Source organism: Magnolia sinica, chromosome 6 (genome assembly GCF_029962835.1).
Source record: "Magnolia sinica isolate HGM2019 chromosome 6, MsV1, whole genome shotgun sequence".
NCBI lineage: Eukaryota > Viridiplantae > Streptophyta > Magnoliopsida > Magnoliales > Magnoliaceae > Magnolia > Magnolia sinica.
In genome coordinates, this window is record NC_080578.1 from 14,528,733 (window position 1) to 14,600,821 (window position 72,089).

General features: G+C 40.5%; 3 protein-coding genes across 5 annotated transcripts; 2 read left to right on the forward strand and 1 right to left on the reverse strand.

The window, feature by feature from the left end:
* The first annotated feature begins 22,796 nt into the window (after positions 1 to 22,796).
* On the forward strand, positions 22,797 to 39,635 carry LOC131248343 (thylakoid lumenal protein TL20.3, chloroplastic). 3 transcript variants are annotated; one of them, XM_058248598.1, is made up of 7 exons: positions 22,797 to 23,009; positions 23,171 to 23,345; positions 23,481 to 23,510; positions 30,104 to 30,210; positions 34,609 to 34,643; positions 36,125 to 36,253; positions 39,203 to 39,635. In XM_058248598.1, exons 1-7 carry the CDS (start codon positions 22,850 to 22,852, stop codon positions 39,392 to 39,394), a joined length of 828 nt encoding a protein of 275 aa, XP_058104581.1. In that variant the 5' UTR covers positions 22,797 to 22,849; the 3' UTR covers positions 39,395 to 39,635. The 3 variants fall into 3 exon arrangements, with proteins under 3 accessions (XP_058104581.1, XP_058104582.1, XP_058104583.1); XM_058248599.1 differs by having other exon boundaries at positions 23,183 to 23,345; XM_058248600.1 differs by having other exon boundaries at positions 22,871 to 23,009; positions 23,117 to 23,345.
* Positions 39,484 to 51,718, reverse strand: LOC131248342 (Golgi SNAP receptor complex member 1-2). The gene is made up of 6 exons (XM_058248597.1): positions 51,360 to 51,718; positions 46,977 to 47,173; positions 46,637 to 46,726; positions 46,476 to 46,547; positions 39,816 to 39,945; positions 39,484 to 39,730 (listed from the first exon to the last, which is right to left on the reverse strand). Exons 1-6 carry the CDS (start codon positions 51,493 to 51,495, stop codon positions 39,633 to 39,635), a joined length of 723 nt encoding a protein of 240 aa, XP_058104580.1. The 5' UTR covers positions 51,496 to 51,718; the 3' UTR covers positions 39,484 to 39,632.
* A 5,304-nt stretch (positions 51,719 to 57,022) lies between these two features.
* Positions 57,023 to 58,438, forward strand: LOC131249510 (serine/arginine-rich splicing factor SC35-like). The gene is made up of 2 exons (XM_058250318.1): positions 57,023 to 57,037; positions 58,004 to 58,438. The coding sequence occupies exons 1-2, from the start codon at positions 57,023 to 57,025 to the stop codon at positions 58,436 to 58,438; spliced, it is 450 nt and encodes a 149-aa protein (XP_058106301.1).
* The last annotated feature ends 13,651 nt before the right edge of the window (positions 58,439 to 72,089 follow it).

Here is a 72,089-nt window from a genome sequence, read left to right on the forward strand (position 1 = left end):
ACAATTAGAAAAAATAGCAATTCGATTATAATCACCCTAAACCGTTGGTTCTTAAGCTAAATGAGCAATTGGATCGGTTTGGTTTGTTAATTAAGATCTGACTTCTAGTTGTCTCAACGGTAGGTCTTTATTTAGTTACGACTGTCTTGATTAGCCAATGATAAGTTTTCTAGATTTCAGACCCAGAATGAATAAATCATGAGGCTAGATTCGATGTTTAAGTGATCGTTCAGATTTGTTAGCTTCCTACGATTAATTAACTAGATTTGTGCAGTTGTTTACTAATAACATTCACGTATAAGTTAACATCGAGTGTTAATGTTTAGTAAGTGACAACATAAACTAATTATAGAAAAAAAATCAATGATTTTTTAAATCCAAATAGTGAAAACCCAGGACCTTACACATGTCCTTTGCGTATTGAATTTTTTTTACCTTACGAAAATGATTATAGGAAAATAATGTTCAAAAGTTGCTCTTGCTATATACTAGAGATACGTGCCAATATGACACATTTGTATTTTCTGTACAAGGCCACTTATAAGGGTCCTCCATCACACCTGTTTTACACCAAGCGTGAAACCAAGCTCTTGAGCTGCACCATGTTGCACTTGTGTAATCCTCTCCCTCCATCAGGTGCTCCATGATGCTAGGCCTTACTGCCCAAATCAGCCAAATCCACAACAATATACAGTGGACTACACCACAATGAACACTGGGGATGGGATGCCAACCAAAGGTTCATGTGTTGGCTATTTCTTCAAAGATGTTCCTAAGGTAAAAACATCTTGATGAAGAAAATATACAAAAAGATCAGCATATATATGATTAAAAAGTCCTCGCATTGCCTACAGGAGGGGTGTTTTTCTTCCATTATCTAGCTGATCTTTTCTATGCATGATGTAGATATGGGTCATTACCCGATGCATGGAGTCACATATACAACATGGTGAGCCCAAAGAGCTTGGGTGTTTTATGTGCTTCATGAAACAGGTGTTGTAGACTATTCCAGTCCCTTATAAGGTGGTCTAGATGAACATGCCATGGTGCTAGAGTCAAAATTGACCCACTCATCCAGTGGGCTCCAGGACTACAATGAATCTTCGCGTCTTTTGTTACCATCCATTTTTATCATCCCCGGAAGCAGATTGCATACTGAGTAACTCAATATGCTAAGGGTACTGAGTAAACTCTGTGGGGCCCACTGTGATATATGTATTTTATGCACTCTGTCCTTTCAAAATTAAAGCATATCCAAAGCTCAAGTGAACCACACCACATGAAAAAGTGTGAATTGAATGTTTATGGTTGAAATTTTCTTTAAGGCCTCACAAGTTTTGGATCAAGCTGATATTGTTTTCCCTGCATCCATGTCTATGTGATCTTATGAACATGTTCGATGATAAATAAACATCAATGTGGGCCCTACAAAGATTTCAATATTGAAAATCATTATTCCCATTGTTTCCTATGGTGTGGTCCACTTAAACTTTGGATATGCTTCAATTTTGGGCTCAACCCCTAAAACAAGCTGGAAAAATGGATGAACGGCGTAGATAAATCACATACATTCACATTGTGCCCAATAGAGTTTACTCAGTATGATAAAAGTTACTCGGCATGCAATTCAATTTCATACACGTATGGCTTACCTGATGAACAAAATGGACCCACCATTTTGGGCCAATGCCTGTTCGTGGTGGTCCCCACACTATGAGTGAACCTAATCTTGAACACATTTAACATAATTGAACCTAAAATGCAAGTGGAAAAAAAAAAGGACCTTGCAAGTTGCCTAAACACTTTCCATATACAATGGGCATATTTGGGTTTGAATAAGACGCTCGTCCTTTTTTATAGTACTAGCACTAGTGATCTGAGCTTGACCACATGGTCGAAACTCACTTGAGATAGGAAATGACATGTATCATAGATTTCTAGAGATAATAGGAAAGAGATTGTGACACATTAGTCCTTCAACTTAACTGGCGTTGCCTCGAAATCGAGTCTCAGTCAAAACTTCTTCTTTACTCGTTCGCGTGTCTTCCTAACCGTTCATCACTCGTTGAGTCTGTGTATGAAATGTAGCTGTATTATGCAATTGTCGGGTCCACAGACTGTACATTACTGTATGAATGGCTTTGATAGAATGGCTTTGATTGTGAATAGATGGCTCGACCATATTCTGGTTCTTCCTGCCCGCGGCATCATCCCCTATATGTTTGTTTGTGCAAAGTCTAGAGTTCTCTAGTTTTTTTAAGAAATAAAATATATTATCAGAGAAATTGAAACTGAAATGTTGTTTGGATGTCTTCAATCTATACATAAAATAGGGGTATCGAGCGATCGACCAGCCTGCTTGATCGATCGATTGAGCTTTAAAGTATACATATTGGTATCAGGACAGTTCTGGCCAAGTTTGATCGATTGACATGGAAGCTGAAGCGATTAAAAGATTTTCGAAAAACACTTGTAAACTCTCTGAACCCTTTTGAGCATATTCGAACAATCGAACATGTGACTATCGATCGATGTTTTGATCGACGGACCATGCGATTTTATGTAATTGTGTGGATTGTTTCCTATTTTAGGTGTAACACTATAAATATGAGTGTAATGCAAGATTGTTGTTGCGCAGCACGCCAACAACGCAGTGAACCGAGATCCAATCTCTGGTCTCACTCACAAACGATAAACAAGAAGAAATATAGACTAGAAATAGAATCGAAGCATTCCAAACAAACCATAAGATAAGATATACGTGGAAAAACCCCAACAAGGGTAAAAAATCATAGATGCAAACTTCCACTGAAGAAAAACGAAGATTATAAGGCAATATACTAACCTCTCCCTTGGAAGTATAGAGAAAACCCTTTACCCACACCTTAAAATTATTTTCTATACCCTAGAAAACCCCTAGGGACACTTATTTATAGTTTAGGCAACTTTCCTTTCGCACCTCTGCGAAAACTGACTTAAAAATCTACAGTCCGCATCAAATCCGGAAACGAATCTGCATAATCTCGATTGGTCGAGCAGGCCGCTTGACCAGTCGAGCGCACCCTCAACCGGTCAAGCATGGGCCATGACCGGTCGAGCATCTCGAAACCTAAAACATGATGCTCGCTGGACTTTGAGTCGAGTCAGTACTCGACTGGTTAAGTGAGCCACTCGACCGGTCGAACAAGGCACTCGACTGGTCGAGCGGCCCCCAGATGTGGCTTCATATCTCAACAATCTCCCACTTAGAGACACATCATCATAAACCTTCGTCTTTTACATCCGAAGTATATCACCTCTCGGTCTTCAAGCCTGAAGACCAATCAAAGCTGAACAGAGCTTCAGCTTTTCTCGTGTGACTGCCTTGGTCAGCATATCCACAGGATTCTCACTTGTATGAATCCTCTCTAGATCAATCAATCCATCTTCTAGTAACAAACGTATGAAGTGATATCTGATGGCAATATGCTTGGTCTTTGAATGCAAAGCTGAATTCTTAGCCAAGTGTAATGCACTCTGACTATCACTGTACAGCTTACAATCTACTTACTTCTTACCTAACTCTTCCATAAAACTTTACATCCACACCATCTCCTTGCATGCTTCTGTAGCTGCAACATATTCTGCTTTGGTCGTACTGATAGATACTATCTTCTGTAATTGAGAGACCCAACTGACTGTAGCACTACCCAAAGAAAAAACATAACTTATAGTGCTTCTTCTGCTGTCGATATCTCCTGTCAAATCTGAATCTACATAACCTTGTAGCTTGATTTTCGATCGACCATAGCACAGCCTTATATCCACAGTACCTACCAGGTATCTGAGGATTCACTCACAGCTCCCCAATGTTCCTTCCCAGGGTTATTCATGAACCTGCTAACAACTCCCACTACTTGAGCAATGTCTAGCCTCGTGCTCACCATAGCATATATGAGACTCCCAATAGCTGACGTGTATGAGACTTTAGCCATGTAGTCTCATTCCTCCTGCATCTTTGTCCCTTGCTCCTTAGATAGCTTGAAGTGGTTGGTTAACGGAGTGTTAACCGGCTTAGCACCTCCCATATTAAACGATCAAGTACCTTGGTGATGTACTTTGCCTGTGATAAAACTAGTTTCTTATTTTTTCTGTCACGTTTTATCCTCATGCTTAGGATTTGTTTTGCAGCTCCTAAATCCTTCATGGCAAATTCTCTAGACAGTTGTCTTTTGAGATCTGAGATGTCCTTCATGCTTGAACCGGCAACAAGCATATCATCAACGTACAGAAAAAAAATGATGTACAACGTATCAAACTTCTTCAAAAAGCAACAATGGTCTGCATGACATCTCCTAAAACTGTTTTCCGATATGAAATTATCGAACTTCTTGTACCACTGCCTCGGGGCCTGCTTCAGGATATATAGACTTTTCTTCAGTTTACACACCTTGTTCTCCTTTTCTGGTGCCATGTATCCTGTCGGCTGATACATATATATCTCTTCTTCAAGGTCCCCATGAAGAAAAGCTGTCTTAACATCTAACTACTCTAGATGTAAGTCCTCTGTAGCCACTATACTCAAGACCATGCGAATCATAGACATTTTCACTACCAGTGAAAATATTTTAGTGAAATCGATACTTGTCTTTTATTAAAACCCTTTCACAACTAATCTGGCTTTGTACTGTTTCGAACCATCGTGGTCCTCCTTCAGTCTGTAAACCCAATTGTTATGAAGAGCTTTCTTACCCTTAGGTAGAGTGACTAGCTCCTATGTATGATTAGACTCAAGAGAGTCCATCTAATCATCCCTGGCCTGCTCCCACTTAACCCATGAATCTGACTGTAATGCCTCTTCAAAATACTCTGGTTCACCAATATCTGTCAGCAGTAAATAATGTGAGGGTGATTATCAGACCGTGGGTCTCCTCTCCCGAGTAGACCTCCTCATAACCGGTGTCTGTGGCTCTGCCTTATAATACTCCTGTGTATGATCATCTTGTGGCGCTATAACACCCGTGTTAGGTAACTCTTCCAACTCTACAAATTCTTTCTCCTCGATTTTATTTTCTTGCACACTGTCCTTATGCATCACTTTTTCATTGAAGACTATGCCATTGTTTCTGATAATTTTCCTGTTTTCTGCATCCCAAAACCTGTAGCCAAAATCATGCTGCCCGTAGCCTATAAATGTGCACCTCCTGGACTTTACATCCATCTTGTTTCTGTGCTCTACATCAATGTGAACATATGAAGTATAACCGAACACTCTGAGATGTGCAAGGTTCACTTCTTTTCCAGTCCACATTTCTTCTGGTAGCCTACCATCCAATGGTGCTGAGGACTTCTATTGATGAGATATGCGGTAGTATTCACAGCATCTGTCTAAAAAGTCTTCAGCAACCCTGCATGTAACCTCATACTCCTGGCGCACTTAAGGATGGTCCTGTTAATGCGTTCAGCTACACTATTCTGCTGCGGTGTCCTTGGAATCATTTTCTGATGTTTGATTCCATTTGTTGCACAATGTTCCTCAAATCTCTTATCACAGTACTCTCCCCCATTATCAGATCTGAGACATTTTACTGTTTTACCTGTGTCATTTTTTACCATTACTTTTCACTTCTTAAATACATCAAATACATCAGATTTGTGCATTAAGAAATAAACCCACAGTTTTCTACTAGCATCATCAATAAAAGAAACAAAATAAAGTAAGCCACCAAGAGATAATACTTGTGTCAGTCCCCACACATTAGTGTGTACAAGCTCTAACAGATGCGTCTTTGGAGCACGTCCTATCTTCTTGAAGCTTACCCTCTTCTGCTTGCCATACACGCAGTCATCGCAGAATTCCAAGTCAATAGACTTTAGCCCTGGTAGCTTCCCTTTTGATAATAGCACTTTCATCACCTTCTCACTCATATGTCCCAACCTCTGATGTCATAATTGCCCATTCACTCCAGTTGATGCGACCGCAAGTGAATTATACAATCATGAAGTCATATACAAAGTACCTTCCTTCTTACCTCGAGATATCACCAAGGCACCTTTTGTGATTTTCCAAGAACACTAGTGAATGTTGTCACATAACCGGTATCGGCCATTTGCCCCATTGAGATCAAGTTCCGTTTTAAACTCGGTACATGTCTGACATCATTCAATTTCAAAACCGTTCCGCCTTTCTGATTTATATAAATGTCTCCCTTTCCAACGATACTGCACGGCTCATCATCACGCTGGTAGACTCTTCTGAAGTCACCTGATACATAATCACGCAGAACTTCCTTATATGAAGTGGCATGAAACGAAGCACCCGAGTCTATAACTCAAGACTCATTCCTCACATCAAGCGATAAGATCAACGCCTTTGTGTCACTCTCCTCAGATAGATTCACTGAATCCTTCCCGCCTTGTGAGCTTCTTTCTTGTTTCTTGACCGCTCTACAATCACGTTTCATATGCCCCTTTTTCCTGCAATGCCAACACTCATCTTTGTCTTTCTGTCCCTTGGACTTCTTCCTTAACTTAGAATGTCCGTGTTTATTGCCTCCTTTGTTCAACGATCTTCCTCTTCCTTCAACATTTAGAGCATTCCCTAAATCCCCTGAAACTCCTGATGCCTTTCTTCAAGATTCTTCGCTGAGAATTAGACCGGCCACATCATCAAATTTCAGCTTTGTCGACCTTAAAGAATTGTTCACAGCAATCACCAAACCATCTCAACTATTTAGCAAACTGGACAAGATCAATAACGCCCCGACCTCGTCCTCAAAAACAATGCCAATGGATTCCAACTAGCTCGTGACTGTATTGAACTCGTTTAGATGTTCAGCTACGCTTCCACTATCTGACATCTTCATGTTGAATAGTTGTTTCATAAGATGAACCTTGTAGGACGCTGAGGGTTTTTCATGCATAGTGGCTGGGGCTTTCATTAATTCTTTTGTGGTTTTCATCTTGGATATATTGAAGGCGACGCTATTAGATAAAAAGAGTCGGATCGTTTCTAAAGCCTTCCGATCCAATAAAAATCATTCATCATCTGTCATCTTTTCTGGTTTCTTCTCATTTCTTCTTAAAGGAATATAAAGGTCCTTTTGATACAGATAATCCTCTATCTGCATCTTCTAGAAGGCAAAGTTTGAACCATTAAACTTCTCAATTCTAATCTTCCCTTCTTCCAGCATCGCTCCCAATAGAACTAAACCAATAGCTCTGATACCAGTTGTTACGCAGCACACCAACAACGTAGTGAACCGAGATCCAATCTCCAGTCTCACGTATAAATGATAAAGAAGAAGAAATATATACTAGAAACAGAATCAAAGCATTCCAAACAAGCCATGAGACAAGATATACGTGGAAAAACCCCAACAAGGGTAAAAAACCACAGATGCAAACTTCCACTATGAAGAAAAATGAATATTACAAGGCAATATACTAACCTCTCCCTTGAAAGTACAGAGAAAATCCTTTGCCCACACCTTAGAATTATTTCTCATACCCTAGAAAAGCCCTATGGACACCGATTTATAGTTTAGGCAACTTCCCTTTTGCACCTCTGCGAAAATCGACTCAAAAATTCGAAGCCCGCATCAAATCCGGAAATGAATCTGCATAACCTTGACCGATCGAGCATGGACCACGACCGGTCGAGCAACTCGGAACCCAAAACTTAATGCTCGCTGGACTTTGAGTCGAGCCAGTCCTCGACTAGTCGAGTGGGCCACTCGACCGGTTGAGCAGGGCACTCGACTGGTCGAGCGGCCCCCAGATGTGACTCCACATCTCAACAATGATGGTATCATTGAGGGAGCTTAAACGTTTCTAAGAGAGTTTTGAAGGGAAATTAGGATTTTCTGAAAGGTTTCACATCTGTAAATCTGTCTCTTGTAGTATTGTTTCATAATAGATTTTGTTGTCATTTTGTGCAGTGGTTTTTTTTCCGCAAGGGTTTTTCATGTAAAATTTATATATTCTTGTATATGCTTTGTTATGTTTATCTTTCACTTGTTTAATTCGAATTCGGGATTTGCTTCCACGATCCCCTAACAAGTGGTATCCGAGCTATACATTGGGATTCGAGTTTGAATCTGAAACATGTCAATGAAAGGATCGAACATTAAGTATGAAACTAAAAAGTTCACTGGTAAAAATAATTTTGAACTATAAAATGTGAAGATGAGAGGCCTTATAATTCAACAAGGATTGTAACAGGCACTCCTTGGTATAATGAAGTTTATGCGACTATGAACGATAAAGATTGGAAAGAACTTAATGAAAGTGTGAAAATCTCGATTCCATTATGCCTATCCGACAAGGTCATTTATAATGCTTTTCATCAAAAGACCACCACAGGGCTTTGAAAGAAGTTAGAAGGCTTATACATGACGAAATCTCTATCGAATCATTTGTATCTAAAGAAGCAGTATTATAATATTAAGAAGGCGAAGAGGTCTGATATTAATGAACACATCTTGTCACGCCCCGAACTCAGAAATCGGGCTCGAATTCGGCGCCGACATCCTCCGTAGAACCTCATTCTCAGCTCCCGACACCCATTTACCAAGTTCCGATCCTAGGATGCTACAAGGAGGATTTCTAATATCAATTTAATTCATAATGAGCATAACCATAAGCATAACCCACGAACAATAACCACAAGAACACCATCACAAAATCCACTATGATAAAAAACTTTTGAGTACAATGCGTATGAAAGAGAAATACAATATAGTGAAAGTAACAAAACTCCAGAAGCTCGGCTGCACGCTTCAACTGCGGCAAGACTATGGCTGCGACTGCGTCCTAACGTCACTTGCACGCATCGATCGTGCATAAGCTTATAGAAAGCTTAGAGGGTGGTGTAAGTGTATGCGCAATATGAGCGTGTTCATAATGTAAGTCAGAGTAATGCAAAATCATGCTGATGAGTACATGAATGCAATTAACCATACCAAGGCTATGCGGTGCAGGATATGAATGCTATCGGCCATGACCTGACCATGGGATGCGAGATGCAGCTCAAGCAAGCCAATCCTCATACAACTCGTTAAATATCAGTACAGTTCTCATTCTGGATAATCACCGGGGTTTAGTACACTCCAAGTGGCACTGCCGCTCTCCTAGCCGCACAGTCCAAGTGAGTGTAAGAAACCTCATTATCCGCCTGGCCAATAGTCTACCAATACCTATCCAGCATGTCGATAGCGGACCCATTCACGAGCTGGTCAAACTCAGCCTAATATTGCCCCCTACCCTCGGGCGAGTAAGGCCACACCCCTTTCTAACCGACCACAACACAGTGGGAGACGCGGCCTCCTGGTATTCGGCCCTCGCGCGCTTATATATCTACTTGGTCTCGACGTTGGAGTAATCCTCTGGTACCATCGGGTTTAGAAATTTTCACTTTGGGACATCTATGGCGCTCCGATACTTAGTAACAATATTTTCGGTATCCAATCCAGCCACCCACGATGTGTCTGTGGAGGCTATGGCCCTGATGTTACTAGGGCATACAGTAATCACAATCACACTAATGCAAGTGCATGAATCATACTATTAGACATGCAACAATCCTGTGCGTACCGAGCGCTCATGTGGGGCAGCTCCGCCTGTCAGGGAGACCATAAATGATCTGCCCGAAGGCATATGCTATGATCAGTCACTTCTCATATCAGGCATACATATGATGCGTATGATCATGAATCATGGATCTATATTATACATGTTATGTGGTGATGGGCTCTGATCAAAACGAAGATGGGCCTAGACGGCCTATATGCTACAGGTATGGGCCTATTAATGGGCCCTAGGGGGAGAGTGACAATGCGGACATTTAACCAACATCATCCTTACAATGTGGACATCAAACCATCATTGCTCCCAAGGCACGGCCTGCCATGAATCACATATTGCAATGGGCCTTATATAGATCTTGTTAGGCCTCGACCCAAGGGCCCAAATACATCAAATGGGCCTCAAACCATGAACTCATATATCTCAAGTGGGCCTTAATGGGTGGGCCACAAATACATCAAGCTGAGCCTAATCACGTGAGCCTTGCATACGTCACAATGGGCCTCATAATATAGACCTTATACAAATCAAGGTGGGCCTCAACGGACGACCCACAAACACACCAAGATGGGCCTTATCACATGGCCTTAAAATAACCTCCAAAATGGTTAGATGGTTTGGATGAAACATACGCATCATGGTAGGTCCCATAGGGATGGAAGGCATAGATAAATCACATACTTCATAGTGAAGGTCCACACTGATGAAAGGTGTGGATACAATACATACATAAGTGGGGCCCACCATAATGTTTATTTTCCACCCAACCTGCTGATGAGGTCACAAGGACCTAGGGCCCACTAAAATGTTTATTTTCCACCCAATCTTTTGATAGGGTCATCCAGGCCTGGGGCCCACCATAATATTTATTTGCACCCAACCTGTTTATAAGGTCACGTGGACCTGGGGCCCACTGTACTATTTATTTGCATCCAATCTGTTCATATGGTCACGTGGACCTGGGCCAACCGTGATATGTATTTGCCATCCAACGTATACATGGGGCCCACCGTGATATTTATCTGACATCCAATCTATTTAAAAGGTCACGTGGACCTGGGAAAACGGTGGCCCACTGAAATGTTTATTTACCACCTAAACTGTTCATAGGGTCACGGTCAGGGGCCCACTGTAATGTGGTTCGCAAATCCAGCCCACCCATTATGTGTGCCCCACTTGGCTGAGGGTTTAGACCAAGTTTTAGCTGCATCCAAATTTCAGGGAGGCCCCACCAAGTGTTTTTTAATGTTTTAGGCATGTCCTCACATGATTTTAGATGGTGTAGCCCACCTGAGTTCCATATACGGCTGATTTTTGGGGTGGCTTCCTGGTCTGAGGGGACCCATCAAATGCCTGGTGTTGATGTTCGAAACGCATCACGGTGGGGCCCACAACTGGGGCCGTGAGGGCAGCCCGTCCATCCGCCAGGCCCAAGCAGCACCTGCGTGCACTCTGCAACAGCAGCGGCTGCTGCTTCCTTTTTAAAAAAAAAATCTGTTTTTCTACAGATTTTCCTACGTGGGGCCCACATCGAGCAGATCCACTCCAGCCATTGGATTCCACGGTCCAAGAACGACCAGATGAGTCCAATATACGGCCAGTTTTTGGCGAATAGAAGGATCAAGGTGGGTTTCAATGGTAATACCGCTATTTCCTATGGTATGGCCCGCTAGAAAATGGGATCAACTTCATTTTTAGGCTCAACGCCTAAAATGAGCTGGAGAATGGAATGGACAGCTTGGATTATATATGTACATCAAGGTGGGGCCTGCGTGCGTGGCCCACCTCAAAAGCACCCTTTTTTTTTAAAAGCTTGACAGTACACACCCATGTCAGTACATGCACTCCATGTTAGCCACGCTCGTCCTCACGTCCAGCGTCTCTGGACGCTGGATGGCATGGATGTACTCAGCATCATGGTGGGCCCCACATGTACGTGGCCCACCTGCATGTATATAAATATATAATATATATCTTATATTATATATACAATATATATTATATTATATATATCATATATATAGTATATATAATATATATAAAGAAAGGTGTATTGGGTCCATCTAAAAAGTGGATGGTGCGGATCATCACCTGCAATAGGGTGGGCCACACCGTCTGATGTTGATGGATGGGGTAGATATAACACATATTGGTAGGATCCACACCATCACAATGAGAGAGAGTGTGTGAGTGAGAGAAATAGAGAGAAATAAAGAGATCGGTGGAGTGAAGGGACCCCGCCACTATGGGCCCTCCATGGATATGTTACATTCATTAAAATGGGTCCCACCAAGAAGTGGGCCCAAAAATTAAAATCAATGGTGGATCACCCACCTCTAGGACTTCTCCTTGCTCCCTTAGGCTCCTAAGCTCCTTGCCTTCGTCTTTGATGGAGGTTGATGAGGTTTTGATGGTGGGGATGAGAGGTGAGAGGGTGGGCCACACTTGTTGTTTGGGAAGACTTAGAGAGGCTTGGACGTATGGAGTTTTTTTGTTGCATAATAAAGGAGAAAGAGAAATGATGGGATTAAAGGGATGGATGGAGTGGTGGTTGTAATGAAGAGGTATAGGTGAGTTTGAATTTTTAGAAAAAGGGGATGAGTTTGTTTGAAAAGTTGTAAAAGAGGGATGGTGAGGGGAGAGAGAGTTGAGTTAAGGGAAAAGGAGGGATGGGTTGGTTGTACTTGAGGTATGGTTGTACTTGACATTGATTGATGGGACATATCGTAGAGATTCTCTCGATATTCGTAACGCGCGGCGTTTCTTCGGAATGAACGCAGGCCCACATCTCTTGGCCTGAGTATCGGTTTGGTGCGTAAGTCGCGGCGTTGGAACCGCGGCGACAGCGCGATCGCTATGGTACAAGTTTTGAGTCGAGCCGTCTTTGGTATGCAGGACTCGGCTTAGGATTGCGCGCAATCGTTGGATACGGTGCGAAGGTTGCCGAAATTTGACCGGAAGGACCGCGGAAGCTAACGAAACGGTACGGACTAGGACACGGGTCTTACACATCTGCGTGTTTAATCAGTTGCTCTGCAAATTGACGAGTTTGGAAGTGACGATTGGCGAAGAAGATCAAGGCTTTTTCCATTTAAAGTCTTACGAGTGTTTTATAAATACTATGTTGCACGATATGGAAACCATAAGCGTCGAAACTGTTACCTCAACCCTTTACTCGAAGCAGTTGAGAAAGAATGACAATGACGGTGGTTTCTCTACGGATGCATTGGTAGGTAAGAGAAGAAATTCTGCGTGAGAGAATGAAAACTTGTGATCCCGGTCCAAGTCTAAGGGCAAAGAGAAGATGAAGTATTGGAATTATGGGAGATAAGAATATGAAGAAGTATTGTCGGAATCCTAACGCCCAGAAGGGAGAAAAATCAGATGAAATGCCGAAGGAGGCCAATGAAGTAGATTATAGTGAAGAGGCGTATGGTGGTAGCATTATGACAACATCTAAATTCAAATATATCAGCAATGAGTGAATTTTGAATTCGAAAGCTTCATATTACATGATTTTTTTAGCATAGCTAGTTAACTAGTTACAATATGTGCAAAATAGCATGAATTAGCGTCAATCATTAAGAAAGTCTTCCTTAAACCAATCCAGACATAAGAGAAAAAGGATTTGGGATGCTCAATTCTTCAAGATGAGAGGTCTCTACTATACTTCAAATGCATAAATGAAACCCATGAGCTGCTACTTGTGTCAAAGCCCGAGTCAAGTGGAACCCTACAACTGAGACATATCCAAAATTCAAGTGGGCTACGTAACAGGAAAAAGTGAGTATGAAAATGCCTATTGTTGAAAACACAAGAATGTAATTAATTAGCCTAATCCAAAACTTTCATGGCCCTACTAATGTTTCAACCAGGACGTTTAATCCTCACTGTTTCTTGTCATGTGGCGCACTTAAGTTTTGGATCTGCCTAAACTTTTTCCCGCCCTAAAATGATCTGAGAAGGAAAAAAAGGAATGAATAGATGGGTTAATTTCTCACAAACATCACAGTGGACCCTACATGAATTCCTGTGGCAGGAACTCCCTCCAAAAGGTTTTCCAGTAAATCCGCGTCCGTAGATGCATGTCCAGTAAATCCGCGTCCGTAGATGCATGTGTCAACCTGCCATATTTATAGGACATTTCAGCTATGCATCAGCTGGGACCCATATCTAATGCTTTTCACGTGATTGGTATTGCCCATCTGACAGTTGGCTGACCTTGGTGTTTTGGCAGATTATCTACCACCTGATATACAACGACCTTAGTTTTGAGGCAGATTATCTGCCACATGATACGCAACTTGGATATCCTACGCACGTGACACCAAAAGCATCCGAAGGAGTTCGGCCAGGAATAGGAAACCTTTGCGCCAGACACGTATAAACAAACAGACAGTAAAAATAATCTGGCCATCCATTTATCAGATGGGCAGAACATGCACGAAAAACGGACGGTTGAAATATGGTAACCAACACTCCACATTCAACGTATATGTTTTACCCCCGTGATTAGTCGACTGCCATGATTTTTAGAGAGACAAGAGGCACAATGGAAACTGTCCACTGAATATCCCAAAATCCCTTCTGTCCACCTTCTAGGCAAATGCAGCATTTGTTATTGGATCTGGAAGATGGCCCACCAACAGATGGCTTTTCTCGTCATGTATTCGGATAAATGCCAAGTGATTTGCATCATGAATGCACAATATTTAAGACATTATGAGGTGGGGCCCACCTGTGAACACGCTGTGGTACACTCATCAGGTGAGCTGCATGTTAATGAAAAAATGTGGCTAGAAGCAGCCAGCAGACTGTGCAGCAGAGATGTGGACCACCTTGATTCTTGCAGGGATTGTTCACGTGTACCACTTGATGAATGTGCTGGATCACATGTGTATTTAGTAGGTTGATAAATTTTAACTAGTGGGTGGGACCCACCGCGAACAAGCCCTCACGCTCATTCACTCGATTTGCTGGTGTATTGCTACTAGGATGCACTACCACAATGCCCTGGCCCAAAAATCAAGCTGGACCAGTCATCAAGTAGACCATGAATGTAAATAGACTGTTGGTCCTTTTATAATCGTCCAGTTTACTTATATACATAAAACTCTCCAGTTTAGTGGACCTGTGTTAATTTTGGTTAGTGCATGCACAATTTCAATTCCAAAAGTCCAAAAGTCTAAAAAGGGCTTATGCAAATTAGTCTGAATGGAGATAGTTGATGGGTCTTTTTTATTCTTCTCTTTTTCTTTCTTCTTCTTTTTATTTTCTGAATTTGCATTTAGGTCTTCACTATTTGCACAATTCAACCAAACAAAAGCCCACATAGGTGATCAAGGGCATGTATTCGATTTACATGTGTGACTAAAAAGTGTGGGTGTGTTGGAGTCATACTTTTTTTTCTTTTTTTTTTTGTGACAAAGGAATTTTTATTTTTTATTTTTTAAGCCATACTTGACTCAATGTTTGATTGAACAATGGTAACCTCAGCACTGAAATGATTGAGTAAGACTGGATTTAGAAATCCAGTTGTCGAGCTAGCCACTGGTTGTGATCAATGATCAGGCGATTTTTGACAGGGTGGGGGTAAGTCCTTCCTAATTGATTCTTTTTTCCTTGTATTTAAGAACTTATTCTTTCATTAATAATTACAACCAATGTATTTCTTGAAGGAATAAAGATAAAGAAATAAATAAATAAAGGCTAAGATAATGCCAATTTTATTAATATTTGAATAAAACTCATTAACATCGTCAAAGTATTAAATAAACAAAACAAAAGATAAATACTTGATCCATTTGTAAGAATAGATGATCGAGGCGGATGGTCACAGGATGTGACCGAAAATATGATTGTCCGAGTAAGGACTTAGTTAATCAAGATCCAACAACTTAGGGTCATGGATGTTTAATCTAATCTTACGATACTGTGGAGATAACATTGTAATGAGGATTTTCTCCTCGTCACTAGCTTGACTGGTCGAGTGCCTTGCTCGACCAGTCGAGGGTGGCGCTCGACCAGTCAAGTGGGGCTCAACTCAAAGTCCAACGACCAATTGAATTAATTCCTCTATGCTGCTCGACCAGTCGAGGAGTCTGCTCGATCAGTCGAGGGTCCGCCGATATCATCGAAGAGTTACGTAGATGCGATTGCAGAAATACATATTCTGCGGAAATTGTTTCCTATTTTGACTCTACCTCTTTTTATTCTTATATAAAGGGGTGTATGCGGGATTGGGGTGTATTCTAGGATTTTTTAAGGTTTCCTAAAGGTTTTCTAGGAGGACTTAGGGCTATCAAAAGTGAGAGAGAGAGAGAGAGAGAAAGAGAGAGAGGAAGCTTGTGGAAGGGAGGTTATGCTCATAGAGGTGATCTATTGTGCACTTGATATCTCAGCGCTTCTACGTCCTCATAATCGGTGAGATCTCTCTGTTTTTCTTTTATTCTGTTATTGTTTATCTACTCTGCATAAGTGAAGAAAGTTTGATTCAAGTGGTGTGTGCTTGTGATCGGTTGTAATGTTCTACTTTGTAGTTGATTGTTAATTTAGACAAGGTCCTGTGATTTTTACCTCTTTGAGGGTTTTCCACGTAAAAATCTCTTGTATCATGTGGTTTGTACTTTGATTTATTTCATTGTTTTATTATCCCATAATTCTGATGTTTTTGGGAGGCTAGATTCTAAGATTTTGTGCAATGGCCCCCAACACATTGGATAATAGTAATCTATGCTAAGACTATGCTCTGCTAAGATAAATATAAAAGAATATAAATTTTCTTTGGTGTAGGCCTCAAGCTCTTTATCGTATGCTCCTTTTATAAGTTTTCAATGTGGTAAAATCTTTTCTGGGTTTCCTTGCTAATATAGGATCCTTCGCATCTACAGCATGTATTTCGAATAGGGAGATCTCCGTAGATCTGAAACCATTGGTTTTCATATTTTTACTTTTATATAGATTCTCTCATATTGAACCTATTGCATCTAAATTTGGGAATAATTAGATCTATTTCCATCGTTTATCTTGAATCCCAAAATCAATTGGATCATCATTACATCTGAATGACCCGATCAGTGCTATCCATTTTTCTACAATCTCTCTTCTGTCTAATCATAGAACCGGTGGGCCGGATCCACCAGATCGATCTGTCTCATTCTTTTAATTCCGATTGATGTACGGACAAAGGCTTGATCTACTGGTATCTACCCTCTTGATTTGGATCTGTGTTGCAACCAATTTGCTTAGGTATCGATCTGATCTTCAGATATTTGAAATCTTTGTGATTACCACAAAGCCTCCAAACATCTTTAGGAAGATCTCACATTTTAGAAGGATTGTAAGAGACAACCTTACCTAATGTATCATTGTCAGATCCGTGATAGGATTCTTCCCTTGGTAGGTCTTTTATAATCATGCTGAGTACACTACCTCATTAAAATGGCACGCTAATGAAAGCCACATGGCACACAACGTTTCCCTCTCCTAAAGACATGCATATGATTCTATGCTATCACATTAATAATAAAATTCATATCACTAAAGTAAGATCAATAAAAGATATCTTCAAACGTGATTGAGTACGATGCTACAAGTATTAAACCCATAGTTACGACACGTGGTGACTTTTTATTGGTCTATGTCGGTGTGCTAAAATGTGTTTAAACACTCACCATTATTTCTTTCTAATAAATTGATTAATAAAATTATTTATTTATATATTTAGTACTTTTACCTGGCTTCAATCTTTTGTGTTGAATTTAATTCTGCTTGCAATTTTTATTTTATTTTTGAATTTATAAGAGTATTTGTGAAAACATGGCTGAAAAAAAGAAAAGAAAAGAAAAAAATAAAGTCGGCTGACGTCAAGCGCAAGCCCAACTAACTTTTTTGAGCTAGGGATTGAGCCTATGCTAAACCCGTGCTGAGCTAAGGCAAAGCTCAGATGCTGAGCCTAATTGTGTTGAGCCAGTACAAATCTAGCTTGGCATTGCCAAACACAACTGATTACCGCTCCTAACCTCATTTATAAGGGGGGTAATGGCACAGTAGGTCCCACGGGCGTGACACATCACTGTACGTGGTTGTAGCTATATGAAATGGGGGTAGGTTTGAAAAATTATTTGAGCCTGAAAAATTGGGTCAGGAGTGGGTATACTGTTGCCCGTACCAAACTTGGCGTGAGCTCAGTTATATTATATTATATTATGCGTGTACAACCAATGCTTAAAATGGAAGTAGATTGTGTGGCCCTTCTCTAGCCTGGACCAGAATTCGTCAAGGTAGGGCTATGTGGGGCCTCACATGATGTATGGATTTTATCCACGCCGTCTATCCTTTTTTCCATGTCATGTTAGGGTATGAACCCAAAAATAAGGCAGATCAATCTACGATGCACATGAAGCACATGGTGAGGATTGAATGCCCATCATTGAAATTTTCTTGGGAGTCATAAAAGTTTTGGATCAAGCTTGTATTTCCCCTACGTTGAAATGTGACCTTATGAACAGGTTGGGTGGCAAATAAACATGAAAATAGCCCCTAGGAAGGTTTCGTGCTTGACTTATGGGAAGGGGTAACAATAATAACTAGCACCTTTTGTAATTCACAGAAGAAGAAAAAGGAGAAAAGAAGAGTCTGATTCCTCCACGATGTTGTGTGATAAGGTTGTTCAAACACTTTACTTACAGGGCCCACTACTGTATGTATAGTGCATAGGCCATTATCTTGTCTAATAGGGTGGCCCACTATAAAATTTGATGCCCCAATTTACGGTTGATCCAACCATCATGTGGTTTATGTGAATTTGGAAGTTTTTGGGTGGTTTATCTATCATTTTCTGTGGTGTGTGGTCTACTTGATTGGATAACCCTAATTCTCAGGGCATTCTATTATCGTGGTGGGGCTCACTTGATTCAAAGTTTTGATAGGATACACACACCATTTAAGGCCCACCATTGAATGCCTTACAAAGGAAACTAGAAAATAGGAGGAAAAAAACTTTGATACCACAACAAAGCATTATAGACCAAGTTTTCTTACATTGTGATTGGTTTCCATCATCACTAATGTTGTCAGCACTGCTGCATTGAATGCAATTTGTGATGTGGCCCAATTACAAATAAGTTTTATCGGTTTGCGTCAAGCAGAAGATTCATAGTTCATTTCCAACCCTAATTCACAACCATTTAGATTGACTGTAAGCTAGAATGTGTAGTGGTTCGGTAACTTTTAATATTTGTTTTCATGACGTACTTTAGTATTTATTAGCAAACATTTAATGGGCAGTTGAACCTGAAAACTATTCAATATGGTCATACCAGCATTAACGCCATGCATCCCATTAGAAACCTGCAACTAAATGTGGTTGGGCGAGAGTACCATTGGGTTGGGTGATTTCTTGGAAACTCCACAAATGTTGTGCACCTCCTTTCTTCCCTCTAAAAAAGGAGAAAAAGAAAAAAGTTTAATGGTCCACATTTATAATAAATATAAAAAAAAGTAATAATAAAGCCTATGCTAAGTACTATAGTGGTTTTTCATTTTTAATCATATGAAAAAAAAAAATCATGAAAAAATATACTTTTATAATCTTTTAAATATAAAATAACATGTTACAACCATACATATTGCTTTAAAAAGAAAACTACAATTTCTTTTTAATTTCTGCAATTGAATCTAATATTCAAGTTAATGATTTTTTTTTCTTGAAAAATTCAAATCATCAAGTACCAATATAGGTGCCTAATACAGGCCTGGCATGAAGTAGGAATTGGTACGAGCACGAGTGCAGCACCGATTGTTGTGTACTTGACTCAAGCCGGCCTTGCCGTTAGGGGAGTGGATTGCCTGTTACCCCGCTGTGTGGGGTCTACAGAGATGTCCATGACAAATCCACTCTGTACATCTGTTTTGAAAGACCACATTATGAAAGTATTTTAAAAATCTGGCGGATCCAAAAGGTAAGTGAGCCACACCAACAAAACAGTGGGAAAAGCAATGTCCACTGTTGAAACTTTCATGGAACTGATCATGATGTTTAAATGCCATCCAAACCGTTCATAAAATTATTACCACTCAGATAAACTGTAGGAACAAATATCATCCTGACACAAAACCTCTGTCGTTGCCAGGTGATCAATCTCTACTATTTCTTGTGGTATTGGCGACATGGGTTTTGGATCTGCCGGATTTTTATCAGGGATATCTCTGTAGGCCCCACACAGCACGCAATCCACTCCCGGCCCATTACTATCTCTGTCTATGGTGACCAGGGGTGTTAATGGGCCAGACTCGGCCTGAAATTTTTAAATTTTGAATAGGGCCGGGCTGTTGGCCCAAAACAGTTCAAAATCTAAGCTAAGACTTACCTTATGCCCGGCCCGTCGACAGCCCTACAAGTGGATTAGGTGTTGCACGGACAACACCTCAGTGGGTGTTACGCTTACTATGTAGGGCCCACCTTGATGAATTTGTTATACATCCGTGCCGTCCATCCGGTGCTTATCTAAGGAAGTTATCTCAAAACTTAAGAGATTCAAATATTCACAGTATGGAAAAAGTGGTGAATGACCGTTACGGATCTGCTTGTGGTGGGCCTAGGGAAGTTTTTAATGGTGGGTGTTCAATCACGTCTAATGTTTCCTATGGTGTATTCCACATGAGATTTGGATCTACTTAATTTTTGAGGCTGTCTTGAATGTGCTGGAGAAACAGATGGACAGTGTGAATATAAAACACATAATCAAGTTGGGCCCCACAGTAAGGATAACACTTAATCCTAGGTAAAGTGCAATCGATTAAGTGCACCATTTTTTGGTCGCGTGAAACTCAGCAATGCGGCACACGTTCAAATCCAAGCCATTCACTAAGCAGGCTATATATATATATATAAGAGAGAGAGAGAGAGAGAGAGAGAGAGAGAGAGAGAGCGAGCAAATGTGTATGTTTGTTCAAAATTCTCTTAGCCCCGCCGATTCTTTCTGAGACATATGGTCCACTTGATGGTAAAAGGCCCTTGGTTCTATAGACAAACAATCTACAGACTACAATGTTAAAGGAAAAAATTGTGACGGCTTTGATGTCATACATGTGTCCAATGTTTCTACATGCCGAGGTGAGGATGGTTAAGAGAAGAAATACATGAATGGTCCACATCCAACTGAAAATGGCCCCATTGTTAGTTGTTTTTCAATTTAAGAAAACAATAATCTATGGCTTGGATGCTAAACCACAAGTTACACAAGTTAATCGACCTTGACTTGTTTTTAACTTGGGTATGAGCTAAGTTAGGTCTCTAAAATATCTATGAAATCAAAATACGCACAAGGTCATAAATGTATGAACTTTTAAATCTCAAATTATATATTAATAGATGTGTGTTATGTGTTCGGTGAGTCATATAAGATTTTTAATTTAAGATTAATAAATCACTAAGTAACTGATAAAACTTTGATACGTGTGCACTAAAAAAAATTTCACAAGAAACATTTACTTATGCACCTATTTATATTGATATATCATTCATTCTGCTCTTTTATTTTAATTTTCAAAGTGTAAGAGATTACTGTGTTTTTATAATAAAAATATATTTTAAAAATAAAACTTTATCTTTAGTAAGTAAATAAATATATTAATTATGAAATTTTTTTATAAAAAGAGTATATAGTCAGTTGGTAAGAGAATGTGTTTTCGCTTCCCTAATCAGGGTCACACTGATACGCGTCGTTGGTTCAAACTTTTTTGAGCCATGGTAAAACTCGATTTGAATTAGAGTTTATTCTAATGTATTTTAACCATAGTATTGATTGAGAGTAACTGTGACATAGTTGTATATGTGGAACCTATGTCATGTGTCAATCATGTGATAACAATTAGGATTATTAGGACTTGTGGTACATGTGGCTATAGTTTTAAATTGTTGGATAGCTGTTTTAGTTTAAAAGAGTACATAAATAACTATCATATAACAAATGGTCATGTCCTTTCAATAAAAAATATTATTTGATGTGAATGAGAATAAATATTTTGAAGCAGCATATTGGTATATCTTTAAGAAGAATTTCATAACCATTCAATTGCTTTAAATCCTATATACTATAATCTAGAAGATATTCTCTTTACATTTTCAGATAAAACCATCCATGGTACAGTACTCTCGAATCTGACATCTTGCTGTATTTTTTTTTTTTTTTAACATTTAAAAATAATATTGGTGTCAAAATTAGAGACCTATTTGATACTTAAATATACAAATTTTCGTGTTGAAATTTAGATTAAGAGTTCATTATATCATGAAGACAATTTTCATATTTTCTTCTTTTGTACTTGTTGGGATCACTAGAAAAAGAGCAAGAAATCTATCTTAAAAAATTAACCATTCAAGTCAGCCCTTGAATATGATAGATTTAATTCTCTCATCATCCTTTTTTTTTTTCTTCTCTATCCTACGTTGTGTACCATATTAAATCAAATTCAATAGAATTAGGATTGGGCCAAAAAGATAACACATTTTAATTAATGGGTTGGGTTTAAGTTTAAGGGCAAACCTAACCCAAGCCACCCATATTTTAAATCAATGGGCCTGATAAACCCATAACCCTAAACAAAATAAATCTTTATTATAATTTTAGTTCCTGAAGCTCTTATTATATCCTTTAGAAATCGGCTTATCATTAATTCTATTAAAAAAATGTTATTGTCTTTGCAATTTATTATTATTATTATTATTATTTGTTTTTTAATTTTATGGCTTTCTTTGATTAAATTTAGAAAACTAACGACTATTTAAGTATTCAAGTAGGCCCATGGTTTAGGGATCCAAACCATTGGTTTGTTGGACCACCATAGATAGGCTACGTGTATAGTAGTAAGCTTCACATGCATCAAAGCTCTAAGATATGCCATAAAACCTCACACGAGAGATTACGATTAATACATGGGTTGGGTTGGGTTGATGGAGACCGACCATACTGCAATTAAATGGTTCAGGTCGGGTGTCAACTGGGCTTTATAAATTTTAAGCGGATCAGGTTGGGTTACCAATAAAATGGGTACTGGTTGGGTTAGGGCCAGATATCAAATGGGTCGGGCTTGGTCCGAGCTCGATCCATTGCTATGTACGGTGGATGCTCATACACGTATGTTCTTCTAAAACCGGTCATCTCCACCGGAAAGATGTGGCCGCGAGACCTCTCTCTCTCTCTCTCTCTCTCTCTCTCTCGTTCCTACTCCATACATCCTCTACTCTCTCCCTACACATCTGCTTTCTTGGAAACCCTTCGTGATGGCATTCGCATCCGTGCTTCCCCTATCTATCAAGATCCCAACCGTCTATTCTTCTTCATTTCCTTCTTCTTGGATTAGGAATCCGCAGCTAGCTGGTTCCAGGTCCTTCGTCGTTATCTGCTGTTCATCACGCAAATCTCTCAATAACAGCGCTCTCCGTCAGTAACTTCTAATACCTAATCCTTTTTATCTTTATATTCAACAAACGCAAATCATATCCAATCCAATCCTCATAAATTCCCCAAACAGGGGAAAATACATACAGATTCTTAGATCGTTCTTATATAAAGAAAACAAAGAACTGAAGCATATTCGTCAGTGGACAATGCAGAGCCGAAGAAGTGGCAAGCACTTGTTTCGACGGCGTTAGCGGCTGCCATTATCAGCTTCAGCTCAGGAATGCCTGCCCTTGCTGACCTAAACAAGTACGAAGCGGAAACCCGCGGCGAGTTCGGGATTGGCTCCGCTGCGCAATTCGGCTCTGCTGATCTCAAGTTTGATTTCGACACGTCTTCTGTGTGTGTGTGTGTGTGTGTGTGTGTGTGTGTGTGTGTGTATTCCTTTCTGTTTCAGCTGACTTACTCTAATTGCTATTTGTCCTGAAACCCTTTTGTTCTTTATGAGCACAGGAAGGCAGTTCATGTCAATGAGAACTTCAGGTGAAATTTCTGCCCTTTTTTCTTTTTCTTTTTCCAGGTTTTATGTTCCACCTGTTTGTTCTAATTTTCAAATTGCTTATTTATTTATTTTTAAAATTTTGGTAACTATGGATTGTGTTTTTGGTTTCTGCTCTGGTAGTACCGATTGAATATTCTACGGGCCTGTTTGGATGCCTGTAAGTTCTTTAAGTTGTAGGTCACTTACAGGTGAAAGTCACTTACAGGTTATTGTTTGGATGTAAGCCGTAAGTCACTTAGAGGTGAGTTGGTTTTTATGTTTGGGTAACGTGTAAGTTGGTAATAGGTAAGAAGCTGTATATTCACCCGAAGCAGAGCTTGGAGTAGGGAATCATTCCAAAATGCTATAATCACATAAGAAATGTTGACACCAAATCTACCATTTTGTTAAGCCTATTTAGATGAATATTTAAGCCAATCCTTAGGCTAAATCAATCATCAAGTGGGTCATAAAAATGGGCCGAAGGATTCAAAATACCTACAATGTAGAAATCCTAGTAATACTAAGATGCTCCAAAACAAAAAATTACAAGCCAATGGCCTGGTACAACTCATTTGCGACTCACAAGAAGAAGAGAAGCATTGTACAATAGCTCTGGATTACTTAATCAGATGCCTGGTTAGACATATCTGTGTAATAAATACGCACTATTTGACCCCATAATATTGCAGGTGAGACCCAAATTTCAGTAAGCTAAGTTGATCATCTGATTGATCATCATGACCAACCTCTACAATATAAATGATCCTAGCCATCCAATTGGTGGCTTGTAAGTAAACAAATGCAGCACAGCAAATAGGGCCATGTATACTAGAGTTCATATGAATAATGTCTTGATGCTACAACTAGAATTCATGGCTTCCTAATCTAGACTATTGATCTGAGGGCCCCCACCGAGATGGGGCCATGTAAAAGGCATGTAAAAGGAGACATGATCAATTGCTTCAAAAGGTTGCATACGGACACAGGGGTAGTCCAATCAATTGATCTGGACATTTCCATCAAGTTTAGCCCACAATTAATGAACCACCAAAAAAAAAAAAAAAAAAAAATCACAAAATGACACTGGTCAAATTATTGTAAACATCCAGTCAATAGCCCAAAAAAATTCCAAAAAAATGGAGAATAAAGATTGTTTATGGAAATAATAGGCCCAAACAAGAATTTGAAACATCCATATGGAGGGACCATAGTTGATTGCTTATGGTTGTAAACAACCCCTTTGATTATACACTCCTAAACATGTCATCCATGGATGGGAAAACCAATGGCTACAAGAAAGAAGGCCAAGTTCCAGATCCACGTTGTCCATTAGTTTTGCCAACTCATTTTAGGACTTGGGCCCAAAAATGAAGCAAATCCAAATCTCAGGTGGGCCACTCCATAGGAAACAACGATGATTGAATGCCCACTAACAAAACTTCTTGTGGGCCACAAAAGTTTTGGATCAAGCTGATATTTATGTTTTCCATTCATCTAGGTATGTGTGACCTTATTAACAGATTGGATGGCAGATAAACATTAAGGTCTGCCCTAGGAAGTCTTTAATTGTGGACATTCAATTACCACTATTTCCTGTGGTGTGGCCCACCTGAGATTTGGATTTGCTTCACTTTTGGTCCCAAGCCCCAAAACGAGCTGGCAAAACTGATGGATGACATGGATATACCAAAAAAAGATATTAAGGTGGGCCCTACTGTCACAGCCTCACCAAATCAGACAGATTTTAAAAAAAAGAAAAAAGAAATCGTAATCCTAACCACAGAGAGGGAGAGGGGAAGAGAAAGGCACACAACGACCTTGATTGGGGAGAGGGAGAGGTGCATAGCGCCGTTGCAAACACACACACACACACACACACACAGAGAGAGAGAGAGAGAGAGAGAGAGAGAGAGAGAGAGAGAGAGCAATGGCTGCCGCTGGAGCTTTGCTGTAATGGAGGTGCGTTTCCTCCTCTTCCCTTCTGTTCGTAAATAAGACCATTGGCTTCTAAGTCCCTTACAGGGAAGTAACTTCTCACCCCCGGCCCTTGGAAGTCTCTTGGCAATTTTTCTTGTAAATGACTTAAATTTAAATGTGAATTTCCTCACCCCAAACACCACCTGTAAGTAGCATCCAAACAAGCCTGAAGCGTGCTTCTTTATTTTGTGTCGCTTTCCTTAAAATGTAAATAACAATATATTTGGTGTTGAATTAATTTGTGAATAGATAATTCACATCGATTTGGATGTTTGGTTGGACCGAATTGCAACAATTCGATTAATTATAGAGGAGGTGACCAGAATGGATGTGGGGCCATCTTAATTCATAATGATGGTCAGCCCTGGATTGCAATTCCTTGTGTTCCAAGCCAGACTTGAGACGGTCGGAATAGCTATCTGGAGGTTCGTTCCTCATTGCGAATGGGGCGAGGCAAGCCTTACTTGATCTAATTGAATGATAACCTAATTGAACGTCCAAATTCAGCTTTGATGTTGAAGTGGTTCGTTAATTTTTAATATAAGAAAGCAAATTAATGACCATTGTTTTAAATAACTATGGTATGTAGCGTAGCTTAGCCTTAACTCTACGTAGCTCATGAAAATAGCTTAAGTTGTGTGTAGCCTATGCTACATGATAATTTGCATATGCTACACACCACACGCTACCTAGCTCACATTACGAGTTATTTTTCACTAAAACATTAAAATCAATTAATGTTTTTAATGATTTGTTACATTTTTCTATTTTCAATAAAAAATAGTTAATCTTTTCTACGTTTTTAGTAAAAATATGATAAGTAACAATATTGGGTCCTTACTCATGGCTCAGTGGTAGACTCCCAAGAGTTTCAATACCGAGCTCATGGGTTTGAGTACCCATTGTGGTGTGTGTGTGTGTGTGTGTGTGTGTGGGGTGCGTGTGGGTGTGAGTGTGTGGTAAAAAAAAAAGAAGATAAGTAACAATATTAAATCAGTTTCGTTGCTCTTTCTTTACCGTTATACTTTCACCCTTTCCTATGACTTTAGGTTGCATTTCATTGCAGTAAATATCATAAATTTTGTTAAATTTTATTATTAATCATTCTAATTTTATGCAGAATATCATGAAATTAGTGTAGCCGAGCACATACTCACTAGGGTACATGATATGTAGCTTAGGCCTCACACTTCAGAGGGGTGAAAGCTATGCTACATGCTATTCAAAATTTAAAACATTGTTACTAAAACTATATCATATTTGAAACGCAGATGGTATAACCTTGTAGCTTCATCTCCTTGTTGGGAATAGAAACTCAACATTCACCAAATATTTTCTAAGCATTATTTTTGCCTAGGGTGTGTTTGAATGCGCTATTGAATTGAATTGAAACAACTGGTATAGCAAAGAGCCATTAAAGAAGTTGTAGTTACCATTCCTCTTCTTTGCAAGGTTGGTCCATGTGATGGTTTCTTAACCTCTAATTCAAAGGTTCGAGGAGTTGGTGCCAACATCTTAAAAAAATTTAAAGAAGTTGCAGTTTCCATCATTGGCATCAAATTCCAATTACCTTACTCTTAAGTTGGATGTAACTACAATTTTGAGGGCTATAAATACTTGTAAATGTTGTTGGGTCTTGCCATCACCGTTTGATAAAAAATGAATGTTTGTGAATTGTGATTGGATTAGCTTGTGCAGCCAAACACGCCTTAGTATCTTATCTTATGGTATACACCTTGTTATTCCTTGCGTGTGCTTCTCTTGCTCTATTGTTGGTTGTATATGTTTGTCTCTTTGATGCAACGTGTTTCTTGGCACTTGTATGTGTTGTTGTATCTTCGTTTGATTTCTTTTAATGGGATAAAAGAGAGAAGAGTTTAATTTTAACCTTCTCTTTAGGTCCGCCTTTTATACATTGAGCTCCTTCATTTCGCTTGGGTCGCCAAACCTTGCCTACTATACCACTTTGTTTTTTTGTGCATCAATTGTAGCTTGTTTTGTGGGGGCTTTCTTTGTAATTTGGTGCATCCTTCTGTGAACTTTCCTTTCCAAATGCAAAATTGATTCTTTAATGGGGTATCCTTGTTTGGTCCAGTGTTTATCATATCGGTATCACGTTACGTATTGCACCCTTGGGATACAAATACATATTGGTTATCGCATGGTTTGTATTGGGTAATGTATCGCACTTTTTGGGAAACATGGAGAAACATTGAGAAATTGGTCGAATTTTTCAATGAAACTTTAGGGATTGTTAAAAAAGACTTTAATACACACTTTTAAATCTTAACATCATTAAAAAAGTGCATATAATTGGCTTTCTTTGTATAGGGTCCTAAGCTATATGTTGTCTGACTAAACTGATGTTAAAAAAATGCAGCCAATTGACTGCTGATTGAAAAGAAAATTTGGCAATTTTTTTTAATTATTTTTTTTTTCAAAAAATCACAAAAAATACATGAATCAGTAGATCAAGCATCATACATGTTTGATTTTATGTTTGGAGTGTAAGATTGCAACTAATTTGGGAGAATCTGGGGAAATTTAAAATTTTCCCAAATTTGGACCTCCTATCGTCAAATTTTGAAATTAGAGTGTATGTGATGATGATTTCATCAAACACTCCTAAATAATGTGAAAATTGGCTCAATTGACCGTTGCTAGAAGTGAAATTTTGAAAAAATAAAAATAAAGTTTTGATAAGTTTTTATTACTTTCAATTTTTATTTTTTATTTTTTTTTTTCTGAAAAATAATGACAAAAACTTCATGAATCAGTAGATTAGGCATCATACATGTTTGATTTCATTTTTGGAGTGTAAGATTGCAACCAATTTGGGAGAAATTGGGCAATTTTCGAAATTTCTCCAATTTCTCTAAGTCGGACCACCTACCCTCAAATCTCGAAATCGAAGGTTCAAAACTTTGATTTTTCATGCAAAACATGATGAATCAAGAACTTCTAACATTTTGACACTAATTTTGTATGATTTACACAAAAAAAGGATTGAAATGCAAAAACACTCACTGAATGAGAACTAACCCAAAATCCAGAAAAATCTTGATTCGGCTTTGAAATATATATTTTTCTCCCAAAAGATTGGAAAAGCTGGATCGAAATCTACCTACAATCTGTTTAGAAGAGAGAAAATTGAAGGAAAAAGTGGGAAAAAAAAATACTTTGGAGTTTTTTGACAAAATAGGTGTGGCTCCTGTCGGGTGTTGGCGATATTTGTCGATACCAAGGATTTTTTTTCAAAGAGAAGTTTGCTGATATCTCGCGATACATTGACGATACCAAGGAATTGAGACATTCCAGCCTAGTTTCATATCACCCATGTGCGATACTGATAATATCGGCTGATATAATACTGTAATCACTGGTTTGGTCTGTGTAAGGTGGAAGTTGGTGTTAGTTTTCACTAAAAATTTTCTATATTTAACAAAATCCTTTCAGCAAAGTTCTTTAAAAAGCGCTGAAGATATTCAATACTGAAAGACCGTAGACCATAGTATTATCTGGGAACTTGTCTGTCCTTTGTTTATGCCAGAGTGTGCAAATAGAAACTCTTTCATGGTTATGGGTTATGTTATTTTTATCTTGTGTTAGTGGATATAATTCCCAGTAATTGGAGTCTTTGACCTGACCCACATCCTTTTTGGGTGGTGAATTCAGAGACATTGATGAGCATCACTTGTAGCTTTTAAGATCACATTTTCTTGTAGCTATAACTATTATTGTTTAACATCATTTGAAGCATTCACAATAACTGAAGGCAACTGATGGCTTTTCAAATTGTCTACATGTTGATTGAGTTAGAGCTGTCAATAGGTACGGGGACATGCGGGTATCTGATGGACCTGATTCGATTTTAACAGGCCCTGTTCCAACTTCTCAGACCGGTTTAGAAAAGGTCGGTTTCGGGTCTGCCATTCTGGACCCATTAAAAAAATCTGTATTCATGTTTGGGTTGGTTCCACATTCTTGGACCCAGTTAAAATTGGGATGGGCTGGGTCTAGTTCAATTAATTTTAATAGTAATATTATATTATTAAATATTTATTGATTACTGTAGCAATGGGATGAGGTTTGCTACACATGTGCCAAAGTGGTCCACGTGTGTGTGATCTGCTGCATCCATTTAGGTAGGCCTGAACATGTAAAAGTCCATATTTGATGATGACCCGAACAGAACCCAACTTGAAACAAGGTCCAAAGACCTGATGCATACCTGAAGCTGATTGGATCTGCATCTGGGTCCGGGTCTTAAAAAACCAGTCTTAGACATGATTGGCCCCAGATCCAACAAGACCTGAACCTGATCTGTTGACAGCCCTAGATTGAATTATTGCTTTATCATGTGGATGACAAAGACTGGGTGGAATTTGAAGGTTCCTTACAATGGTCCGTATAACTATAAATTAACAACTAATAATTTAGGAGGTATTCCAGCTCTGTTAACATTCTCAGACTTGAAATCTTCTCACCTGTATTACCTTTACATCAAAATTTTAGCTATATGGTGGTTCTCGTGAATTGACCTAGTTTATTGTACGCTTCTTTTAGAATTTGCTCTGGCAATGTTTCTGATAAATCTAATATATGGTCAATACAGACGAGCCAACTTCACCTCTGCTGATATGAGGGAATCCAATTTCAGTGGGTCCACATTTAATGGTGCTTATCTTGAGAAGGCTGTTGCATATAAGGCAAACTTTTCAGGTAACTTTTCTTTTAATCAGTAAGATGGATTTCAAAATTTTCAGGTAGCTTTCCTTAAATTCAAATATAATGTTCTGCAATATATGATATGGTGAAATATAACATTTGTTCAGTAACCTCAGAGCCAATACACTCTTTTTAGATAGTGGTGTCCTATTGTTTAGTTACGTTGGCATTCATTTGCCCTGCTGTGTTCCTCTATAGGAAATCATCTGCTTTTAGGCATTGAATAAACAAAAGTCTGTGGAAATTGTCAATGTCTAGAGAAACCCACGCGAGTTCACCCTTGTAATGTGGTTATGCAGATGAAAATGGGGGTGGAGGTCTGAAGTGGTTATGCAGCAAAAGGGTCCTTTATACCATTCATACTGACATTCCTCTTATGCCTTTTGCTGCTTATGCAAGTCCCTCAAACTTAGTCTATTGAGGGCCTGTTTGGAACGTGGGATTAGGTGGTATGGAATTGCATTTGGTCCCATGCAAATTCCATCTGGTGTTTGGAAACAGTGGAAAGGATTGAATTAATCTAGGTATCATATGATCCAGTCCCAACAGTAGATACTGTGGGTTTCTGGTGGATTTTGAAATCCACGACATCTGTGGGCCCCACATTGATGCATATGTTTTATCCACGCCGTCCATCCATATGCGCCCCTTACACATGACATTCAAGTTGCATGTGTACATGTGATCGGCATCAATTGTGAAATCCAGTCTGTTGATTACAATTCCATGGTCCACCAAATGCAGGTTTCACTTAATGCAATGTTTTTTCCAAAGAAAGATTTTGATCCCAAACGTGGTATTGGATGGTTAAAATACCATAGTATTTCCAGACATGCAATCATCGTGCAATAATGGTGTTAATTTCATTTAATGTAATTTCATACCATTTAATCCCGCATTCCAAATACGTCCTTATATTATGAAACTAAAACTATGCTATTTAGCTGTAACTTAGACACATACGTGCAGATAATATAATTGTTGTGAAAATATATTAATATGTGACTTTTTTTTTTTTTTTGAAAGATGACGATTATATTGAAAAAGGAAAAGGATTACAGCAAAAAAAGCCTGTTGAGATAGCTGACAAAATTAAACGCCTAAGAAAAGAAAATCACAGCCCTTTAGAACATCAACATGAGTGGCCCACTCTATTAAACTCCGCTTTGCCTTTGACGAGACCACCCCTGCGAGATTGGAGATATTCCTAAAATATTTGTTGTTCCTTTCTTCCCACACCGACCACCAAACTGAGAGAATGACCATCCTCCATATCTTCATTCTAACCTTCCCCATATGAACCCCATGCCACGCTTGAAGGAGAAATTAGTCTCACGCAAGAAGCACCAACTAATATTAAACCGAAGCAGGAAATTTGACCATATAGAATGAATGAAAGGGCAATGCACTAACAGATGGTTGATAGATTCTTCTTGCCGCATACAGCATAAGCAAATGTTGGGAAGGATCATCCCTTTTCTCCTTAGATTGTCCACGGTTAAGATTCTCTTTTTCCCAACTAACCAACCAAAAACGACGATGTTAGGAGGAGCTGCATATTTCTAGAAGGATGAGGGTTGACTAGAATCAGACTCGGGCAGTTGAAGATGCATCTGGTTGTAAAGAGATCGGACGGAGAATCTGGAAGATTTATCTGGTCTCCAAATAATGCTGTCTACGGAAGAGAGGATAGGAAAAGTAGCATAAATGCAATCCAGGAGATCAACAAATTCAGGGATCTCCCAGTCTTGCAGATTCGTTCTGCACGTCACGTTCCACACAATCTTTCCGTCAGTCACAGAATAACAATCAACCACACAAGAATCTTTTCTAGAGGCGATGAGGAACATGTTTGGGAATCATGTTTTAAGAGGCAAGTCCCCGACCCAAATATCTTCCCAAAAGCGAATTTTTGCTCCGCTACTAAGAGCAAAACCGACACTGGAGAGGACCTCCTTTTTCATCTTCAAAATGTCCTTCCAGATTGCCGACACCCTGTAGGATGACAAATCCTTATTCCACCAACCACTGGCTGATCTCCCGTAGTTATACTTGATAATGGAGTTCCAAAAACTCCCATCTTCGGCCCCAAGCCTCCAAGTCCACTTGCCAAGTAAGGCTCTATTCATAGCTCTGAGATCTTTAACCCCTGCTCCCCTGTCAGAGGTATGAAGACACACCTCAGTCCAGTTAAGGAGATGAAACTTCTTTTTTTCTTCCTTGCCGTGCCAGAGAAAATCCCGCCTTAATTTATCGAGAATGGCCAACATCAAAGTCGGGCATTTGAGAAGAGACAAAATATATTGGGAGATTTGAGAGAGCTGCTTTAATTAGGGTGAGGCGACCACCTAATGAAAGATATCGGCACTTCCATCTAGCAAGATAAATTTGAAATCTGAATATGACTTTCTCCCACAGTCTTTTAGGCGGCGGACCTAAGCATAAGGGGAGGCCCACGAAGGATGACGGTAAGAAAGTCGCGGAACAACCGAATGGTTTTGTAAGAGATTCAATCTCCTCTCTTTCCATATTAATACCGAAAAGCTTGGATTCGCCAAATTAACTTTTAGCACTAAAACTGTCTCGAAGCATCAGATAGTGGTTCGAAGGTTATCCACCTTATCTGTAGTAGCTTCGGAAAAAATTAAGGAATCATCCACACACAGAATATGGGAGATCGGGCTGGGCATGCCTTTAATTTTGATCCCGCTTAAGACACCCTCTGATTGTCCTTTGAGTAACATTCTAGACAGCGCCTCTGCAACAATAAGAAATAAAAAAGGGGAGAGGGGGTCTCTTTGCCTTAGACCTCTTGAACCCTTGAAGAAGCCTTTAGGAGAACCGTTGAGAATGATTGAGAAGTGAGCCGACCCAATGCATTCTCCCATCCAAGCTCTCCACTTTTCCCCAAACCCCATCCGATTTAACATATACTGCAGAAAGCCCCAGTCAACATGGTCGTAGGCCTTTTCTATGTCCAACTTGCAAACAATATTCTTCGAACCAGATCTGGAACTAGAGTCCAGACATTCATTAGCGCTGAGGGCTGCATCCACGATCTGTCTGCCTGAGATGAAAGCACACTGATTACCTGAGATAATCTTCCCAATTACCTTCCTTAATCGGCCTGCCAGCACCTTTGCGAGAATTTTGTAGGGCCCTCCCAAAAGACTAATTGGCTTGAAGTCTTTGAGAGAGGCAGCTCCGGGCATTTTCGGGATTAGAGATATGAATGTGATCCCTAGATCTTTAGAAATCCTGCTTCTACTGTGGAACTCATATAGAAAGTCCATCACGTCTTTATGAATCACCTCCCAAAAGAGTTGGAAAAATATAATAGGAAAGCCGTCAGGACCTAGAGCCTTTTCACTAGTGAGGGAGTCGATTGCCTATTTAACCTCTTCCACAGAAAAGGGGGCTTCTAACATGTCAGCCTCCACAGCCAAGATACTATCAAACTGGAGGGCATCCAGAGATGGCCTACGCCAATCTTCTCCCTTAAGCAAGGAACTGTAGAAAGAAACCATCTCATCTGCTATGGCGTCTTTATCTTCTATCCGAATCCCATTCACCATTATCTTCTATCTTAATATGTAACTTTTAGTTCAAAAAAGCATAAGATCATGTATCTAGATGAATATGAATACATTAAAATTAGATAAGGCATCACCACCACCATCATCTAATCCTTATCCAAACTAATTGCGGTTGACTGCACAAATCCTATTCTGCCATTCCACTCTATCAAGGGATTGGAATGTCATATTTTCAGGATTCATGATGAAAACTATGGCAAAAGTTTCACACTGGCTACCAACTTTATGCAACCCTCCTTAATCTGGTCTTGGGACTGGCAATGGGAGCACAGAACTCCCAATAATCTATCTCATAGGTTGATTAAAATTAGATAGGTAGTATATGATAATTGCTGCTTACAAGAGAAAAAGGATTTTAAGGGTTTTTTTAAAAAAAAATCTAATTGCCATTCCAATGTGCGTCAGATCTGTTCTGATATTGGTTCTGGAGTGGCAGAATTTTTTGTTTTCTTTAAAGAAAAAGGGTGTCCATGTTACAAGGTGCATTTCAAGTTTTAGATCCCACCTTCAAACACAGCTTACCTATCAATAAATAAAATAGAATAAAACAAACATCAAATACATTTCAATGTTTCTGTTTTGCATGCTGCCTCGACATTATTCATCTTATATAAGTTGAATTCGATATTGCATACCATGCAGTTGGCTTGTAACAAAAATTTTTCTTCTTCTTTGGCTGTTTAAGTGGGGATGTTTCTGGCCCTTGGGCAACTGTTGACTAGCTATGTTCCTGTTGCTTCTTATTTCCCACTGAAGTAGTCCTTAACATTTCTACCTTTGTTGTTATGTTTTATAGGTGCGGATTTGAGCGACACGTTGATGGATCGCATGGTAAAGAAAGTGAAATTTCACTAATACATCCATATTCCATGCAAATGAGTTCAAATTGTTGCCTCATTTTTTTCCTGTTTGCATGCCCCTAGAGAACATGTATTGTGTAAGCAAAGTGTTGCATGGATTAGATGCATGAGTGATTATATGGTCCTGCTTATCAGCAAAGCATATGGTTTGCTGACGCTAATGATTCTGTACATGTAGCACATGCTTTGGTGATCCAAACTTTTTGGCTAGTGGGCCCCACCTTGGATAATGAATGCCCTGGAGATCTCCCAGATCAGAAGATCCTAACCCTTTTTATCCTGCCATTTTTAATGTCCAAAGAGGAATTTTGCTGTATTTTTCTCTCCTTTTTTTTTTTGTAAAAAAGGTTAATGGATGTTTTATTAAAGGCCCACTGACAAAAACTGGCAAGAAAAGAATACAAGAAAGAGGAAAAGAAAGGCTATAAAGCCAATTTCTTCAAAAGAGAAGCCCACTCAGAAACGAGGGCCGAAATATGGGCTATAACCATTTCCACAGAAGAAGAAGAATTTCTAAAGCAACGACCATTCCTCTCTGTCCAAACTGCCCACCACACCGCCGGGAGGGATATGTGCCAGCGAGCCCCGTCCTTGATAACCAAACCTCCTCTGTGCCAAAGCCCACAGAAGATCCTTAACATTATCAGGCATAGGCCATGATTGAATGAAGAAGGAAATGACATACGGCAGTTTGGAAGTGAAGGGGCAAGAAATGAAAAGATGATTGATTTGTATTGATTTGTAGGATACCCTATTGAAGGGTCGGAATCTTCCAGTCTTGAAGATTTCCAGGGCCTTCCACCCATCAGATCAATGGTTTGGATCATGGAACCATAATCCTGTGGGTCAGCAGACTATACACATACTGATGTGCAAGAAGTTACAGTTCCTCCTGAGTCTGATATAACAAGGTCGAGGCCTATGCATCCATGGATCTGTTGTATCAAAGAAAGAAATGGGTGTTCATGAGCATTCTGCTATAGGTGACTGGAGCTAGTGCTCCCTGCGTAGGCTCTATGCATATAATGGGGTGTTTTATGTAGAACCAAGTACCCAAAAGATCCAAATTCCTGTCACAGTCAAATAATCAATTGCATGGTACACATTCAATCTCGAAGCACGGGAATTCACTTGGATGTAAACATTTAATAGAAAATATTGACTGCGTGTGGTTTGGACTTAGAATATTGATTGTAATAGGTCATTTATCATGAGCCAAATTGCCGAGCTGGCATAGTCAAACCTTTGCAACCTAAGCTTACAAAATCTATGTGTGTTCTAGAAAATAAGCATGTTATATAATGTAGAACGAAGAAATTTGCATATGATATATTTTTGTGATTATTATTATTATTATTATTATTATTATTTTTCATATTTTTGTGATTTTTATTTTTTTTTCCGGGATACATTGTGATCATGAAGATGAACTTTTGAAATCCTTTTTCCCAGGTTCTTAATGAAGCAAACTTCACAAATGCTGTGCTTGCTAGATCAGTTCTCACCCGGAGTGATCTTGGGGGTGCAATCATCGAAGGTGCTGATTTCAGTGATGCTGTTTTGGACCTTCCCCAGAAGCAGGTATTATGTGGAGAATGCAGGATTATTTTTCCCTTTGTTTGGTTAACATGCTAAGTCAAACTCGAGTAGCAAGTAGAAACAGGGTTCATTACTGGGATGTGTGTCCTGTGGCCCACTCGAACCAATCAAAGTGCTTGTGGGGCACTTTTTTATTGCAAACCAGGGTAAGATTATCACTTTTAAAACATTAAACTGGGGGGTTAATTGATACTCTTGTAGAATGGTGATGGTTGATACAAAAACACTCTGAAATTATACAGGTGGCATTCGTTAACTCACGTTAAACTACCGAAATTGTGGGAGCCACTGTAGATAGGTCATCTTCCGAAAATCAGACTGATTGAACAATCATAACCTCTGATTCATGGGCACTTGTTTGCTGAATTCAGACCATCAGCTATTTTTCATCTTAGCCGTCCTATAAATGGCTACCAATCAATTAGGTAAATAATAAAGTCAGTGTAGATGTATGGTACCTCTAAAGTGAGGTTCACTGTTTGGACGGTTTACATTGAGTTACTTGTATACCACTTGTACTGAGTTTCAGTGCCTGTATTTCAACCATGACACTACCGGAATATCAAAGGTATTTTTTTAGGAGAATACATTCCATAAAACATGAATGAATAAATACGCCTTTACATATTTACCCCTAAATCTAATAAATACATTTGTACTCCTATTTAACAAGGCTTTTCAGTAAATCACTAATACAGTTTAAAGTTTTTTTATTTTTTGGTTTATCATCCCACTTGCATATAGCACAAACCATGTCCAATGCACACCTCCACATATGCTACTATGATACACATGTGAGAGATCTAAGTTGTCCATTAGGTAGACAGGATTTTGCCTTGGCCTAAAAAATAAGGCTAGTCCACTCAGTAGGCCAGCCACGATGTATGGAACAAAACCATGGTTGAAAAAGAAATTAGCCGATGGCACATATTCAACATGCACATCTGGGTGACAGTTTATCAGGTCACCCTGATTCTTTAGCCAATGAATCTAAACATCAAGGCCTAGTTAATGGATGGGTGGATCTCTCACACATGCTACATTGGCACATGGAATACAGGGAAGTGGAGCACAATGTGCCCATGCATGTAGGAAGACAACAGACAATAATAATAATAATGATGATGGTGGCGGCGGTGGCGGCAGCTTTCAGTTTACAGTGCTATGGTTTTCCAATATAAGTGTGATCTTTTAAAATCAATGTTATTATCTTTATTATTGTCTAAGGATATTAATCATTCACAATTATTTAAAGTGGTTTAGGCTGTGGTTGGTTGCACCAAATATCATGATACACTGAATTTGACTGATTAATCATGAAATATCATGATATTTGGTGCAACCAAATGCACCCTAAGCATTATAGGAAGCTTCTCTTAGTTGATGTTTCAATTTCTGTTCCTTGTGCATATCACTGCCACGTGCCAAAATGAGACCATATACTCAGTTCTAAAACTTGTGACTTTGACTCGAAATTCCATGAGCCAGCTAGACTCCCCAAGATTTCTAGCTGAATCACTAGGAAACCTGCTGGTGGGTGTGGCTTGTTCTCGAGTTGACTTGTCGACTAGGCTGACCCAATGCTACATGCAGCTGCTTAAAGCTAAGTCCCTCGCTGGGTGAACTCTTTTCTTTTCTTTCTTCTTTAATAAAAGACTAGGAGATTGTGAGTTTTGAACTCTCAACTGCAACTAAAGCAAATATCTGTAACAGACGCACCAAGAGCAGGATTGTTCATTTTGCTATTTTATATATGTTAAAATCAACATAACCATTTTAATATTTATACCTACTATAAATATTTTTAATGCAATTGCTCTGAAGTCACCCAAGCTTTCTAGTCGGAGTTGCTTTGTCAAGTTTCTAAACTATGCTTCCTTTGAAGGATTACTTGCTTGTAGGGACACTAACTGATTAGCAAGATCTATTGGCGGGGCAGGGCTGGGCCTGGGGTTGGCTTCGTCCTGGATTTTGAATTTTTTGGGCTGGGCCAGGCTAGGCCCATTTTGGATTTGGATTTTGCTTGCCCTGGGCCTGGCCCATTGGCAACCCTACCTAAGGGGTTCTATCTAGAAGAACGATTATCTTAAGAAATCAGTATTTCTTTCTTCTTTTTTCCCCCCTTCGATTTTGGAGTTTTGGTCATGGATTATTTGAAGTAATCAGTTACTGACTTGGTTCAAGAGTTTAATACTAGATTTTGTTTGATTCAATTGTAATTATCCATAATTATCTACTGTTTTTGATACAAGAAAGAGAGACCTTTATATATATATATAGACTAGAGATGCTTGACAGTGTTTATCTTCCATAAAATGGATAATTACTTTCTATTAGTTATCCAGATGCCACTGTTTCAACTGTAATTTTATTTTATTTTATTTATTTATTTATTATTATTTTTAACTTCATAGTAATTTCACAAGTTCTAGGCAAACTGACCTTGTTACTTTTGCCCCAATGCCATTTTCTTTGGATAGTAACCAAATGAATTGCACTCTTAACTCATATCTACTGAGGTTGCAACTTAGTTGATCCATACACGATTGACGGAAACCCATTTTGGGTCAGGTTGTCAAGGTCCTCGGGTTGGAAACACCAACCCAATTTCAAATTCAGGTTGGGTTCAAGTTGAGCAAATTTGGGCCAGGTTAGGTCATGCTGCAAAAATCACTTGTGGTTGGGTCAGGTCAGGTTGGAAATTCGGGTCGAGTCCTCTTGAGGTCAGGTTCGGCTTGAGTTGACCATTGACCTGACCCAACCCGGCCGAGTTGCACCCTTATTATCTGCTTCTTGTATTTTAGCTTCATTATAGCCAATGAGAACCCAATGCCCATTACATGTGCAGCTTTTAAAGGAATGAACGTACTATATACGCTTAGCATTTTCTATCTAGTTTCATTCAAATTGTTTATATGTTCATGCATGCAGGCTTTGTGCAAGTATGCAAGCGGGACAAATCCCATAACTGGGGTCAGCACAAGAACAAGTCTCGGATGTGGAAACAGTCGCCGTAGTGCCTATGGTACCCCATCTTCACCACTGCTAAGTGCCCCACCAAAGAAACTGCTTGATCGGGATGGGTTCTGTGATCCAACCACTGGCCTCTGTGATGCCAAGTAAGCTGAGCTCAATACCACAAAATTCCAGTACAATTTGTATATAGCCGCAGGGCAGAGAGAGAGAGAGAGAGAGAGAGAGAGAGAGGGGTGTAAGGTGTAATTGTTATATTCCCTATCTGTTGGCAACCCTATATACTGTAAATTCATCTTTGTTGAGGCATTGCAAAAATGAGTTGTCTTAGTCTTTTATTTCAAGAAAATTGCAGACCCAAATCTACAAAAACAGATCCTCATTTCGTTTACTTTGAAAGCCAGTAGATGATAAGGAACAATGTGCAAGCGGCAATCACTGCAGCGAGGATAAGGGTGTCTCTGGAACGCTTCCTTTTGATGGCACCTGCAAGTGCATGAGAAGTGTCATGCCCTGCTGTCTTTAAGAAAGCAAACATAGCAAGTAGAAGGAAGTTGGAAATGACAAATACCTAGAAGGCCACGAATTACAGGAAACTTGTCACTCAGTTGCTTGACTTTCCCTTGAACATCTCCGAGCAGAGTCCTCTGAGAGCCTAGCACAAACCTCGTCGTTTGAGCTTGACTAATGACATCATCAATCTGCAAAAAAGTGTGGTACATTAAAATTTTAGTAGTAGAAACTCGATGGAATATTCCATAATTAAGTCTATAGATTGTAGTTTGATGGATCTCCTTTACTAATCAAAGTAGAAAGGCTGGCAAGATGCCAATGCAGTCATAGATTATTTTGTATATCCAGATGCATGATAATAGAAACTCCCTATTTGGATAATGAAAGCACGATCACCTACAAGAACAATCTTACATGCAATCAACTTCATCTTCCAAGATCCACTACTCACAGAGAGGAGGTTACGCAAGTCAGTTTTCTGCCAGTGATAGCAGCTAAGCCAAATGGGCACAACGAATGAAGAGAACGACCGAAACAAAACATTACATGGGAAACATTTCTAGAAACAGAACATGAAATGCTCCCTGTTTTCTTTTTCTCAACTATGTCCAATGTGCTTATGAACACAATTAGTAAAACTCCATATTTAGAGAAAAAAACATATATTTTCTTTAATATTAACAACTCTGTTATTTCCAAGTCTCTGTCTCGTTAGATGAGCTGGTAGAGACTGTAGTAGTGTGTGTGAGTGATCCAGGATTCAATCCCTGATAGTGTTCCCTTTCAATTTAAAAAATAATAATAATAATAGAAGTCGTTATCCAAGGTTGTATAAAATAAGAGACATTTTTATTATTATTATTTTTTCTCATATAAAAACTCACTTCATTAAAACAGTTAATTATTGAGGGTGATTTAAAGATGAATGGGTGTCATCATATCAATTGATAGAATAAGCGGAATGCGGGAAAGTTCAGTGGAAATGGATCAAATTATATGGCATTATGCGGAAATAAGGATTGGAGAGGAATGAATGACATTAACTCTATTTGATTACTTGTCAAAATTGGTATGCACAAAGAAGTAATAAATAATCCTCCTACTTACTTTTTTATGCAAGTACATGCGTAAATAGTTTTTTCACTCACGTTTTTAGTCGAAACTGGACATGAATTTTCATCCTCTGATTATTATTATTATTATTTTTTCCTTTTTCCTACCATTCCATTTCTTTGCATGGATTTTTGACAGTTTTACAGGACAGAAACCAAATTAGATGTGAACATTTCCCTACCATTTTTTGCCAATGGTGTTTTAGTAACTATGGGTATGACATGGGAATGGAGATGTTAACATAAGGTATCGCGCCAATTTGGATGCGTTCTGCACTCTGGGTGACATTAATTCTCCATAATTCTGATGTCAAGATTTTACCATGGGAGCCATCATGTACACCCAACTGATTGATAGAAACACCCACACTTCTACTTTTGGTAATACACTAGTACAAATTCCCTTCTACCAAGAGTAGAAAAGAAAGGGTGAAAGTCGTAGATATTGTAAAGTCGCAATCACAAGTAAACAAAGAACACAAAAGAAGGGTGGGTTAGGAAGATAGGTGACTCAGATGAATTAGAACACTAGTTATGCATACAACTTGCAGGATGCTAAAGAAAAAAGAAAAAAGAATCATCCAGTTCAAGATTTCATGAAGCCGGCATAAAGCCACTTACATAATTCAAGATTTCATACTGACAGAAATTCAGAAAAGAATTATCCAGTTCAAATTTAGTTTGGCTTTATTAAAATGTCTAGTACTTTTACACTCAGTTTGGAAGTTGAGTGGGTATGCTACCCACTCTCCCTTGACGCATTGCCAGGGATAGAATGCCTTTACCACGGTGATCGGAGAGGCAGTGACACTGATGCCCCACCAAAAGAAATGAGTAGATGCAATGGGGGAACCACTACCAGAGTGGTATGGGAAGCCAGTCATGTCTAAAACCTAAAAAGGACTGCAAGAAGCTAGACAAATGAGTTCTAATTTTCAGTTTCATTCAGCTTTTATCAAGACTTGTGGGTTCATCTGAGCCAACCAGATCCTGATGAGATGTTGGGTCAACTTAATGATTGGACCAAGTCACCCGGTTCAAATCAAGTCACTTGTTCTACGAGAGGGTTGAGTCAACTTGATCCATAGGGAGAGTCTAGTGGATAAATGTCAGGAAAACTGCAGAGTTAAGTTGTTAAGAACCAAGTTTATCAATTTGAATAGATGGTTTTGTTGAACCAGTATGTTGACATGTTAAATGTACTTAATGACATGTATTGCAATGCAAAGTGGGTTGGACAACATAAATAAATAAACAAATAAATGGGATCAAAGCTGAGAGATCTTTCCGTGAAATCTTATTTTGAAACTATATATTATGTCGTCGTCATGACGGCTATTCGATCAAACTGGAACAATCACTAGCATCTACTTTTTCTACAGATCATCATGCATGGTAAAACTTTGATTATGAACCTTATAAGGATGGGCAATCTCCCCCTATAGAAACCCCATTTCTGAGATTTGGGTGGGTGTGATGTGCCATCAAATTTCATTAGTGATGTCACATTCCAATCTCAGTCCACGCAGCTATTGATGTGATCACTACCTTGCAAGCATCCATATCACTGAAGCCAACCCTAATAGACTTTATTGATAGGGACCCAAACAAATCACATCTATAGAACAATATAGTTATCAAAGATGATAGGAAACAAAATATATGCCCATTTCAAGCTTCGTAAATCCATTCCAGAGAAATCAGAGCAGTTCAGAGAAATGCATACCAAACATATTCCATATTGGCTATTGTGCCATTCAAAGATTTATCCTAAAAGCAACAGCCAGTGAAGGGACAAGCAGCTCACATTAGTGATTTTTTTTTTTTTTGCAATGCATCTCCCTAACAAATTTGTCCATTAATGCAAGTTATTTTCTACTACTGGGTTTTGCAACATCCGCATCTCAAAAAAAATCATAATGACAACAACAAAAGTGCTTGATCTTTGTCCAAGAAAGCTAATGCAAGCAGGTACGATTGCACGAGCATGTGATGGAGATATGGGTCACGAAAAGACCAATTTGTGGGTCCTCCAGCTTATTTGGTGGGCCCCACGCATTGAGTTGTGTAAAGAAAGTTTTAAGGCGGTATGGATTCCATGTGTGGTTGTAATTTGATTGTTCATCATCTTTATTTAATCAACATTTTAGGCAGAATTTTAATATGATCTTACGTGTCATTAATTCATAATCAGTTTTAGGAAATTTGGGAGATTTGTATCTTGAGGGAGCTTTTCTTTTGTTTTTTTGTTTTTACTTTTCCTTTTTCTTTTGGGAGAATTGACAATGATTTATTGTAAAGAGCAAAAGGTCAAAGAAAAAACAAAACAAAACTACATACTAGCTAAAAAAAAAGGCCAATCATTTGGGTCTACCCCCTTCATACAAGAGACCCACCCAATTATATCCATCTCCGACCCCTTCTTGTTTTGTAAACAACAATCATTCCTGTCCTTTCATATTTCCCACAAAATAGCCATCACCAGTCATCACTAGTTTCCTCCAAATGATCTCTTTCCTTCTTGGTCGACACTTGTCCAAGATAAAAACAAGCTCGAAATGGACCCCAACATCATCCAATGTAAGTCAAAACGAGCAATGATTTTGATCCAAACCTTCCAAGCGAATTGTATGTGTGAGACAGGGGCAGGAAGGCCTTTGATGCCGATACCGTTGAGGATGCCTGAACACTAACCTTGATGGAGCATTTTGGATAGGGCCTCCCCGACAAGGAGGAACAGGAACGGAGACAGAGGATCCCCTTGCCTTAGCCCTCCAGAGCTCCGGAAGAAGCCTCTTAGCGTGCCGTTTAGGAGGATAGACAGACGAGTAGAGCCAATGCATTCCCTTATCCACGACCTCCATTTCTTGCCAAAATCGATACGCTTCAACAGGTACTGCCGGAACCACCAATTGATGTGATCATACGCTTTTTCCACATCTAGTTTACAGAGGAGATGTTTTGACCTGGACAGGTGACTGGAGTGCAAGACTTCATTGGCAATTAGAGCACAATTCATGATCTGTCTCCTTGCGATGAAAGCGCTTTGGTTTGCTGAGATGATCTTGCCTATAACCTTTAACAGCCGAGTAGACAGAAGCTTTGCCAGGATTTTATAGGGGCCCCCGAGCAGGCTTATCGGACAGAAGTCTTTAAAAGCTGTAGCTCCAAAGAACTTCGGAATGAGAGTGAGGAAGGAAGAGCCAAGTCCTTTCGAGAGCCTACCCCTGGCACGGAATTCATGAATGAAGGCCATCACATCCTCTTATAGGATCTCCTAGAACAATTGGAAGAAGAGAATTGGGTAACCGTTCGGGCCGGGGCTTTATCTCCACCTAACCCGACAACTGCCACTTTAACTTCTTCCACAGTGAAAGGGGACTCGAGCGACGGAGCCTCTTCTTCTGATATTGAATCAAAAGGGAGATTGTCCAGTTGAGGCCTCTTCTAGCCATCGGACTGGAGGAGCGAGCAGAAGTGGGCTACTGCTGCTACAGCTATCATATCTCTATCTTCAATACGGACTCCTTCTACCACGATGCTGCTGATCTTCAATACGGACTCCTACTAGGAGCTCTTTACCCACCATCCTCCTTCCCAAATGCCATATTTACAAGCTATTGTTTCCATCCATAGCCTTGCTTCCTCCACTCCAAATCTCCAAAACCACTTCCCTAGAAAGGCACGGTACATCTACTCCAAATTCCTTACCCTCGCTCCCCCCCTCCATATATGGTTCACAAACCTCATCCCATTTTAATAAATGGAATTTATGCTCAACTTCCACTCTTTGCCACAAAAAAATTCCTTCACGAATTCTCCAATCTGTCCAGAACTGACGCCAGGCACTTGAAAAGAGACATGAAGTAAATTGGTAAGTTTGACAATACTGTCTTTATCAACGTCAATCTATCCCCCAAAGAGAGATGTTTCCTTTTCCATCGAGATAGTTTCCTTTCTACAAACTGAAGGTGAGAGATCAAAGGCAACCCTCTTCTTCTTCTTCTTTTTCCCCTTCCCACACCAAAGGCTTCAATAAGCCCGACTGACTGACCCTTATCTAGCATTTTGCTAAATGCTTCAACTACCACCACAAATAGAAAAGGGGAGAGAAGATCCCCTTGCCTCAACCCTCTTGAAACTCGAAAATAGCCCTTATGCGATCCGCTCACCATAACTGAGAACCTTACAGATGTAGCACAATCTTTCATCCACTGTCTCCATTTCTACCCATAATCCAATCTACCTAACACAGTGTCTAGGAACCTCCAATTTACATGATTGTGTGCCTTTTCGATGTCCAACTTACACAAAATCCCCTCTCCCTTTCCCTATAGCTTGCATCAAACATTCATGGCTATTAAGGCACTATCTAGAATCTTCTTCCTACTATGAAAGCTCCCTGGGGATCCAAAATACCTTTGTTTAAAACTACTTGAAACCTTGTTGCTAGGATCTTCGCAAGAATCTTGTATGGCCCTCTCATTAGACTAATGGGGTGGAAATCATGAAGGGATTCTGCTCCCTGAACTTTCGGAATAATGGCAATAAAAGAAGCTCCTAATTCTGTCGACAAGTGACCCTTTTCCTAGAATTCGGCAAGGAAGCCATGGTCTACCTTGATTAAATCCTAAATGGTTTGGAAAAAAGCCATCGGGAAACTATCCGGACATGGAGCTTTATCCCCTCCTATGAATCCACTGCCACCTTCACCTCTTCCATTGAAATTGGCTTTTCTAGACTTTCTGCTTCAGAAGAAGACAGTTGGTTGAAAGGTAGATCTTTAGATGTGATTTCTCTAAAAATAATCATCTTTAGATTTACAAGATCTCTTTGAATATATTTTTGTATTTTAGACAATATAAAGGCTTCTAAAGGCCATTGTATGTAAGAGTGATGAAATGCAAGCAAGCACGACATGTGGGATCCCCATTCATCAATTCGGACCATTCATTCAATAGTACCATTGGGAGCAAGCCATGGTGCAAGAATCAGGCCGATCAGATGATCCTACCCTATGAATTAGGCCAATTTGTTTTTTTTTTTTTTTTTTTTTGAGCCATAGATCACATGATTAGAATAATCAAACCAAGTGCTACTTTGGAATCATAAGCAATACAATATTGGATCTATAGGATGGATGGTTCAAGATGATGATTGGACCTATTTTGTTTATCCTCTCAACCTTGACTGTTCATTTTCCATGTTTAATAGGATCTTATGTGTCATCATGCCATTAGTAGCTTTCTATTTTGGGAGCTTTGTATCTTGAGGGATTTTTAGAATATGACTTTAAAAATGGCAGACTCTAGATTTGTAGGATCTCTTTGGATCTAGCTTTTGTATTTTGGCCAATATAAAGACTTCTGAGGCAATTGTATGAGAGAGTTGATGAATAATAGTTCGAATGAAAAAGATGCATGAGTTTGGAGAAAATATTTTATGGCAAAGGGAGGAGACCCTAAAAAATGAACCTCTTTGAATATTGTGGGTTGTACAAAGATCCTTCTGCTCTTATTTTCTCTCTCATTCACATCCTATGTCAAAAGCCTACAGAGCAACTTGGGAAGTTAGGGACTATGATACTGTGAGCAATGAAGTCTTACTTGATTTATGCTTCCATGAATTGAAGCTCGTTCTCGTAATAAATGCATTCTAGGTGACATACTCCCAGCTGCCTAGATGAAGCATAAGAAAATAAAACAGGTCAGATAGAAAAATATAGAATACTTGGGCAAATGAAATTTATGACGGGAATCTTCCTCACCTTGTATTCACTGATATCATCCCTTACAGAATTTAGAAGCTCAGCATGTTCCCTCATGGAGTTTATGTTTCCTTTTGTCCGTCTAAATTCCTGTAAAAAAAAAATAGTAATGACCTAATGAGGCTGAGAGTGGCACCAAAGCAGATCAAAGAATAAGATGATACAATCCTGGTGAGAGCAAACAGTGTTATGGAAGTGCAACCAGCTAATACAGGATTGGATCGCCAGGGACTCATATGGAGAGAAGCATAGGAGAATGATATATCATGATGAACTAAAAATAGAGATGAAGTTACCAAGACCAAAATGAAAGATCTGGTAAAAGTAAGAAAAGAGTAACCTGTGTAAACTCGTGGAGTATGTCCCTGTGCCTTGCTAGCTTCTGGGTAACTGAAGTGGTAGGTGTTGCAGACGCAGCACATCGACTCATGGAATCATTGATATCTAGCAGCTTTTCAAGCAAGGACTGGATTTCCATTTCCATTGACTTCCACGACCTGCTGGATCCAACAGTTGGTGACCCATTATCTGCATAACCTGCACCAATAATGTAATTGTCAATAAGAAGGGCATTTGCCATCCTCATTAATTGAAACTGTTAAAGAGTGATGGAAGTCCACACATAGATTCCTTATATATTTGAATTTATTGCTACTGAGTTGTTAACTCGGTGGAACTCGTATGAGTAAAACAACCCATGTAGAATAGCAGAATACACAAGAGTCAATCACTAAAGATGTATAACCATAGCTCACAAAAAGAATCACAAAGGTAGATCTTCCGAGTGCCAAAGGAATGCTATTTAAAGAGCAATAGCTGTTTATCCATTTACAAAGAGCCAAATGATTGGCCATAAGGACAGAATTCATCAATTTAAGGTTTGATTACTGCCACATGCATATAGTGAGACTGCACATGACCGACATGCGTTACAATTTCACATGCCTTTTTTTTTTTTGGAAGATTGTTACCCATCAGTTATTGGCTTAGGTTGTACCCCAATTACTCAATATAATTTTGCAGAGTGGATGATTCCCATTCTGCCATGTTCTTGGAGAGGGGCAGAAAACCGAAATGACAATATGCGGATACGGTTTCCATATTTTTTAGCCCCAAAACATTATTCATTATGGTTCAGGTCCTACATAATTTGGGCTGAAAAATATTCTGCCCACCTGACATTTTGCTGGGGCATCTGAAACATATATATTTCAAGGCTAGGTTTGTCATAAAACGGCAATAATAAGTCTGAGCTGGTTATTGTGAAGTAGCAGGTTAACAGTTAAAATAACCACATTATTCCCAAAGAGAATGATGACCAGATTATCCATCTAAAATAGAATTTTTTTGGCCAAGGGTCCAAGAACAAGAGGCTGGTGGTACTAAAGGTGTTCAGTTCATGGGCACCACAAGAAGACAACTAAACTCTGTCAGTTCATGTGCCATCATTACAATTTTACCACGATAAACCAATAATGGGAATTGTCGGTCAAATGCAATGTTTTTAGGAGATAAGGTATTGTCATTTGAATTTTGTAATCATTGCACTTTTGCAATACATAACTGATGTAACTAGCAATCCAAACAGGCCATTATTTTCCTCCGTTTTGGTTCGTCTCCAAGACTTGAAAGAAGGTGCAATGTCTTATTCAAATCTAGATAAGGAGTGCCTCACCCTTTACACAGGTTATGTGTATCAACCTATAGTTATCCCCTTCCCGTTTTTCTTTCTCTATCTTATTTTCCTTTTGGTTCATATGCATATAACCTCATCCAACCATTGTTCTAATTCCCTTGGTTTTATAAGCCTTAATTTCTAGTTCTCAGCCAGACCCATTCAATTCAATTCTTTAAATTGACATCTATAGTTTGCAACCCCTAACCTGTGCTTTAAGTTACTCCTATTTCCTAATCCCCTATAACCTCTAACCCAATTACTACACCCATAAATTTGAAACTCCTCAAAACTGAAATTTTAGCTTTGACTACCCTTCCAGCATTAGAGGATCAAATGAAACATTGTCTAGAAAATCTAATAGCTACTCATCGGATGTTGGCTTAGGGTGTAACTCAAATTGTGGGTGAACAGCTATTTTTGCAGAATGGATGACTATCTATTCTGCCATAGTGCCATGTGCTTGGACAGAAACGAAAATCACATTATGAGGGATATGGTTTTTCCATCTGCTAACCACAAATAATTGTGTGTTATGTTTCAAGCCCCACATGAAATGTAACATATCAAATTGGGTCGCTCCTCCTTTACAAGGACATCCCAATACCCCTTTAGAATTAATGGAAAGGAAACATCTCCACATCTAATACATCACAGTGAAGTTTGTCATAAAATGAAAATAACAAGTCTGAGCTGGCGAGGGACCATGGTAGTGAAAACAACCACAAATATTTACAAAGAGAATACCATCCATCTAAAATGGAAATGTTTTGGCCATCAGCCCAAGAACAAGAGGGAGGGTGCAAAAAAGGTTCAATTCATCAACAACACAAGAAGCCATAAACACACTGCAATTTTGGCAAATGATGAGGAGAGTGTGGGAGTAGATAAAGAGTGCTACAGAGTAAAGAAGATATTTTCTTTTTTTAATTATTATCACCAGTGAGGTCTTATTACAATGGAAGTGTCCATTCTCTAAACCTATTCTGATGGGTAGATACCATGCTATGAAAGTAAGACTATGCATCGAACAAAAAGAAAGATTATCCTTCTCTTCAATAAGAAATATAGAGATTTTAAGGTTGACGAGAATCAACAGTTTTATTGATGCAGGACAATTAACCACTTGCTCTAAAAGCTCGAACTGTTAGAGGTCGGCCGAACCCCCCTCGTGGGCCCCAAATCATATGGGTGTCGCCTTACACAAGCCACCCGCCTCACACGAGCCGCCTACCCCAAGTGTGCCCCTGCATTCCACAGGCAACCCCACTCAAGCTCGATATGAAAATGTCCCTGCATTAATTACCCCCCGTGAGGAATCTTGAATACGAGACCTCCCACTCTGATACCAATTTGATGCAGGACAATTAACCACTTACTCTAAAAGCTCGAAATGTTAGAGCATGACGAATTAATTCCTTTATCTTATAGCCTAGGCCCCACATCTTATGGGTTAGGACCTCGGCCGAACCCTCCTCGTGGGCCCCAAATCACATGGGTACCGCCTCACACAGGCCGCCCACCCCGAGTGTGCCCCTACATCCTACGGGCAACCCCACTTGAGCCCGGTGTGAAAATGCCCCTACATTATTTATCGACATCTCCTTGCTCATAAGGAAGTTAACTGCATTTAGCCTCAACAACTGACATAATTGATTGAAGCTGCTAAAGGCTGTCGATTCAATTAGGAGCCATGTCGAAAAGCACAAAATGACATTTGTGTCCACTCGAAGTAGCACCCTGACCGATCATTCACACAGAGCTTTTCAAGGGGCGGTGAATTTCAGCTCATGCTGTATGCTAGAGGTCTTGTACATAGAGCATAGAGAATGGTGGAGTTATGTAGAGTACTGTGGAGATTTCTAGAATGTTTTGGAGTTATCTAAGGGAGACTTGTAGAGAGAGTAGTATAGTTATATAGGGGATTGTAGAGTGAGTAGTATAGTTACCTAGAAAGATTCTAGAGTGTTCCTGGCCGTTGGATGATCATTGAATGTGCCATCCTTGCCATCCCCAGAAGGTTTTTACGTGTACATAAGGAGGGGTCCTCATTTGTAACCAACCTCAGAATGAGCTCTCTTGTATTCTAATGCAAAACAAGACTATTGCCCTCAAGACTCTCTAGTGTGCTCTTTTATCTTTTCCAAGTAGCTTGGCTACATTTGGGTCGTTGGCTACCTCAACTACAAAGGGGTTGTGAGTCAAATGCTGCATGGTCTACACTATGGGAGCACTTAGGCTGTGAAAGGCCACTTTAATTTGACAAATACAGCTTTGTCTAGAAAGCATGGAAACCCCATTTGGCATTGAGCAAAATAGAGGAAGTCTATCAAACCGGCTCCAAAAGGCAACGGAGTTTGTTCTTCTAGTTTGGGCGGATAGCCAATTCTGCTCAATGCTATTTTAAGGCTACTACCTCATTATCAAAACCATCATTAAAGGTGCATATACAAAAACCATCATTAGTGAAAACTACTTCTTCGTATAAATACAAGGAAGCATTATCTGCGACATCCAAAACACACCCTTAATGACAGTTCCAAGGATTCACAATGAGGAAGTAACCCTCAAATCGCAGTTATGTTCCTTCTGAATCCAACTCTTAACTTAAAAGCAATGTAATTTTCAATTCGAATCCTAGTCCTTCAACATGAATGGCAAGGAAAGTACAATTTCGTGATTCCGACCTAACAACACTAACAGTCACAATTGTCAAATTCTTCATGGAAACATGCTCTAAACTGATCATCCAAGAATCAAATCACGACCGTGAAAGTAGAAATCGAAAGATGCCTGACCACATGAATCTGCAGGATTGTGTTCACAGTCACAGCCAATCTCTAACATATCAGATCCAAATATCTCTTAACCTTTCATATCCAGAATGCATTTCGATGCCATCTCAATTGGCTTTTAGGCGAGATCAAGAAAAACACAATTATCAGGTTTCTATCGTTACATCAATGTAAGATAAAAATGGAGAGAGAGAGAGAGAGAGAGAGAGAGAGAGAGAGAGAGAGAGAGAGAGAGAGAGAGAGAGAGAGAGACCTCCTCCTTGTGTGTATCTTGCACCGAGCTTGGCATAGGAAGAGAGCTTGACGTCGAGATCTCCCTCGATTTTCCTGGCTTCCTTCCTTAATTCCTCCCAACCCGATTCCTGTAGCTCCAGATTCGGATCCCCCATTTTGAATGTGTAGGAAGATGGGATCTCTCTCTCTCTCTCTCTTTCTCTAATGATGATTTTTCTTCTTGTGAATTCGGTTTTTCTATCGTGCGCGCTAGGATTCCCGTCCCAGATCAGATAAACGGAGATGAGATGACACCCTTTTCTCACTTTCTCTTTGTTTTTGCTCCCTCTTTCCCCTTCATTCCCTCTGTCCACCGAAACGAGGGTGCGCCAGAGGCTTTGGGGAATTTGCGGTACACGGACACGGTGTCGCGCGTGTGGATATCCATGACCTTCCATTGGAAAGGGACTGTGTCTTCGTGGCGTAGCCCAAAAGTTAGGATCATCCTATCAGAGTAGAATGTTCACCGTTGAAAATCTTTCCAGGCCCATGTTGTGCGGTCCCTTCACTTTCCAACACAACTAATTTCTCCCAAGTTATACAATACAATGATCTATAGGCTATAGCAAATGATGAATAAAATGAATTCCAGGCTGCCAAGTTATCCAATGATCTATACCAAATGATGAATATCTGTTGTATGGATCTGCCGCAAGTTTTGGACCTATATTCTGAAAAGATAAAAAATAAATAAATAAATAGTCACGGTGGACACTTAGAGCCCCTGCCCGTTCCCAGCTGGAGACGGTGAGTTCCTCGATCAACATTTGGTAGAGTGGGCAACTGTTAAAATCATATTAATTGGATGATCAGCACCATTAGATGATGGGAATTTGACTGTTGACGTAGGTCATTGATCTCTTTTGTTTTCAAGAGTCAATTTGTGGGCCATCAATTACACTGAGAGAAGTGGGTTTGATGTGTCATCTCAGTTCTAGGCCGTCATAAAACATTTCAGAGGACAGCGGACACATATGGACATTTTGACGAGCTCCCTTTCACACGGGTTCCAGTGGGCAGACTGTATCAAATATCATTAATCAAGTGGACCGTTTTACCACATCTATGTCATTCCAACTCATCGTGACTGCCCAAACTCGGCCGAGTCTGAACTCGATGTAGGTCGAACCAGTCGCCTCCGAGCGTTTAACCATGATTGCCATTGCTAATCTGGTTAGCTGTTAACTGCATAGGATATATGCCCAAAAATCACAGTGATTACATTATTTCTAACCATCCGTTTGTTTATGATTTTGCTTCTTGAATGTCGATAGTTGATTTGTTTTGGATTATTTCTTTTTCTTTTTACATCTTTTTTGCCATTAATTGGATCGCCACACATTCAAACTTTCTTTATTTTCAGATAAATGTTGGATCACTACACATGGGTTGACTATATCCGTCTATTAATCTGATTTTTCAAATGCTGTCCCCAAAATGGCCCACAATTTGAAAGGTCAGGATTAACGTGCGTGTATGCCATTTATACCGTTTATGGGTTGCTCCATCTAAGCTGGTTAAGGGGTATAGACATCAAAGAAGCCGGATTGGCCATTGTGGTAGGTTGTTAATGGGCCGGGCCAAGGTCTGCCTAAGCCCGTCCGCAATGGCTTGAGCCTGATTCCAGCCCAACCCTGAGCCCACCCACCCACTTTCTTGTAATATCTGAGCTGTTCAGTAAGTGTGACCCATCATACATGATATGTAACAAAAATGGCCTTGAAATTCTAAACGGGCTGTGATGGATGGGGCTTGGGCTCTCAAAAAACCTGAGCCTGACCCAGTTATTAAACAGGCTTAAATTTTAGGCTCAGGCCCAGCCAAGGGCCTAGTATTTCAGCCCCAGCAGAATGGGCCAGCCCTGCCCATCGACAGCCCTAGCAAGTGAGCTTTTGGGGTTTTTATTGGATGCCTGCATGCCCGGATCCACCCAAACTGTGGGGCCACTGTGATGTATGTGTCTTACATCCACACCGTCCATCCATTTTGAAAACTCATTTTAGGGCATGATACAAAAAATGAAGCAGATCCTATAGGTGGACTATACCACACAAAACAGTAGTGACTGAATCCCGTCCTTAAAATCTTCACGGCCCACCGGAATGTTTATTTTCCATCCAACCTGTTGATAAGGTCACAAGGACCTGGATGAAGAGACCACACAAATATCAGCTTGATCCAAAACTTTTGTGGCCCATGAGAAGTTTTTAATAGTCCATTACCACTGTTTCTTTTATTATGGTCCACCCAGAGATTTGGATATGCTTCATGTTTTGGATCATGCCCTAAAATGAGTTTTCAAAATGGATGGACAGCGTGAATATAAGTCACATACATCACAGTGGGCCCCACAGTCAGGGATCCCACACCACCTTATTAGGTCTACCCACCCAAATAAATGTCCCTGAACCAGGTACTTAGCATGAGGTTTCTGGGCCTGGGCCTGGGCCTTGGCACAAGGTTTCCAACTCAACTACTTATAAACCATAGAACATAGATGATCTAAATACCTAGTATGTATTGATGAATCCGGAGCTTAATTGTTGGAAAATATCGTCAATGTGTTTGAATAAAATCTTGTAATTACAGGTGTTATCAATCATGCTACTTGCGTGCCACTCTTGATTGCCCTTCTTAATAAATCGCTTTTATTGGATTATCATCATTGGTTAGGGAAATGGACAATTGAACATACTACACATGGTCTGATCATTGATCTTGACCATCCATCACGTGGGTCCTAGCATTATCCCCTGTCATTATAAAATTCACGTTTGTTGGATGATTGTAACCGTACATTCAATGGTTAGGAAAATGGATGGCTCATATTGACCAAAACACAAATAGTTCAGCCATTGATCTAGACCATCCGTCATATCAGTCCTGCCCTTGGTTGCCCATCACGTATTAAAAGTCCTATTTGTTGGATGATCCTATCCGTCTATTCAATGGTTTGGGAAATGGAGTCCAAATTATCCTAACCATCTATTAATTATAGTTGTCCAACTGTGTCCATCATTGATGGTTAGTCCTCTAAAAATTCACTTTGATTGGATGATCCTAGTTTTTAAATTAATGTGCAGGGAAGTCTTGTCAATATGGATTATACTACAAGCACTATGATCATTGACTTAGACCACCCATCATGTGGGTCCCACCCTAAATTGCCTATCCTTCTAAAAAATCATTTTGATTTATCTGACATTTTGATTAGATGATCCTAATCGTCCAATCAATACCTAGGTATATGGATGATCCATATTGATTATTATTTACGATCCAATCATCAACATATCTCGGATGAGGGCTGGCCAATGCTGGCATCTTGTCCTCGTCAAAATAATCACCGCCTTAAATCTGTGAGATTACAACTGTACAACTACCTAAAGTTGCTATCGGCCGTTTGGATGATAAATTACTTTACATAAGCTACTTATACATTAATTAGCTTATTTTCTTATTTACTTAACCAATAGATAATCTTGTTTAGTAAACAATATACTTGTAGATAAAAGTAGAAAAACATGTTTTGTTTAAACATTAAGTAGGTATTTATCCCTTAAGTTTATTAATTAGGTTCACCTTCATATCCACTATCTATGTGGGACCAACATTTGATGTGGATTGTTCCTTGTGTGAGCCCCACTATTGATGTGTGCCATCCATCATGCAAGGCCCACTATGGATGTGAGTTATTCATCATTAGGGTCAACCTTTAATGTGCACCATTGATTATGGAGGGCCCACCTTTGATGTTGATCGTCCATCATGTGGGCCCCATGCACCTCCAATGTGGACCATCCATCATGTGGGGCCCACCTTGAATGTGACCCACTCATCATTACAACCGACCTTTGATGTAGACCATCCATCATGTGAGGCCCACCTGGATTTGGTCATCCATCATGTAGGGCCAACCATCATTATCAATTGTCTATCCTATGAAACCCACCTTTGATGTGGACAATCCATCACATAGGTCGCCCATCATGTAGGGCTCACCTTAGATGTAGGCCATTCATCATTAAGGGCCGACCTTTGACGTGGAGTGTCCATCATGTGGGCCCCGCTTCAATGTCCATTGCCCATCATGCGGAGCCCCCCTTTGATGTGGACCGTCCATCATGTAGGCCCCACCTTTAAAGTGGGTCATCCATCATCTCAGTCACTTTGGATGCGGGCTATTTACCATCAGGGGTAGGCCTTTGATATTGACCATATATTATATGAGCCCACATTAATATGGGGTCATCCATCATGTGAGGCCCACCTTTATCATGGATTCTCTTTTGTGTGGGCCCCACCATCGATGTAGACAATCCATCAAATGAAGCCTCCCTTGATACAACAGTAAGAGAGCTTTCTTTGACATGGACTGTGCAAGTAAAAAAGAAAAGTAAATAAGTAATAAGTTGGAAGCTTAAAATAAAAAAAATAAAAAAAATAAAAAAAAACTTATTAAGATTGTTTACACTCATTTTCAGCTCCCTTACATGGCCTAATAAGAAAGCGCCACGAGGTAGCACTCCGTGTTTAGCATACACGAGGGGCATACTCGCTCTAGAAGAGATATTTAGTTGATTTTCTTTGGGTGTTACACATTTCGTTATTAATGCAATGATATCGACCTTTACATATGCCTTCGAAGGGATGAATAGTCACATGGCTATGATCAACGTGTCTATTTATGACACAACATACTAGGCATGTCTATAAGAGGCTCATTGAAGAACAGATCTATCACAAATCTGGCGATAATATCCTCAGCGAAGTTGTCTCTCATATACTTCCAAAATGGAAGATCTCCCTAAAAATATTCGGAGAGGCAACAACAATCGAGAATGTTTCGAACATTAGGAAATCAAACCCATGTCTAAGCCAACTCGGTCCGGAACTAAACCCAAGTTGTGAAATAAGAATCTCATCGACTAATCTCAAACCGTTCATTGATTGGACCAAAAGGGATAAGAGAACTAGATGAGAAGGCAAGTCTGTCCAATAATAACATATCAGACATATCCAATTGATCCAACAATGCAGAGATAAGAAAAGACAAATGAAGAACTTGGACACCCTCAGAGTCAAACTATGATCGGGATAAGATTTTTGAGAAGTTAGGATGTGATGGATCATGTCAAACTTTCTTTTCCTGTATTCTGAACCCTCCCACAGTGAATGGTGAAATGTCTGATCTAGACTATCTAACACTTCTTGGTGACCCCTGGCCTAACAAACCATCACCAGAGATGTTGAGTAGTTGAGATCGATCAAGATCTAGCCCTTGACTTGGCCATCTTGATAAGAGGAATCTTGGCATATTTAGGTTTGGTCTTTAATAGACCATGGACACCTCGTGATGAATCAACTATGATAAGAAAATTCAGAAAGCAAAAGAGTCTGAATATAACTAGAGTCCTTTGTCTGAATCTAGTTCACTAGTTCCAGAGCAATCAAATGGATTCTTCATATCCAGAAAAATGATGTAAGAGTGAAGGATCTAAAAGCAACAAGAAAACCCTCGCCTCCTCGACCATATATAAAATGAGTGATCGAACAACAGCTCGATGCCCTGCACCAAACACATCAACTTATCTTTTATCTTTCGTAGCATAATTTAGCCTTGTTTTACATAGCTATTGCCTAATGGCTCTCGCTATAGTAACTTAGGAGTAGAAGTAATCTTTCTGCAACATTAATTTGTAGGACCGTGATCATTTAAGTTTCGCTTTAGTTGATTATACTTGCCTTGATCGTCTGTTCCAATAGATAGATATATATTTATACTTTCTTTTTATTTATTCATTTGATTGTTTCGCAATTTATCGATTGTAATGTGTATCATTTCCAAATATTAATGAAATTGATTACATTTCACCTTCTTTAACTTATATGCTGGTGAAAGAACAAGTCCTTAAGTTTGTAAACTCACATATATTGTCACAGGGTAAAAAGAACTCATTTGGAGGGATTAACCTCATTTCCTTTCACAAAACGCTTGAACAGAGCACAATATTAGTGGCTGAGAGGACTCTGAATCCTGTATCTAGTCTCCAATCTATCCATCTTGGACAATGGGACACCAATAATTCAATAAACCCTTGAGTTAGGTAGACTCTGGCATGCCCGTGCATCTTACTCACACACATTTATATTTAATTTAGGCCTTGACTCATACATGCCGCCTAATTTGATTGAATTGAGAGTAGAAGAGATAAGAAGATTTCAACAAATAAATTGCTTTTACAATGATGCTTACCAGAATTCTTAGCACCTTTGTATCAACAAACACACTCTGCCGTCGAGAAAAGATGTGCTTGAATTACATCTCACAACTATAACTTCTCATAGGGTGGGGCGACTCAAATCCCAATGTTTAGGGTTCCTTAGAGTGCTTCTGCACGTTTTCTCCAGGGTTCCTCTCCCTCGGGTATGCCCCAAGGGAGAGAATCCAAGGGGAGAACCCTCCACAGAGACTCCACGCTTGTAGGGAGACGCCTCGACAGTAGATTCGACAGATCTAGGGTTCCTCGAAGTGCCCCGTTTCCCCCCAATCCTGCGCCGACAAAGGTTGAAGCAGCCCATAGTCTCTTTATCGGTAATGTCCCCTTTAATTGTTCTGCTTAGGACCTCTACGGCATCTTCGGAAAATACGGAAGGTTGTTGGATGTTTTCATCCCTTTCCGTCCTAGCACTATTCATCCTCGAGGGTATGCATTTGTGTGGTTTCGCTACGAACAAGATGCAAGGGCGGCGAGAGATATCCTTAACGGGCGGCGTATTGATGGTAGGGTTGTGGCAGTTCACTTCGCCAAGCCCAGAGGGAAGCCGATTGTGACACCTCAAAATCAGAGAGAAGGTACGCCGCTTGTACCCTCCTTCTCCTTCTCCCAAGCCTCCTTTGCGGATAAGGTCAATCTCAGCAAACCGGCCCCTCCTCAGAAGTCCCATACAGGCACCACCATTGTCGCAGATCCAGTCACAGTTAGCAGGAAAACAAAGGAACTCAAGATGGGTTTCATTGGGTTATTAACTGACCCAAGGGCTTCCATCTCCAACTGATTAGGGCTATCAGGACCTCCAGATTTGTCACCTCCGGCATTGAGGTGGTCAGATTATCTTCATTGCAGGTCCTCATCTTGGTTAAATTAATGCACGATCACGTCCCTTTTGCTGAAGATAAGGAGCTCCACAGGCTTATGGGGTTATCCGGGATTACTCCCTGGTCGTCAACTGCCACGCTGGAGAATGGAGGGGTGTGGATTCATTTATTTGGTATTCCCTCTCATGCTTGGGCTGTGCCAGTGATTCAAGACCTGGCTAGCCAATTCGGTTAGGTGGTTGAATTGGACCCGAACAGTAGATTGGGTCTTTTCCAGGGGTTCGCTAGAGCCAAGATCATCGTCTCGTCAGGGGTGGAGTTTTTTCGGTTTCTGCGGCTTCAAGTGGCTAACGTTATGTATCCCATCTTTGTGGCATTCGAGACTGGTTTGTGGGGTGGCCCCTCTCAGATTCAGCAGATAGTTTCAGAACGGCAATCCACTAGACAATGGGTGGAGGAGCGTTTCATGTCCAATCCAGAGATACCCAGGTAGCAGTCACAACCTCAGGAACTGAGAGATGGCGTAGTAGTTGTCTGTCAAAAGTCCTCTCTAAACCGGCCCAGTAGAGCTCGCCCCTCAGCTCACGTTAAGGTCAGTAATACTCTGTCCTCGTTTGAGGCGCTCTTTCTGGCGACCTTGGATGGAAGGAATGCTCCGCTGTTGCTCCGGGCTCCGGCCTCTAATTCAAGTAAGAACAGTGCGAATGGGGCCATTGAGTCTCCACTTCAGACCTCCGAAAGGAACTCTCCCGTGCTTTGAAGAACTACCAGCGAACAGATGGACCAATCCCCCCATTCTTCAGAAGGGAGGCCATGGCAGGGAAGGCTCTTGGCAGGGAAGAGATAGGACTAATATGCTTCAGATTGTACCTCAAAACCAGGCCAATCCTACACCTTCTTGGGTATCCTCCCCTTACTGCCCGCATTTCATAGTAAGCAACACTTTGCACTCTCTTCCTGTTTCGATTGATTTTAATTTTGATTGTGCTCCAGTGGATATGTCTTTCTCGGTTAAGGTTATGGGAGGAAATAGGATCAGATCGAAATCAGTTAGGTGTCTCCCACTCTCCTCCTCCTTAGGAGAGGGAGAGTCAGGCGACATCTCTATTTATGGTTCCAGCTCGTCAGTTAGCCATTCTCTTCACTCCTTCCACTCCCCCACTTTCGAGTCTCCATTTTGGGGACAGTCGGGGTAGGGAAGCGAGATTCGAAGTGGACCTTTCCACTTATTTTTGCAGGGCAGGGGCTGAGGGTTCACATGCCTCTTTGGAAGCTCCAGTTAGACTATGTGGAGTTTCATGTCTTTCGGCTAGGAGGGGTCCTCAATCTCAGCTTAACCCTGTCTGTGATCAAAGTGCCCTGTTAGCTGAGATTGGTCAGGACACCCTGCACACGGGTCACATTTCATCTAGCCCTGTTCTCGATACTTGGATTAGCAATACGACAGTTATAGGAGGTAGCTCTTCAGGTCGGGGTCGTTTTAGCTATCCAGAAACAGAGATAGATTCCCCCCCCCCCCCAATTTAGCTATTAGTCGATCGGGAAGGGTTTTGAATAAGCTCAATAACAAAGTGTACAGGCGGCATCCAAAGAAGCGGAGGAAGTCCTCTTCCAAGGCACTGTGGTTCCCCAGGCTACGGTTTCACCAGATCAAGGTTGCGATCTCAGACGTTCCTCATGTCAGATAACATGCTTGTATAAAATGCCCGTGGGGTGGGCAATGCCCCCACTATCAAATCTCTCAAAAGGTTGGTTAGAACTTATAACCCATGGATTCTATTTATTTTAGAGCTCATGGTTCGCGATTCCAGGAGAACAACAATTGGGCTCAAGTTGGGCTATCACAATTCATTCTCTAATGTGGAGGTAGGGGGAAAAATTTGGGTTTTCATCGGGAATCTTCCTGATATTGCTCTGCGGTACAAATCCAATCAGGCTATCTCGCTCTCGGTCACACCTCCCCAACTCCAAGCCCCGGTTGTCCTAGCCTTTGTTTATGCCAAATGTGAGAGGCTGCAAAGGAGATCCCTTTGGGATGAAATGGCGGCGATGGCCACGTTTATTCAGGGCCCTAGGGTCATCAGCGAGGATTTTAATTCAGTTTTGAAAGCGGTGGAAAGAAGAAGTCGAAGGTCGCAGGAGTTAGGGAGCTCTAGGGAGTTTGCTAAAGCTATTAACAATGCAGGCCTGATTGATGCTGGGTTTTCCAGTAGTCGCTTCACCCGGTGTAACAACCAGCAGGGAGCCGCGAGGGTGTGGGCTAGGTTGGACCAGGTCCTCATGGATAGCCAGTGGATTTCCAGCTTCTTCAATTTTTAGGTGGAACATCTGCCTCGTTCCAACTCCGACCATGCTCCACTCTTGTTGATCCTCCAAGGCAGTTGTTTGCTAGTCCTAAGCCTTTTTGATTTCAAAGTATGTGGCTCTAGCATGACTCTTTTTTGCAAGTGGTGAAATCGGCCTGGGACTTTGAGGGCTTGACGGATCTTATGATGAACCTCTTGGTGAAGTTGCGGAAGGTCAAGGAGGCTCTTAAAGTGTGGAATAGAGAGGTGTTTGGGAACATTTTCACCAAAATTAAAGAGGCGGAAAGTGTTGTCCTTGACCTTGAAGAGAAGCTCCAGCATCTGCATGGGCCCCCAGATGAAAAGAGGCAGCTGTATCTCGATCTCAGTGAGGCTAAGGCGTCCCTGTGTCGCTTGGAGCTCATGGAAGAGATCTTTTGGAAGCAGAAGGCTAGAAACAGTTGGCTGGAAGAAGGAGACAGGAACACGAAATTTTTTCATGCCTCCGCCATGGAAAAGAATAGGAGATCGGTGATCAGCTCTATTGAGCTAGACTCAGAGAGGGTGGTCGAATCCCAAGATCAAATCGAAATGAAAACTGTGAGATTCTTCCATATGTTATTTTCAGCCGGGGCAATCGAGCATGATGAAGATCTCCTCTCTTTTATCCCAAGGAAGGTCTCGGTTGAGGAAAATTCTCTGCTCATGGCTGCTTCGTCCCTTATGGAGGTCAAGCAGGCTATTTTGGACATCCCTAGGAATGACGCGCCTGGTCCAGATGGATTTTCAGGTGAGTTTTTCGTTGCTTGCTGGGACGTCATATGCCAGGATCTACTCAACACAGCAACGTCTATATTCAGTGGTGGTTCATTTCAAAGGGCTTTCACGGCTTCTCTTATCTGTCTGGTCCCTAAAGGTACTTCGCCCAAGAATTTCTCTGTAATAACGTGTACAAAATTTTTGCCAAGATCATAGTGGCCAGGTTGAGTAAGGTGCTCCCCAAGCTAATTTCTCCCGAGCAAGGAGCATTCGTCTAAGGGCGTTCCACGGTGGAAAATATTGCTCTCTTAGGAGGTTTTGCAGAACTTAAACAATACAGTTCGTGGGGGGAAATATTGTGCTTAAATTGGACATGGAAAAGGCGTATGACAGAGTTGAGTGGCCCTTTCTAAATTTTTTTTTACAAAGGTTTGGCTTCTCGACCCCGTGGGTGAGGCTGGTAGAGCATTGTTGGTCCAATTGTTGGTTCTCAGTGTTGATCAATGGGGTAGCGGCAGGATTTTTCAGATCGATTAGAGGTCTCAGACAGGGAGACCCGATATCCCCCAGTTTGTTCATCTTAGCTGCAGAAGCGTTGAGTTGGGGTATCACAAATCTGATGGAAATGGGCAGCTGCAACTCCTATCATCTTGGCAGGGGCTGCCCTCGAGTCTCTCATTTATTATACGCCAACGACACTCTTTTATTCATAAATGGGGGCCTTAAATCTATCCAGGTTGTGGTGAATTTTTTGGGCTATTATCAGAGGGCTTCGGGGTAGAAAGTTAATTTGCAGAAAAGCAGTTTCATTTGCTCTAGGCGGCTGTCTCCCTCTAGGACCTCTTCCATTGAGCAGGCTCTTGGTATAATGAGAGCCTCGGATTCTCTCCTCTACTTGGGGGTCCCGGTTGATGCAGGAAGACGGAAAGTAGCAGATTTTCAACGGTTGATCGATAAGGTGGATAACAAGATTAAAGGGTGGCAGTCCCGATGTCTCTCCCAAGCTGGTAAGGCTACGTTGCTGCAAAATATATATTCTCTCTAGTATCCCAGTTCACTCGTTATTGACAGCCCTGGTTCCTGCGGGAGTTTTAAAGGCCCTTGAGCGGAGGTTTGTAGATTTTTTTTGGGGTTGGCATGAGGGGAGGAGAAACTTCATTGGAGGAGATGGTCAATCATTTTAACCCCCAAACAGGAAGGAGGCCTGGGGATAAGAAAACTGGCTGAGGTGGTGGTTGCACTCCACCTTAAATAGGCATGGGCCATTAAGTATCAAGAAACCCGCAACCTCCAGGGGAATTTCATGGCAGCAAAGTATAGCAGAGATTTGGCTAACGTGGGAGCGGGGATAGGGGTGTCATCAGCCTCCCCCATGTGAAAAAAATTAGAGACCTGTTCCCTATCATGGATTCCAAGATCTGTTGGCAGATAGGGAAAGGTGATAAGAATAATTGGAAGACTAACTGGACCGGTCTGGGTTTGCTGGAAAACAGAACGTCATCCCCTATTGCAGTGGTGTTGAAAGACGTGGAAATTTCAGATCTTTTCTGGGAAAGGTAGGCCTGCTTCCTCCTTCTGTCTTTCCTTTATTACTTATTCAGGAGGACATTAACCATATTTTTCAAAAAGGGTTCTGCACGGCAGACGAGCTAGCGATCCAGGTTTTGCCATACACGGTGAATGGGGAGTTCTCTGTGAAATCGGCTTGGGTGACAAGCCGGAGAACTCGGCCCAGCATCGGTTGGTCGAAGAGAGTGTGGCTTCCCATTCTTCCTCCCAAAATTTTCCTGCTAGTGTGGAAATGCATCCAGGGTGCTGTCCTAATCGAGAGCGTTACCAAAACTAGAGGGGTCTCTTTAGTGTCTATGTGCGTTTGTTGTGACAAGGCAGAGGGTCAGGTCACTTCGTGTGAAAGCTCTCTCCATGTTTTTCTCTGCAGTGACTGAGCGGTTGCAATTTGGTCAGTTTTTATGGATATTTTCGGTAAGGCCAATCTGCCCACCTGCTCCATTGAAGATAGGTTGCAGTGCTGGTGGTCCAGTCCCCCTCTTCGAGGCTGGGTGGGATTCTCAACAAGTTAATTCCCTGTCTTATTCTCTGAAAGATTTGGGTTGGGAGGAATGAAGCTAAATTTGAGGGCCGGCATCCCTCTTGGCGCACCTAAGTCTCCTGGATCAAAGGTATGGCGCTCGCTATCATCACTTCTCGGGCTTCGGCACATTCCTACTCATGGGCTAATAGCAGCATTCTAAGAGGTTTGGGGATCTTAGCTCTTGGCTTTGCCCCGAGAAGGGCCCAAGTAGTGAAGTGGGCCAGACCTCCGGCTAACTAGGTGAAGATAAACATTGACGGGTCTTCCTTGGGGAATCCTGGCAATGCGGGGGGTGGTGGCATCTGCAGAGGGGAGCATGAGGATTTTATTTTCGGTTTCTTGGCAGCTTATGGGGTGCTGTCGAATACAGGGGCTGAGATCAGAGCGGTCCATGACGGGCTGCTACACTGTCTTAACATGGGTTTCGTTAACATCATCATAGAATCTGATTTGCAATTAGTGGTGAACATGCTCACTGGGAAGGCTAGTCCAGGCTATAAATGGAAGTGTTGGTATAACAGAATCAAGGAGCTGTTAACCATGGTTCAAGCCAATTTTCAGCATGTCCTAAGGGAAGGAAATGAGCCAGCGAATGCTCTGGCCAGGCTGGGAAGCTCCTCGCAATCCTCCGCTTTATTCTCAGACAAGTCGGGCCTCCCACGTGTGGTTAGAGGGCAGATATTTCTTGATAGGCTGGGGCTCGGGTCAGTTAGGGCCTAGGTGCTCTCTCGGGGTGGTCTGCAACAGGTGGAAGTGTCTGTGGTCTCCTCGGTGGGGAATCCTTTTGTTGGTTTTTTTGTTGCTTTTCTGCTTTATGATAGGTTCCTCCTGGATGGTTTTATTTTGTCAGGGGAGCCCGAATGTGTACAGGCTACTTGTGGTCATCAATCTGTAGCTCAGATTTTGGTGGGAATATATACAGCTGATATTTAAAAATAAAAAAAATAAAATAAAAAAACAAAAAAAGCCAATGATGCTTACTAAATTAATTTAAGTGAAAAAAGTAACTTAATGACTTATTAAAAAGTAACTTATCTAGTGGTATCCAAACAGGCACATAGTGGTTCAATTTCCTCTAGTTCTAGTTAATTAGTACTTGATAGAAGGGATTAAGTCTCTCTCTCTCTCTTGCTTATTAGTGTTAATTAAGGCTTGTGTGTTGAAAATGCAGCCAATGACACCAAAACCATTAATTGAGTGTCAAGTTGCATTGAACAATTTAAAATTCCGTGCATTGGGTAAATGCTTTAACTGGCCATTTTAGGAGCTTGACCTTTTTATCTTTTACATCAACAGTACATTGTCTGCAAGCTCAAACTCATGCAGGTAACTTTCAATTGTCTAACCTAAGCTACATCTCTCGTACATCAATATATCTCCACATAATCAATAAACACTAATTACATTATTTGGCTCCACATTATAATCCAGAAACACTACCTAGCTAGTTAGAAAAAAGGATTGAAAGTAGGAGTTGAAACCAACGATATAAAAGAGATCACTACAGAAGTAGAGTCGTCTAACACTTAGTTATGGAGGCCCACCATATTTGTAACCTCCACTCTATATATCAGTTGCAACACCATATGTTAGGACTTGATCCTGAAGACCAGGCTCAATCCAAAATTCAGGTGGGCTACACCACAAGAAACAGTGGTGATAGAATTCTTAACGTAAAAACCTTTTTAAGCCTAACATGTTTTTTATATGCCCTCCAACCGGCTAAAGGGGTTAGACCTGTTGGATACGGTGGAGGATTTTTTGCAAATCCAAAACCATATACGTATCTTTTGAGCTAGCTGTGTATGCTAGCTGTGAGATTTCTTCTAAGTTTAGTTTGCTAGCTGGTGAAGATATACAATAGATATTTTCTGGATTTTTTTTTTCTTTCTTTAGCTACCCTTAGGATGTATCTAGATAGGGATAGATTAGTCATTTTACATAATAAGAAAGCCTATAAAAGGCAGCAGTGTAATACGATTTTATTCAATAAGAAATACAGCAGCGGTTCTCTCTTTAAAGTTCTCTTCTTCTTTAAGTTTCAGTTTTCTCTACAGTGGCTGCAGCCACACATCAGGAAGAAGTTGGGTTATAAACCCAACAAAGTGGTATCAGAGCTACTGATCCTTGGGCCTCATCAGCCGTGAGAAGGAGGTCCTGCACCACCTGTTTTGGGTCTGCAATACCCAAGACAAATCAGCCGTAAGGAGGTTCTACACTACCTGTTTTGGGTCTGCAATACCCAAGATAAATCAGCCGTAAGAAGGAGGTTCTACACTACCTGTTTTGGGTTTGCAATACCCAAGACAAATCTGTCGTGAGAAGGAGGTCCTACACTCCCTGTTTTTTCAAAAAAATCTGTTTTCAAAAATCAAATTGCAACAAAAAAAAGGGCTGTTTAAAACAAATCAGATTGCAAAAAAATAATAATAATCTGTTTTCAAAAATCAGATTGCAAAAAAAAAATCTGTTTTGAAAAAAATCCGATTGCAGCAAACAAAAAAAAAATCTGTTTTCAAAAAAATTGTTGAGGGTCGAATATTGCATATCAGACCCCGATTACTGCCTGATTTTATGTACATGATAATACCTAATATTATAATTTAATCGTGTTTTTGTTGCAGGATGTAACAAGGAGCTTTGATTGAAAAAGGGTACTTAAAGCATGGATTTAACAGTCTGAAGTCACCAAGGCAAGCGACGGACCCTGGGAGACCAAGATCGACAGATTTGCAAGCCAGGGATCCAAGAAAATCGAGAAATTGAAGCTCAAGTGGCCTGAAAAGTATCCAGAATGCAAGATCATAGGGTTCCCACCATCTGATCAGTTCGAAACTCTATTCGTGGCCTGAGGACCATAAATGAACCGTACACGTAAAATTTCATCCATTAGATCACTGTGGAAGTGGCCCAACGGACATTTCAGCCCACAATTTACTGATCTGGGGCCCACCTGATCTCTGGATACGCCTCATCTTTGGTCTCGACGCCTTAAATCATGTGAAGAACTAGATGGACGGAGGAGATTTTGTATATACACCATAATGGACCCCATGTGCATTGCATGTGTACAGTCTGCAAGTGCACCAGCCGTGCACCCGTGCACTCAAAGTCGGTCAGCAGGCACTGACCAACAAAATTCGAATTTTACAAAAACGCAACAGCGTTAACGCTGTTCGGCCGTCGGATCTACTTGTGGGCCCCACACATCATGCATAGCATCAATCGGGACCGTCCATTGTGTGCGTAGGTAGGGTATTTACCTCACCAAGGCAGCCTTTTGAGACCATGTAAAATGTTGCAGAATCCTAACCGTTAAAGGCACAATAAACGGTGGAAGAGAAACATCGGTGGACCACACCAAAACTCGACAAAGACCAGCCCATCCTGACTGAAATTCCGAGAAGAATTTAATAGACGGCTTGGATTGATCATTTGAAGCCTGTTGTGGACCCCGCCATCGGACAGCGTACGTGCGTAACGCACTCTGTTTCGCAGCCGGACGCCGTCCGACTTTCGCGGCGGGTTGTACGCCCTTGGGGGCAGTCGGACGGCTGATCTGAACCGTTCATCATGTAGGTGGGCCAAAAATCTTCTAGAGGACGCTGTCCTTTTGAAAAGAAGGCAAAGAATAAGAAGAAGGGAGACGCGAAATTTTGGACTGCGTGAGGTATCTCGCAGCAGAGGGACGCGTTCCAGGCTGCGGAAGGACTGTTTTCGTAACCTACTTCTGGTGGGACTCCACAGCAGCTTTAGAGGGGGTTTTTCATCTTTAAAAAGGAAGGAAAACAGAGAGAGAAAGGAGAGACAGGTGTGGGTTTTTCTGCGTGCTCGGTTTTGGTTGCTGCTGCACGTCAGGGAGAGAGAAAGAGAAACGGGTTTTGGTTGCTGCTACACGTCAGGGAGAGATTCAAGCTGCTGACAGCATGTGGAGGATTGGAAAAGGCAGGTGGCACGTGCTCTAAGCTTGGTTTCCTTTCTTCTTTTCCTTTATATTTCTTTTTATTTTTAAAGTTCAGCCGCATCATGCCTATGTGTGGCTAAACCTCTTAGCTAGGGCTAAGAGGTGAAGCCTGTAGCGAGATGAGAGATTTTACTGTGTGCCTTTAATTCATAAACTGAATTTGATATATTTGATTATTAAAGGAATATTTTTCCTAGTCTTTTATGGTCTGTTGTGACTGAAATTACAATGGGTTTGCAATGGCTTTGAGTATTTCTTTTCCCTTTTTATGTTTATGAAGTCAGGAACCCCTGTTATTCATCATTGTCCCATGGGCATGGTAAGATGACAGAACCCTTCTTGACCTTCATGGCATGTTGATTGGTTGGTAATTAGTTTAATTCTTTTGTTAACTTAGTCTCCTGGGCATGGTATAGTGATGGAATCCATTCTAATTCATATACCCTTCATCTCTTGAAAACTATATCAAAGGAAGTCTAGTTAAATTCCATGATTTCTGAAGCAGGCATAATTTCTCCCTGATCTCTACAAGTGGATCCTCTGAATCCCTAGTTTCTTCCTCTGAATTCCTTAAAGTTTTAGATAATTATTCCACAATTATTTCTGAAATTCTATTTGGTTTAGATCACATCTTAGTCTAGTTCTAGTTCTACTTGGTTTCAGATAACGTACAGGTATCAGTCCCTGTGGATTCGACCTCGGTCTTACCGAGTTTATTACTACATCACAACCCTACACTTGGGGTGTGAATAAAAATCCGATTGTAGCAAACACATATCTGTTTAAAAAATTCAGATTGCAGCAAAAAAAATCTGGTTTAAAAAAAAAAATCAGATTTCAGCCAAAAAATCTGTTTTAAAAAATATTCAGATTTTTATTTCATCCATCTCCCTTCACTTTTCAAAAAAAAATCAGCCATTCCTTTAAAAATAGAAAAGATGGCTAGCACCATCCAACCGCATGTTCCTAAGTTGTCAAAGGACAACTATGAAAAATGGTGCATCCAAATGAAAGCATTGTTCGGGTCACAAGAACTATGGGAGATCATCACCGATGGGTATGAAGAACCCACTATGGAAGAAGAAGCCACCTTCACCAATGAAGAAAAGATCGCTCTAAAAAATCAAAGGAAGAGAGACAATAAGGCTTTGTTTCTCCTCTATCAAGGGTTGGATGAATCCACCTTCGAAAAGATTGTTGAAGCAATATCAAGCAAGCAAGCATGGGATACCCTTGGCACCATCTTCAAGGGTATAGATCGAGTGAAGCAGGTTCGCCTTCAAACATTAAGAGCCGAGTTTGAAGCGACTCACATGAAGGAAGGTGAGAATATTACTGATTATTTTTCACGTTTGCTTGTAATTGTCAATAATTTGAAAAGAAATGGTGAAAAGATTGAAGATGTCTGAGTTATTGAAAAGATACTTCGATCCCTCACAACCAAGTTTGAGCATGTGGTTATGGCGATCGAAGAATTAAAAGATATTGAGAAACTCTCCATTGAGGATTTGATGGGATCGTTGCAAGTTTATGAGCAACCAATGTAGAAGAATGCCAGTTCCATGCCGATTAAACAAGCTTTAAAGTCAAGATTGACTCTGAATAATAACAATGGTGGACATGGAAGTTCACAACGTGGTGGACGTTTTGCTAACAATCGCGCAAGAGGCAGAGGGCGCGGATACCAACAAAGCCATGGCCAAAACCAGCAGAAAAATACCAATTTCCGTGGAAGAGGAAATGGTAGAGGTAGATCTATGCATGGACGAGGAAGTACAAAGAATATCCAATGTTACAATTGCAACAAGCTTGGCCATTATGCATTTGATTGCTGGAGTAAGCCGGTGAGTCAAGACGAGTTATCCAACTATGCCGAAGCATCAGGTCATGAATAAGAAAGCTCCACACTTTTTCTTGCACAAGAGAAAGGTAGTGATCAGCAGGATGTATGGTATCTTGACACAGGTGCAAGTAATCACATGTGCGGCGACAAGAAACTGTTTGTGGAACTCACAGAAGGAGTTCATGGCGATGTAACGTTTGGAGACTCATCAAAAATGCCTGTAAAAGGCAAAGGTAAAATCTAAATCTTTCAGAAGAATGGTATTCCAAACTATATCTCCAATGTGTACTACGTGCCTAACATGAAAAGTAACATACTGAGTCTTGGACAACTCCTCAAAAAAGGGTATGTCATACACATGGAGAACTCTTCTCTTTCCATTAGAGATATGCATGGACGTTTGATTGTAAAAGTCCAGATGGCGAAGAATTGTATGTTTCCTCTCCATATAAACACAATGCTTGAGAAGTGTTTTTATGGAAAAGCAAAGAATGATTTCTGGATGTGGCATCTTCGCTTTGGCCATCTAAATTTCAGTGGCCTGAAACTTCTATCCTTATCAAGCATGGTGCATAACTTGCCTACTATTGAAGCTCCAAAACATGTGTGTGAGGCGTGCACACTTGGAAAACAACAAAGGAACTCCTTTCCGAGTGGAGTATCCCGAAGAGCAAGAGAACCGTTGCAGTTGGTTCACACTGATATCTGTGGACCATTAGATCCAATCTCTCTTGGAGGTAATAAATACTTTATTACCTTCATTGATGATTTCAGTAGAAAATTATAGGTGTATGTAATCAAAGAGAAGTCTGCTAATTTTTATTATTTTTAAAAATTTTAAGGCCCTTGTTGAAAAAGAAAATGGTCTTAAAATCAAAACCCTTCGATCTGACAGAGGTGGGGAGTACACCTCAAATGTTTTTCGAGAATATTGCAGGGAACATGGCATTAAGCAACAACATACTGCAGCGTACACGCCACAACAAAATGGAATTGCAGAACGGAAGAACCACACCATCCTCGATATGACGAGGACCATGCTGAAGGAGAAAAGTCTGCCAAAGAATTTCTGGGCAGAGGCAGTTGCATGTATTGCCTATCTGCTCAATAGGTGTCCGACTAAGAGTGTCAGATTCCAGACACCGCAAGAAGCATGGAGTGGATACAAGCCGAGCGTGGCACACCTTAAGATCTATGGGTGTGTCGCCTACGCTCAAGTTCCAAAAGCAAGAAGGAAAAAGCTTGATGATTGTGGCGAGAAGTACATATTCATCGGCTACAGCGAAGAGTCAAAGGCATACAAGCTCTACAACCCACTAACAAATAAGCTGGTGGTGAGTAGAGATGTGGTATTTTGTGAGGAAGAAGCATGAAAATGGAACGAGAAAAACTCGGGCAAAAAAAAGCAGGTCGAGGTCAAAGAATACAAAGAAGAGAGACATGAGAAGCAAAAGCAGACACCCACATTACCTCCTTCGGATCGCAGAAGTCCAAGAGTACGCTCTATCTCTCCTGGAAGTACTTCATCAAATCAGAATTCATCCAGCACATCTTCTTCCGATTCTCTTCACCCTTAGCTCCTATTAAAATGAAAACCCTCAACGACATCTATGCAGAAACTGAGGAAGTGAATTTACTCTGCCTGTATGTGGACCACGAGCCTCTCACATTCGAGGAGGCTGTGAATGAAGAATGTTGGAGAAACGCTATGGAAGAAGAGATTCATGCCATCAAGAAGAATCGAACATGGGAGTTGACCTCACTTCCCAAAAGTCAGAAGACCATTAGTCTCAAATGGTGTACAAAATCAAGCGGAATGCCGATGGTAAGATCGAACGATATAAAGCAAGGCTCGTAGCTAAAGGTTATAAACAGAAATATGAGGTAGACTATGAAGAAGTTTTCACCCCAATTGCTCGCCTTGATACTGTAAGAATGATTATCTCTCTTGCAGCTTATCACAGTTGGATGATTTACCAACTGGATATAAAATCTGCATTCCTAAATGGGGTATTCGAAGAAAAAGTATACGTTGACCAGCTTGAAGGCTTTGTAAGTCTTAAATGTGTGCTGAAAAGATGTGAAGAAAAGAACTTGGTACTTAATTGGGAGAAGTGCCATTTCATGGTTCGAAGGAAATTGTCCTTGGGCATATCATCTCGTCCAAAGGAATCGAGGTAGATAAGGCAAAAATCGATCTTATCTCTAACCTACCTCCACCCAAGAACATCGAGACGTGCGATCCTTCTTAGGACACGCAGGATTTTACAGCGATTCATAAAGGACTTTAGTCTCCTCTCTCGTCCTTATGTAATCTTCTTCAAAAGGATGCTCCGTACGAGTGGACTGAGCAATGCCAGGAAGCTTTCACCAAGCTTAAAGGCACATTAACCACTGCACCTATCATGCAGCCACCCGACTGGAACCTTCCTTTTGAGCTTATGTGCGACGCTTCTGATTATGCTCTTGGGGCGGTCCTAGGCCAGAGAAAAGATAAGAAGCCCTACGTCATTCACTACACAAGTAGGACTCTGAATCCCGCCCAAGTGAACTACTCGACTACGGAAAAGGAACTCTTAGCCGTAGTGTTCGCCTTGGACAAATTTAGGTCCTACTGATCGGATCCAAGATCATTATGTACACAGATCATGCGGCACTCAAGTATCTT

Bases quoted from the DNA above. Each gene is read 5' to 3' on its own strand.
- LOC131248342 (XM_058248597.1), bottom strand. From the start codon at position 51,495: ATGGGGGATCCGAATCTGGAGCTACAGGAATCGGGTTGGGAGGAATTA. The intron at 46,727-46,976 runs GTTACTCTTTTC...TTTTTTTTACAG, and splicing joins TACTCCACGAGTTTACACAG to GAATTTAGACGGACAAAAGG. The intron at 46,548-46,636 runs GTGAGGAAGATT...TGCTTCATCTAG, and splicing joins ATGATATCAGTGAATACAAG to GCAGCTGGGAGTATGTCACC.
- LOC131248343 (XM_058248598.1), top strand. From the start codon at position 22,850: ATGGCATTCGCATCCGTGCTTCCCCTATCTATCAAGATCCCAACCGTC. The intron at 23,010-23,170 runs GTCAGTAACTTC...CATATTCGTCAG, and splicing joins TCTCAATAACAGCGCTCTCC to TGGACAATGCAGAGCCGAAG. The intron at 23,511-30,103 runs GTGAAATTTCTG...TGGTCAATACAG, and splicing joins CATGTCAATGAGAACTTCAG to ACGAGCCAACTTCACCTCTG.